General features: G+C 41.5%; 3 long non-coding RNA genes across 4 annotated transcripts; all 3 read right to left on the reverse strand.

Moving 5' to 3' along the window:
* Positions 1 to 9,836: 9,836 nt before the first annotated feature.
* Positions 9,837 to 10,343, reverse strand: LOC121578229. Its single transcript, XR_006002750.2, has 3 exons — positions 10,312 to 10,343; positions 10,049 to 10,220; positions 9,837 to 9,915 (listed from the first exon to the last, which is right to left on the reverse strand). It is a non-coding gene; the product is annotated as an uncharacterized LOC121578229 (long non-coding RNA).
* On the reverse strand, positions 10,344 to 10,904 carry LOC121578230. The gene is made up of 3 exons (XR_006002751.2): positions 10,827 to 10,904; positions 10,625 to 10,736; positions 10,344 to 10,536 (listed from the first exon to the last, which is right to left on the reverse strand). It is a non-coding gene; the product is annotated as an uncharacterized LOC121578230 (long non-coding RNA).
* Positions 10,905 to 11,318: 414 nt separating this feature from the next.
* LOC121578231 lies at positions 11,319 to 13,034 on the reverse strand. 2 transcript variants are annotated; one of them, XR_006661604.1, is made up of 4 exons: positions 13,004 to 13,034; positions 11,939 to 12,027; positions 11,541 to 11,687; positions 11,319 to 11,421 (listed from the first exon to the last, which is right to left on the reverse strand). It is a non-coding gene; the product is annotated as an uncharacterized LOC121578231 (long non-coding RNA). The 2 variants fall into 2 exon arrangements; XR_006002753.2 differs by lacking the exon at positions 13,004 to 13,034 and having other exon boundaries at positions 11,939 to 12,346.
* Between the last annotated feature and the right edge of the window lie 59,055 nt (positions 13,035 to 72,089).

The raw sequence follows: 72,089 nt of genomic DNA on the forward strand, positions 1-72,089 counted from the left end.
GTGACTTAATAATTCATGAGTCAATTTAGTATAGGGAAAATATATAGTATAACATTAATATAGAAAAATATAAATAGTATATAGAGAATAGAAAACGTCAGCATAAACTATTGTAATTAGACACAAAGTTGTTTGAAGTGAACTGCAACTTAACACTTAACATCCCATCTGTTATATACGGAAGCATGCCACAGCTATTGAACACTCCATTTAACTGGCATTAGTGTTCATGTGGACTATGTTAAAATAATATTCATGACTACCATGAATAGCGGCTATTTTCTCATTGTGATCTCCACTAATGTACAGAAACACTTTATGACTGAACATATTCCATTATTTCCATATGGTTCACTTTCCTTTCCTTACCATCATGTACAGTATATTCTAATCATGAATTTATTCTGTGAGCGACCAAACACACCTACAGTACTTACAGTGAGAATTAACAAGGTCTGCAAGTATAGAATTCGCAACCTCTGCAACAGTGCCACCATATTCCAACAAACAAAGCTGATATGAAAATTACTATGTACTGTATTGTCACTCAAAAACACAGAATTGTGAGAACACAGATCCTTTCCCTCCTCTTCACATAATAGGCCAGCAGCACATCCAGGCCTGCGAGGTGGTGGAGATGTTTGACTGGTTGCCAAGATCCTTTTCAGCTCTACAGCAATGAAGAGAGGCCCTGGCCCTGGCTCATCATGAAGACCCATCAGTTAACGACAGTGCCACAAAAGCATGCTCTAGTGGGAGAGTCGATATATCCGCGCTTATAAACCAGAGTCGCTACAATATCATAAAATCACTCTCCATTTCAGTATCAGTACACTACACAACAACTATTCCTGTCTTCACCACTGCCCTGTGGTTCGGTAGCTGTAATCATGGTGAAACGGATATGACTGCCTGTGGGAGTTTTTCATTGACCAAAATAGCTGTTTATGGCAATAAGAAGGGTTGTATTCCCAGAGGCAACACAAACCCAGACTGCATCCCTCTCATTGTCTTATTGTTAGGTTGCGACACAGAGAGCAAACAGTGCCAGGCACCCCTACAGTGAGGGAAAAAAGTATTTGATCCCCTGCTGATTTTGTACGTTTGCCCACTGACAAAGAAATGATCAGTCTATAATTTTAATGGTATGTTTATTTGAACAGTGAGAGACAGAATAACAACAAAAAAATCCAGAAAAATGCATGTCAAAAATGTTATAAATTGATTTACATTTTAATGAGGGAAATAAGTATTTGACCACCTCTCAATCAGAAAGACTTCTGGCTCCCAGGTGTCTTTTATACAGGTAACGAGCTGAGATTAGGAGAACACTCTTAAAGGGAGTGCTCCTAATCTCAGTTTGTTACCTGTATAAAAGACACCTGTCCACAGAAGCAATCAATCAATCAGATTCCAAACTCTCCACCATGGCCAAGACCAAAGAGCTCTCCAAGGATGTCAGGGACAAGATTGTAGACCTACACAAGGCTGGAATGGGCTACAAGATCATCGCCAAGCAGCTTGGTGAGAAGGTGACAACAGTTGGTGCGATTATTCGCAAATGGAAGAAACACAAAAGTACTGTCAATCTCCCTCGGCCTGGGGCTCCATGCAAGATCTCACCTCGTGGAGTTGCAATGATCATGAGAACGGTGAGGAATTAGCCCAGAACTACACGGGAGGAACTTGTCAATGATCTCAAGGCAGCTGGGACCATAGTCACCAAGAAAACAATTGGTAACACACTACGCCGTGAAGGACTGAAATCCTGCAGCGCCCGCAAGGTCCCCCTACTCAAGAAAGCACATATACATGCCCGTCTGAAGTTTGCCAATGAACATCTGAATGATTCAGAGGACAACTGGGCGAAAATGTTGTGGTCAGATGAGACAAAAATGGAGCTCTTTGGCATCAACTCAACTCGCCGTGTTTGGACGAGGAGGAATGCTGCCTATGACCCCAAGAACACCATCCCCACCGTCAAACATGGAGGTGGAAACATTATGCTTTGGGGGTGTTTTTCTGCTAAGGGGACAGGACAACTTCACCGCATCAAAGGGGCGATGGACGGGGCCATGTACCATCAAATCTTGGGTGAGAACCTCCCCTCAGCCAGTGCATTGAAAATGGGTCGTGGATGGGTATTCCAGCATGACAATGACCCTAAACACACGGCCAAGGCAACAAAGGAGTGGCTCAAGAAGAAGCACATTAAGGTCCTGGAGTGGCCTAGCCAGTCTCCAGACCTTAATCCCATAGAAAATCTGTGGAGGGAGCTGAACGTTCGAGTTGCCAAACGTCAGCCTCGAAACCTTAATGACTTGGAGAAGATCTGCAAAGAGGAGTGGGACAAAATCCCTCCTGAGATGTGTGCAAACCTGGTGGCCAACTACAAGAAACGTCTGACCTCTGTGATTGCCAACAAGGGTTTTGCCACCAAGTACTAAGTCATGTTTTGCAGAGGGGTCAAATACTTATTTCCCTCATTAAAATGCAAATCAATTTATAACATTTTTGACATGCGTTTTTCTGGATATTTTTTTTGTTATTCTGTCACTCACTGTTCAAATAAACCTACCATTAAAATTATAGACTGATAATTTCTTTGTCAGTGGGCAAACGTACAAAATCAGCAGGGGATCAAATACTTTTTTCCCTCACTGTATATACCCCTCTGATTCCCTGAGCTATTATTTATATCTGAAAAAACATGGTTATATACAGTGTGGAGAGCGAGAGAGATAGGGAGAGGGAGAGAGAGGGAGAGGGAGAGGGGGAGAGAGATTGAAGCAGTGTTTGAAGCAGAAAATGAAAACGTACGTGATTCTTCTGAAGATGTGATCAATGCTACCAGTCAGTGTCTGTGTTGTATTCCCAGCATTGTGGAGGGCTGTATTGATTCTCTCCAATATTTCTGTCATGGGGTAGCTACTGTACCCTAGGAAATTGTGTTGTTTGTCTGTGTGTATAACAATTGACAGGATTTACTAAATAAAGACATGAATGCCAAATGTCAAGCCTAAGAACATTAAAGAAAGCTCCTACCCACCTTCTAGCACATCTGAGTGGGAATGGGGGCATCTTTTGCATGGTTTCAAGTTTTGTTAGTCATATGTACAGGACAAATCAAATCAAATCAAATCTAATTTTATTTGTCACATACACGTTTAGCAGATGTTATAGCGGGTGTAGCAAAATGCTTGTGCTTCTAGCTCCGACAGTGCAGTAATATCGAACAATTTCACAACATATACCCAATACACACAAAAAAGTAAGTAATGGGATTTAAGAATATATACATATATGGACAAGCAATGACAGAGCGGCATGGACTAAGAAACTGAATAATATTATAGAATATAATGCAGTATATACATATCAGATGAGCAGTGCAAGATATGTTAACATTATTAAAGTGTGTTCCATTTCTTAAAGTGGCCAGTGATTTCAATAGGCAGCAGCAGCCTCTAATGTGCTAGTGATGGCTATTTAACAGTCTGATGGCCTTGAGATAGAAGCTGTTTTTCATTGTCTCGGTCCCAGCTTTGATGTACCTGTACTCACCTCGCCTTCTGGATGATAACGGGGTGAACAGGCAGTGGCTCGGGTGGTTGATGTCCTTGATGATCTTTTTGGCCTTCCTGTGACATCGGGTGCTGTATGTGTCTTGGAGGGCGGGTAGTTTGCCCCCATTAATGCGTTCGGCAGACCGCACCACCCTCTGGAGAGTCCTGCGGTTGTGGACAGTGCAGTTGCCGTACCAGGCGTTGATACAGCCCGACAGGATGCTCTCAATTGTGCATCTGTAACAGTGTGTGAGGGTTTTAGGTGATAAGCCACATTTCTTCAGCCTCCTGAGGTTGAAGAGGCTCTGTTGCGCCTTCTTCACCACACTGTCTGCGTGGGTGGATCATTTCAGTTTGTCGGTGATGTGTACGCCAAGGAACTTGAAACTTTCCACCTTCTCCACTGCGGTCCAGTCGATGTGGATAGGGGGTGCACCCGCTGCTGTTTCCTGAAGTCCACGATCATCTCCTTTGTTTTGTTGATGTTGAGTGAGAGGTTATTTTCCTGGCACCACACTCCCAGAGCTCTCACCTCCTCCCTGTAGGCGGTCTCGTCATTGTTGGTAATCAAGCCTACTACTGTTGTGTCGTCGCAAACTTGATGATTGAGTTGGAGGTGTGCTTGGCCACGCAGTCATGGGTGAACATGGAGTACAGGAGGGGGCTGAGCACGCACCCTTGTGGGGCCCCAGTGTTGAGGATCAGCGAAGTGATCGGCCCGTCAGGAAGTCCAGGACCCAGTTGCACAGGGCGGGGTTCAGACCCAGGGCCTCGAGCTTAATGATGAGCTTGGAGGGTACTATGGTGTTGAATGCTGAGCTATAGTCAATGAACAGCATTCTTACATAGGTATTCCTCTTGTCCAGATGGGATAGGGCAGTGTGCAGTGTGATGGCAATTGCATCGTCTGTGGATCTATTGGGGCGGTAAGATAATTGAAGTGGTTCTAGGGTGACAGGTAAGGTAGAGGTGATATGATCCATCTCTCAAAGCACTTCATGATGACAGAGGTGAGTGCTACAGGGCGATAGTCATTTAGTTCAGTTACCTTTGCTTTCTTGGTTACAGGAACAATGGTGACCCTCTTAAAGCATGTGGGAACAGCAGACTGGGAAAGGGAGAGATTGAATATGTCCATGAACACACCAGCCAGCTGGTCTGCGCATGCTCTGAGGACGCGGCTAGGGATGTCGTCTGGGCCGGCAGCCTTGCGGGGGTTAACATGCTTAAATGTCTTAATCACGTCGGCCATGAAGAAGGAGAGGCCACAGTCCTTGGTAGTGGGCCTCGTCAGTGGCACTGTGTTATCCTCAAAGCGGGCGAAGAAGGTGTTTAGCTTGTCTGGAAGCGAGACGTCGGTGTCGGCGACGTGGCTGGTTTTCTTTTTGTAGTCCATGATTGTCTGTAGACCCTGCCACATACGTCTCGTGTCTGAGCCGTTGAATTGCGACTCCACTTTGAATGCTGCCGTCTATCCACGGTTTCTGGTTAGGGTAGGTTTTAATAGTCACAGTGGGCACAACATCACCTATACACTTCCTGATAAACTAAGTCACTGTTTCAGTGTATATGTCTAAATTATTTTTCGGAAGCTACTCGGTACATATCCCAGTCCGCGTGATCAAAACAAACTTGAAGCGTGGATTCCGATTGGTCAGACCAGCGTTGAATAGTCCTTAGCACAGGTACTTCCTGTTTGAGTTTCTGCCTATAGGAAGGGAGAAGCAAAATGGAGTCGTGGTCAGATTAGCCGAAAGGAGGGTGGGGGAGGGCCTTATAACCATCCCGGATGTTTGAATAGCAATTGTCGAGGATTTTAACAGCGCGAGTACAACAGTCGATATGTTGATAGAATTTCGGCAGCCTAGTCCTCAAATTTGCTTTGTTAAAATCCCCGGCTACAATAAATGCAGCCTCAGGATATGTGGTTTCCAGTTTGCATAAGGTCCAGTGAAGTTCTTTGAGGGCCGTCGTTGTATCGGCTTGAGGGGGGATATACACGGCCGTGACTATAACCGAAGAAAATTCTCTTGGGAGATAATACGGTCGGCATTTGATTGTGTGGTATTCTAGGTCGGGTGAACAGAAGGACTCAAGTTCCTCTATGTTACTACAATTACACCACGAGTCGTTAATCATGAAACACACACCTCCGCCCTTCTGCTTCCCAGAGAGATATTTATTCCTGTCTGCGCGATGAACTGAGAACCCATCTGGCTGGACCGATTCCGACAGAATATCCCAAGAGAGCCATGTTTCCGTGAAACAGAGTATGTTACAGGCCTTGATGTCTCTCTGGAAATAAATCCTTGCCCCTAGTTCATCGACTTTGTTAACTAAAGATTGAACATTAGCGAGTAGAATACTTGGAAGCGGTGGGTGGTGTGCGCGCTTCCTAAGTCGGACCAGCAGGCCGCTCCGAGTGCTTCTCCTCCGCCGGTGATGTTTTGGGTCAGCCACTGGAATCAGTTCAGTTGCCTTGGGGAGAGCAAACAAAGGATCTGCTTCGGGAAAGTCGTATTCCTGGTCGTAATGCTGGTGAGTTACCGCCGCTCTGATATCCAATATTTTCCCCTGGCTGTATGTAATGATGCAAAACACTTTCTGAGCTAATAATGTAAAAAATAATACATACAAAAACAAAATACTGCAAAGTTTCCTAAGAGCTAGTCGCAAGGCCGCCATCTTCGTCAGCGCCAGTAGATTCACACAGGGAATACACTGACCAACTAAATGCTTACTTGCAGGTTCCTTCTTGACAATGCAACAACAATAAGAAATAATAAAAGATAAGAATACGAACATAAAGTAAATGGCTCAGTAGACTACACAGTAAAAACAGAAGTGTTAATTTAACTCCTATCGAGTTGAATTTAACTCTGTTTCAGATAACATTTGGTCCCACTCAAAATCAGTGTAAAATGTACTCTTTGGTCAGTGTAAAACTTTTAGAGTTCATTCTACTCCATATTGTGTAAAAAATAACAATGAAATGTGTCAAAATATTTAACACTGTAGTTTAATCACACTGTTGAGAGTAATATGATTACACTGTATAGAGTTAAGTCAACTACAATTTTACTTCAAAAAATGACACTTTAAAGTGTAATGATATTTACTTTTCATTTCTCTACAGTGTTTTTTTTTTTTTATTTAAATCATATGATGTAGTGTTACTGAATTATAGAAATATCAATACTATCAAATAAAACAAAGCACAATAATACAAGATGAGAGCACCCACATTTATTGAAAAAAAAGTATAATTTCAATGTCCGTGAATTTACATTGTACACCCATTGCCTTGTCTATGACAGAAGTATAACATCATAAAAATGTTCACCAGAGAAAGCAATATGGCACAACAAGGAGAGCTGTGTCATTTCCTCCATATGACCTTTGTATGTCAAAAGGTCTAGGGTAGTGCAGGTTGTCGACATGAAAAAAAAACTAAATCATGCTTTGATCTGATCACCTCATATGCATGGAAATGTTCTTGAAAAGTTACTGTAACTAAAGGCACTGTGAGTAGTAACAGTTTTTCACACATTATCAGAACTGACTCAATCTGATAAAACAAGGGCACTTCAGAGTCAACTTCGCCACAGATAACCAAGTGTGGGCGATAAACATACCCATTATGTTTAGCCCAATTAACCTTCATAACCTGAATGCTACTGGGCACTTGCATTGCCAAAGCAATTTCAGAACCTCCTTTTACCATATTTAAAGCCACCATTTTTCCTGGACCAATATCTAACCGACTAAAAGTTGTTGATCTTCGCCAACTATATGCCATATGATTCTGATGCTTTTTTGCCAGCGTTTTGGTAATATTTTTAAACGATTTAAGCTGTTTTTTGAAAAAATTATGTTTGCCTTCATACCTCATACACCAACTATGAAGTACAGGCCCTATTTTCTGGATGCAGAAAATGGTGCTTTGGTAAAAGTTTTTTCTGAGGATACAACTTCTTAAACAGTGTATGGTGATCAACAATCAAATGTTTTAAATATACACATAGACCTTGAGATAACATGGGCGAGAATATAATGTTAATTATTTGCAATAATAAAAGAAGCAGGCCCCAGTGTTGGTCAGTAGAAGTTACCAAATCTCCAAAGATAAGAGGAACATTCCTAAGTAAGCACCAGGACTGAATTGCATTCAGTCCCAGATCATTAGATCCTTCACTTAAATTAACAGTCACAGGCCTGTTATTTCTCTCTGTGAAACCATAATCAAAACTTTGTATTCTTGAATGTATTTCTCCTGATGTAACATGTTTTTCATTCAAATACAGAAATAATAACTTCAATTCGTATTGGCCAACCCCTTCTAACACATCATGCATCACATCAACTGAGAAGTTCTCAGTTGTGTGAAAATACCTCAATGAATTTAATATGCATGACCTTTTCACACCAAAAACATACGGAAGGGATGGATTACAAGCCATTTCTTGACAGTGAGCAGTATGCATATCTTTGGTGCGTAAAACTATTTCGGAAGAATCTTCAGAGAATTCTGTTTGAAAGTCCTCCTTTTCTGCTAAACAGAACCTGCAACAGTACCTTGCACTGAAAGACTCCACCAGACCAAACAAACTATGCAAACCCAAATTATCACCTGTTACCTGTACTACAGTGCCAAAGTACATAACCACTGTATAATGGAATCTCAATACCATCGCTCTCTAACACTTTAATGTCTCGAACAATGGGAGCAAAAATTTCACTAAAACCATATCGTTTAACATCTTGAGTATGAAATAAGGCGCACAGGTGTATGTTTAGCAAAAAAAGAATTCCATTTTGGAGAGAAGTTTCTTAAAGTAAAATATACTCCACCCAATTTATGAATACCTCGCTTGGAACCCAATGGGTTGGCGACCTCAAAATCATCATAGAACATCTGGACCTGTATTGTCTGCTTCTCAGTTGAGAACAGGGGGTGACTTTTAAAAAAAGATCCATCACAAATATCTCTCAGTCTAGAGTTGCTGGTAGCTGAGCTTTGCAACATTTCTGCAAAATACTGACTTTTAAATATTGACTGCAGTGTAGATAAAATTGGAATATACATGAATTTATCTTGAACTACTACCTGATCATATGTTCCAGTCTTTTATTTCGTCTTGTGTCAAATCTTGAACCAATCACACATTCAACTGGTTCTACTATTTCCCACTTGGCAGTCATAAATTTTGATCGCTTGTATTCGAATTTAGAACTGTGAAAGGATTCTCTAACCCCTCAAAAACACGCCTCAACTTTCTTGCACATTTCTGTTTCTCTTTCATTACTAAATACATCTTTATCACTGTTTCTTTAGCATGCTGATGAATATCTTGAACAATCTCTTCCATGGAAATCACTACAGTATTTACTGTACTTTGACCAACACCTGCTGCCTTTAGATCAGAAATAACAGCTGCACAACTATTTACAATGTATGGCGAAGATAACTCTGACTCAGCCCTCTAAACATTCAGTCGACACTTCAACATGAGAAATATTACTGGTGTTGACGGTACTTTGAGGGTCTGAAAGATCATCTTCTATAGAATCTACTAAACTTTCTCCGTGGCACTTGTTAAGATGTTTTCTAAAACCAGAAAAGCTACCAAAAGAACGTGAGCATCCTTCTTGACCACATTTCAGAAAAAGAGTCCTGCCTGTACATAGCTCCATGAATTATCTTAAGGTGCTTAACAAGGTTGTTTGGACTTCCATGGTCACTTTTGCAAAGAAAACACTTCATAGTTTTATCTCAACTAACGCACCATTCTTGCTCGCAACTCAGCAACTCTAGGAGTCTCCTTTGTTTCCCCATGTCGATGTGTATAGATGGTTGTTTGCACAAAAGTGAAAAAGCTGCTCAAGGAAGAACTGTATGACGTACCAAATACGTAATGGGCTTTAAAGACTTCGTCAAAAAGCTCCTACTGAACCTGTTGCCTTGCATGGAAGAGCATGCTTGTCAACCACAATGAAGTAGGAGTGAATGCTGCTCTGTGTGGATCCCTGGGCGAGAAGGTAGGGCTGACTGCTTTGGGTGATGTTGTCAAGATGCTGCTGCACACTGGTTCCAACCTACAAAAAAAACACATTCAACAGAATTGTTTTGGTGACTAACCTCTGACAATAGATAAGATCACCTCAAACTGTGCACAAGATTGAGATGATGGAATATATATTTTAAACAACTGTTAAGCATACCTTTTGAAATCTGATGAGCTGATCTACAGCTTGATATGCAGACATCTTTCCGGCCTCTTTCTACCTTGTGCAGATGGTGGTAGCAAATGTAGCAGCAGCAAGATGGCAGACATGTCACTGTCCCAGCCTACAAATAAGTAAATAAAAACCTGGTTAACATTGTGCCGTAGCATAACATTCTTATTCACAACTTGCACCATTATGGACATATAATGCACACCTACATTATCCACATAAAAAGTAAAACAGTTCATTCATACCATTCTCAACTTCAGCAGCTGACTCAGCATTGCGCATCAAATCCAAGAGTTCTGTGGTGGATACAAGTCCATGGCTTTCCTTTATTACTTTTGCTTTGAAAGTGGTTGGCCACTTCTCCAAGAATTTGTTGGCTGTGGCCTCACCAAACAGAAGTCTGAAATCTTGTTCTATCTGCAATGTAACACACAAAGACAGAAATAATGAGTGTTACCTTATTCTTCATTGGATATTTTTGGTGATGCAGTGAATTAAGTTGTCATACCAGTCCTGGTGTGTCCAGAAATCTTGGGGAAGACTGAGAAGACATCTGATGATTTGGCTTCATCGTTGACCATTGCTTGCCGATATATGAAGGTCATTTTCATCTTCTCACGGACAGTGTTTTCATCAGCAGAGTGTCTCAAAACAGCAATAGCTGCTTCCACATCCTCATCAGATGGCTCTCTGTCATAGGTGAAGGGCTGACGATCACGGCCTGGCCCACCAACTCAAGACAAAATACAGTGTTAAGAAATCCTTTCTGTACAATTCACAGGTCACCATTATAATTACATGTCACTGATCAGAAAACATACCTTTAGGAGATTTGCTGACTGAGGCACCTCTTTCCTCTGCTGTTTTTCTTTGTATGGTCTTCAATCGCCATGCAAGGTATCCGGAACCACTCTCCGGATCGTAGTAATGATCCTATATTATTATAAATAAATTATAAAGGAGTACTATTCCCATTTCATAGAGTGAATATGTGCATAATGTTGCAATAACCCATTTACTTACATATCCATGTTGTGAGTATGGGTCTTCTAGATAGGGAAACAAAGCTACTATCCCCTGTGCTCTGAGACTTTGGGGGGGATGTCCTAGCATATGAATTCAAAGTTAACATCACACTGAATTGATATTGCACAACACATTTTACATAATTAATAACCGGAAAATAATAACAATGTTTCTTTACAGCCCATCTATATGCTTAATGCTTACCCATGTGTTTCTGTCATCTCAGCAGCAAGTATGTTGATCATCTGTCTTCTGGTGGCATCTGTCAGAGATTTGGTTTTTCCATACTCTTGCATAATCGTTCACCACCAGGCTTTGATGTTAGGATTTTTCAATCAGCTATAGGTGGAAAGAAATGTGCTTTCCGTAATTGTAAAACAATATGTAATGCTGTCACATGATGAAACAACATTCAGATTGGACTTAACAGCAATGTTCACCACTTACTGCTTTTGCCTCATAGTTTATGTGGCATGGCCTTTAGGCTGGCTTCCTTCGCCAGCCGCTACTTCTTCAACATCGTCACACACAGTGAAATTCAGAATGATGGTGTCATCAGATGTACCCGAGCATGATGATGAATGAGAGGTATCTGTTCATTATGAAATTTGTGCAAAACATAGAAACATATTACAATAAACTGTTATTTTTAAGACAATAAAGGTTCTCATTCTGGCCTTTAAACTAAAAACTAATTGAATGAATGAATACCAAGTCCATTGCCCAGCATGATTCTGAAAGTTCCAGGTGACTCCTTTACTAATTCTTCAAAAACATCTGAGTCAACTTCTGTGTCAGACTGGTCATACACCTTAATGTCTGGCTTTCTGCTTTCTGGTATGTTGAATTTTAGACACACTGTTAAAAAAAAGAAGAAAAAAAGAAAAACATGCATTCCCTTCTCACAAGAATCCAAGTTCATACTTAAGGTTGCCTCATGTGTTCACAAAATGATGAAAGACAAGGATCTGCACCTGATTTTATGTTACTGAAAATATAAAGCACAGCAGAAATGACTATAGACCTAAATAGATATCATAAGATAATAGCTTAATGCTGTATTATTTGTCATTAGGGTGATATGTATTGCTTTAACCTATTATACCTACCTTCTTTCAAGAAAGCATTGAATGTCAGCTCAGACAGCTTGACGTATTTCTGCTCTTCCCCGAGCTGAACACGCAACAGCATTTTGCCTCTGTTAACAAAGAAAATATATATTCAAAATCATCATTTAGTGCTGGTTCAACTAAGCGTTAGCTAACTATCCATTTATCTCAGTAGTACTAGCTACGCAATGCACTATGCATTACTTAGACGTTACACTGCAATTACAAAGGCTGAAGTAGACAAAGTTGTGCTGGTTGAATATAACGTTAAGCTGCCATTTTCTGCAGCAAATGGGTGTAGGCTAGTTCAAGTTTAGAGGCACATTGTCCCATTAGCTACCAAATAACTAGCTATGTGTCAAAGTTAGCTAGCTCATTAGCCATTTTAGTTCGAACAGTAGCTAACCATTAAAATGGTTAGCAATGTTAAACAAACCCGGTCATGCAAATCAGTGATCTAAGTTATCGTTTTATAACACCAACATTAGCTGGCTAACTATCAGAAGCATGCTAACATTACCGTTATATATAGCTTTATAAAAAACAGTTAACGTTAGTGTAAGGAAGCCTGGGAAGCTATACAATAACGTTAGCTAACAATACTATCTGTATAAATGTTTTGTTGTTAGCGAACGTTATTTTACGTATTTACCATTCTGACAAACTTCATTCGTGAAAATATTGCAACACAAAGAAAGACAGTTACCGATACTGATTGCAAGCTAGCTAACCGCATGACAAGCACAATCTGCGCTCATGCCAAACGGTGGTGTCCTTCAAACGAACTGATTAGCTAAGTTAACGTTACCTATTTTTTAGCCATATGAAACAGCAAGCCATTCACAAAAATATCAAACATATTCCATGGGTATATCATATAACAGTTATTACTGTCAACCATCTGAACTTATAAGCTAATTTAGCTGGCTGATGACGAGGTCACTGCAAGGGGGACCGCCGCATGGAACTCGTGAACTAAAATATGACCTTGACATCAGCACAACTCTAAAATTATGTAAAGTTAAAAAATACCGGTTTGGTGTTGAAAACGGGGATGTAACTTACCTAGCAATATCTGTGGCCTAGCTACTCCTTCACGCAATCTTCCTCCACCAACGTACGTGCCAAACTTCAGCAAAGCAGAGTGGCGGGTATTCATCACTGCTGTAGAGTTGAAATTGTCACTGCGTATCTGCAGATTTTTACACTCACTTTTAACTCCACTGATAGAGCAACTTTACTCTCAAAAATGTTGAAAATACTCTATCTGGGTTAAAATAACTTTACTCTGAAATATTAACACCCCATTTTTTACTGTGTAGAATAGACATTTTAGCATAAGTATAATAACGTAAGGTAATGATGTTTCTGTGTAAGATCTCTGTGTTTGCTGTGCCTGTACAGATGTAGGATCTTAATTTGAGCCAGCTTGCTACAGTTGGAAAATAATCCTGCAGCAACAGGATATGGGCATTATTATAATTAATGGGTTGATACATATTTCATAAGGAAAAATCAAGTGTGAAATGTAAATTTAAATTGGAAATTACAAACGTCAGAAGCCTTTTTAAACCTCAAATACACTACAAGTTTAAAATGTCCTGCATTGCAGGAAACTTCTCCTACAACAGGGTGATCAAATTAAGATCCTACATCTGTATGCATATCAAGACGCACCAGAGAATAGGAGCCACAATCACAAACACATCTTATTCTGCAGCATTGTTGTTTGGTTCTGAGCAACAACATGGAGGTGAACAAGCAGATGATCACACAGAAGAAGGCCATTTGGAGGACAAAGCTACACAGTATATTCAGATATTTAACATTGGTACAGTATTCCAAAGGGACCACTGATCCCATGTGTAACCTCTGTGTATGTACTGCATAATGGGTGAAATGGGTGAGGCAAGTGTTTTCAAGTAAATAAATCAGTTGGCTATGCTTTGTTTGGCTCTCATTTAGTGTGTGTGTGTTGGTGTGAACGAGAGGAGAGAGAGAGAGAGAGAGAGAGAGAGAGCGAGCAAGAGAGAGAGAGAGAGAGAGAGACAAAGAGAGAGAGAGAGAGAGAGAGAGAGAGGGGGGGACTGCGTGGGTGAAAGGACACAATTCTTGGAGACAAAAGAACAGAAAAAGAAGGGGTCAAGTATGAGAAAAACATTCAGACACTGAAGGCTACCAAAGAACACATCTCCCCTCACATTCCACTCAGTAACTGAGAGAACTTCTGCTGCCAATAGAAAAACAACCAATGGTTGTCTGAATGCAGAATGCTGAAAAAAAAGCCACTGTACAAATGTTTGTCTATGGAAGATATACTGTATTTTACAAGGGATACAATTGTATATTCTACATGCTGCTGAAGCCTCTGGCATGCTCTGGTATTATTCATGTACAATTCTGAACAAATATTTCAGACATATTGCAAAGGACCAGCAACAAAAAAACGTTTCTAACATGTGACCATATCAAGATTAAAACCACCTGCTCCCTCTAAACCCAAATTGGAGCTTTGGATGGTGAATTAAGAAAGCCCAAACCAAACAGTACACATCAATGGGTGGAGCAGAGCTCATGAATAATGCAGAAAGAGGAAGAGAGATTCAAATTTAACGGTGAACGATGAGAAGTCCAATAAATTGTTCTCAGCAGTGGGCATCCACATTCCACACCCTGCCTGCCAAGTGTGTGAGCAAATAACACACAGCCTGCTTTAAAACATAGAATAGACAGCGAATGGATACAATCAAATCCCAAAAATACTTAGCTGTGGGAGATGCAATTTCCTTCTTCTTTCTTTGATAGAGGTTGGATTTTGGGGGATTCCTTTATGGTCCTACTATTCACCCGAAATTGTTATTTAATGCTCCTAAAAGCTCAGTAACACACTGGGAGATGAGCAACATTTCTTTGAACATCAAGGCTGATCTGATATGTAAGAATGCCAGCCAACACCAACAGCTGTTGTAATTGTGAAGTCAACTCATTGAATATCTCAAATAGGTAATTTGCTCAAATCGGGAGCTGCAGTGGAGAGAAAACAGTAGTTTATGGGGGATAAGACAGCCACATGCATAGTCACTATGGGGGGACAACCTTATAAACCGAGGTACAGAGAGAGAATCTGGCCGCACATTTTAATTCACGGGCAGTAAAGATAAAACACCAGGTAAAAAACCTAAGTGTTATTTTAGATTCAGAACTAAATTTTTAGTCACACATTAGGAATGCCAAGGTGCGGACGTTTCTCTCTCAGACTGATACAGAGAGACTCATCCATGCTTTTATTACAAGCAGGCTTGACTACTGTAATGCTCTCCTGTCTGGTCTACACAAGAAAGCCATTGGTCAACTGCAAAACATACAGAATGCTGCAGCACGGGTTCTGACCAAGACCAGACGGAGAGCACACATAACACCAGGTTTAAGGTCTCTGCACTGGCTGGCTGTGAGTTTTATAATTCATTTTAAGATTTTTATTTTTATTTTTAAATCAATCCACGATTGTGCACCCCAATACATGTCCCTCAGGTCCTCTGGCACTGGCCTTTTAACTATCCCAAAGCCTAGGACCAAGAGGAATGGAGAGGAAATGCTTGAGTTATTATGCCCTCAGCCTCTGGAATAGCCTGCCAGAGAACCTGAGGGGGGCTGAAACTGTGGACATATTGTATTGTATCTATTGTTGTGCAATTTGCCTTAAATGTTTGTATACCTTGACATCAATTTGCTTTATTTACTTAACTGTCACCCTAATCCATGGCAAACTAGCATGCTTTACACATAGGTAAAAAGGCTGAGTGGGAAATAAAACACATGACAGGTTAATTGCCTTATTGTGACGTTGCAACACAATCCATTGTAAAGCTCCACCACCTTACTCTAGCTTTAAACATGTACAGTAGCCTACCACCTGATTTAGCCTACTTATTCAACTTCCCCTCTCTAACACCCACCTTCAGGTGCTTCGTAAACAACAGGTGTAGACTAAAAGTGAAATGCTTACGGGCCTATCATGCCAAATTGTGTCGTCCCCCCCCCCCGCGCGTCACAATGGGAGTCGAGAAGCTATTAGCGTCCGTTGCTAGGGCATTTGCTAGAACATGCCAAATTCTGCCCAGTCTCGGGGCCTCCCGAGTGGCGCAGCGGTCTAAGGAACTGCAGTACAGATCCAGGTCCGATTCTGGGGCTGTGCCGCAGCCGGACGTGACCGGGAGACCCATGAGGCGACAAACAATTGGCCCAGCGTCGTCCGGGTTAGGGGAGGGTTTGGCCGACCGGGATGTCCTTGTCCCATCGCGCTCTAGCGACACCTGTGGTAGGCCGGGCGCATGCACGCTGACACGGTCGCCAGTTGTACAGTGTTTCCTCCGACACATTGGTGCGGCTGGCTTCCGGGTTAAGCGAGTAGTGTGTCAAGAGGTAGTGCGTCTTGGCAGGGTCATGTTTCGGAGCACGCATGGCTCTAGACCTTCGCCTCTCCCGAGTCCGTACGGGAGTTGCAGCGATGGGACAAGACTGTAACTACCAATTGATATCCCGAAATTGGGGAGAAAAAGGGGTAAAAACAAAACAAAAATTATGTCATGAAAGAAAATAATCAATAGCGTTCATTGCTATGCTGGTTGTTATGTTCTAACTTTCTGAGGCATGCGGAGAGAGAAGCGCGTGCACTCAAAAGACAGGGGAAAATGCGATCATTGTTAAAGGTTATTAATGCTATTTACGATATGTTTTAGCTTTACATCTCACCGATTATTGGTGGATGAAGTACAAAACATGATCCATGCACGGTCATTGATGTTTACTTGCTTGCAAAACTTGATTGCAAACCTTGATTTAGCAATGCAGAAAGAAAAAATTGAAATAATAGAAAAATAATAACACGAGGAATAAATACACTATGAGTAACGATTACTTGGATATATACACAGGGTTCCAGTACCGAGTCGATGTGCAGGGGTACGAGGTTATTGAAGTAGATACAGTATGTACAGTGACGGAAAAAAGTATTTGATCCCCTGCTGATTTTGTACGTTTGCCCACTGACAAAGAAATGTTCAGTCTATAATTTTAATGATAGGTTTATTTTAACAGTGAGAGACAGAATAACAACCACAAAATCCAGAAAAACGCATGAGAAAAATTTTATGAATTGATTTGCATTTTAATGAGGGAAATAAGTATTTGACCCCCTCAATCAGAAAGATTTCTGGCTCCCAGGTGTCATTTATACAGGTAACGAGCTGAGATTAGGAGCACACTCTTTAAGGGAGTGCTCCTAATCTCATCTTGTTACCTGTATAAAAGACACCTGTCCACAGAAGCAATCAATCAATCAGATTCCAAACTCTCCACCATGGCCAAGACCAAAGAGCTCTCCAAGGATGTCAGGGACAAGATTGTAGACCTACACAAGGCTGGAATGGGCTACAAGACCATCGCCAAGCAGCTTGGTGAGAAGGTGACAACAGTTGGTGCGATTATTCGCAAATGGAAGAAACACAAAATAACTGTCAATCTCCCTCGGCCTGGGGCTCCATGCAAGATCTCACCTTGTGGAGTTGCAATGATCATGAGAACGGTGAGGAATCAGCCCAGAACTACACGGGAGGATATTGTCAATGATTTCAAAGCAGCTGGGACCATAGTCACCAAGAAAACAATTGGTAACACACTACGCCGTGAAGGACTGAAATCCTGCAGCGCCCGCAAGGTTCCCCTGCTCAAGAAAGCACATATACAGGCCCGTCTGAAGTTTGCCAATGAACATCTGAATGATTCAGAGGAGAACTGGGTCAAAGTGTTGTGGTCAGATGAGACCAAAATCGAGCTCTTTGGCATCAACTCAACTCGCCGTGTTTGGACGAGGAGGAATGCTGCCTATGACCCCAAGAACACCATCCCCACTGTCAAACATGGAGGTGGAAACATTATGCTTTGGGGGTGTTTTTTTGCTAAGGGGACAGGACAACTTCCCCGCATCAAAGGGACGATGGACGGGGCCATGTACCGTCAAATCTTGGGTGAGAACCTCCTTGCCTCAGCCAGGGCATTGAAAATGGGTCGTGGATGGGTATTCCAGCATGACAATGACCCAAAACACACAGCCAAGGCAACAAAGGGGTGGCTCAAGAAGAAGCACCTTAAGTGGCCTAGCCAGGAGTGGCCTAGCCAGTCTCCAGACCTTAATCCCATAGAAAATCTGTGGAGGGAGCTGAAGGTTCGAGTTGCCAAACGTCAGCCTCGAAACCTTAATGACTTGGAGAAGATCTGCAAAGAGGAGTGGAACAAAATCCCTCCTGAGATGTGTGCAAACCTGGTGGCCAACTACAAGAAACGTCTGACCTCTGTGATTGCCAACAAGGGTTGGTCAAATACTTATTTCCCTCATTAAAATGCAAATAAATTTATAACATTTTTTACATGCATTTTTCTGGATATTTGTTGTTGTTATTCTGTCTCTCACTGTTCAAATAAACCTACCATTAAAATTATAGACTGATCATGTCTTTGTCAGTGGGCAAACGTACAAAATCAGCAGGGGATCAAATACTTTTTTCCCTCACTGTACATACAGGTAGGGATAAAGTGACTAGGCAACAGGATAGATAAACAGTTGCAGCAGCATATTTGATGAGTCAAAAGAGTTAGTACAAAATATTTTAGGGCATCCCTACTTCAAATTTACAGGGATGCTGTAATGTTTTACTGTAAGCAAAATAGTAATGTGAAATATATTAGAGCATCTCTGCGGTAAAGCTAAATTAAAGTATTAAACTGGCAACTGGTGCCAGGATAATGCTGTAAATGGACAGTGAAATTCTCCCTGAAATCTAAATGTAAGAAAAAAAAAATGGTACACAAAATACATTTATTCAAATTAGTAACAACATTAACAAAACATTAAACAACAGAATTGACAATAGAAGTAACAACAGTTAACAAATATGTAACCAAATAAGAGCATCATTCCAACACTAATTTAAAAACTATATTGTGTGCCTGTGTGTGTGGCGTGTGGGGTAGAGAGAGAAAGAGAGAGAGGGAGTTAATATTGGGATCGGGTAAGGGGGTTCAAAGGCGGGCCTGCAATACGATGTCACGCAGCTGCTAGAAACAAGCCATTTTCTCTGTAGTAATGGTGAAAACATAATGGTTACGAATTTCCTCTCAGTTTATTCTCTATGACACTCAGAGGCTGCGGTACAGTGAAGCTTATTATCACAACAATTATTATCTGGGTGATTTTTTTCTAGGTTGCGCAGCAAAATATTTACGAGCAATTTAGAGCAGATTGAAATGGCTTGTGTCAACTTGAGCTAGCTAACTAGCTACCCAGCTAACGTTAGCCAGCTAACTAGCTGGCTAGGTTAGCAAAACATACAGTAATTCAACGTTGGCTAGCAATGAAGATACTTATAAACAAGTCAAGGTACCTACCCAAGAAGATATTTACTAAAATATATCTGAGCTTCATGTGTCTCACCCGACAGCATGAGGTTGGCACCTGAAACTGATCATTCGAATCTACAGTAGGCATAAGCTATTACTGTAAAGAAATACAGTATGTTAGAGTAATTTTTACAGGAGGCTTCCAATTAAATTTAATAACAGTATTTTTCAGCATTTTACCCATAATGCAGTGCTATATACAGCATTAATGCTGTAAAACACATGTAAGGTATTTTACTGTGCAATATACAGTGTTTTACTGTTGAGATTACAGAAAAGTATGTGTACTGTACTACTATCACAGACTCATACAGCTGAAAAGCAAATTACAGCTGTTGAAGAAACTTCAATTAAATTAACTAATTGTTGCCATTAATTAATAAGGAAATTGCAAGACACCTCAAAACAGGTTTGCTGTTTGATTGACAAGCTTGTGATTTCATTCTCCCACGCCCAAAGCCCAGGAAGTAAAAGCTAAATAAGGCCTAAACCTCCCATTGCAGCTCTGCCTCTACTCTGGCTCTCTCCGTCTGTTTCTCGCAATCTACTCTCTCTTTCTCTCCCTCTTTCCTTCTCCCTCTCCATCACTTCCTCTTTTTCCCTGTCTCCCACCCACTCCCATGCCTATCCTTTGCTTGCTAATGAGCCATGAGATTGACAGCTGGATTACTTGGCTGGTAATCCTTTAATTTCTCCATTTAAGATAATCACCCTGTGGATGGAGCAGTGCCTCCTCGTCCTGTGGCCCCCCCCACACACACACCTCAGGCTGTAGTAGAATAGTAACACTACAGATAATAACACTACAGATAAACACCATGACAGAGCGACAAACAAACACACATACATACTACATAGCAAACACACCGAGACATAACATTAAAACACAAACACACTCAGTAATACTCATATACCAACACACCCACAAACACAGAACACAGTCTGCTTGCCAGGATGTGGGAAAACAAAATGAAAGAGGTAAGAGCATAGGAACATAGATACTATGACTAGAGATACAGAAGAACATGGTTGAATGAGACAACAAAAGACTAAACACAGTGATTTCTGTGACTTTAAAGCACAAACGGAAGTGAAGCCTTTTAATTACAAAGATAAAAACCCTGTGGTTACAGAAATAGATGCAGCCTATAGTACACAGTGGCCCTAGAGATAGATGTGTGTAGCTGCGGCTCGAAGGAATACAGTGGGGGAAAAAAGTATTTAGTCAGCCACCAATTGTGCAAGTTCTCCCACTTAAAAAGATGAGAGAGGCCTGTAATTTTCATCATAGGTACATGTCAACTATGACAGACGAATTAAAGAAAAGAATTGCATCCAAAGAACACCATACCTACTGTGAAGCATGGGGGTGGAAACATCATGCTTTGGGCCTGTTTTTCTGCAAAGGGACCAGGACGACTGATCCGTGTAAAGGAAAGAATGAATGGGGCCATGTATCGTGAGATTTTGAGTGAAAACCTCCTTCCATCAGCAAGGGCATTGAAGATGAAACGTGGCTGGGTCTTTCAGCATGACAATGATCCCAAACACACCACCCGGGCAACGAAGGAGTGGCTTCGTAAGAAGCATTTCAAGGTCCTGGAGTGGCCTAGCCAGTCTCCAGATCTCAACCCCATAGAAAATCTTTGGAGGGAGTTGAAAGTCCTACAATGTGATTTTCAGGAAAAAAAAATCTCGTTTTGTCTGTCATAGTTGACGTGTACCTATGATGAAAATTACAGGCCTCTCTCATCTTTTTAAGTGGGAGAACATGCACAATTGGTGGCTGACTAAATACTTTTTTCCCCCACTGTATATGAGTTGCGCGCAGCATGGCGTAAATCACTTTGATTGTACTATGTTTTTCAGCTCGTCCAGTGATGGTGACTGAGGATATGAACACTGGGGAACATGGGGGTAAAGTGGCAGCACAAGGTAAGTTTGTTTCACCGTAACGTATCAATAAAGTAAGACGCCATCTAATGTCCCTGACTCAGGAGAGAGGAAGAAAGAGGGAGAGAGAGAAAGATACGGAAGGAAGAAGAGTGAGGAGGAGTGAAATGGTCCCAATCCATAAACTGCTTAATGTAACAGCATCATTCAGACTAACTGCTTCAGATGATGATTATTCATGGTGAATAATGACTAGGATGATGGTGTGCCTATACTAAATGGATGGGCTGACTGACATTTATTTTGGAGGGGATATTTTTTGCCCATTACTCATTGAACAGATAAAGCTCTCCAGGAACCTCCTTTGACATAAATGTGCAGATGCTGCCATATTGTAGCATCATACATAGTAATAATATACACAAACAGTATGCACTATGCACCACAGTGAGTGAATCAAACCGATGCACATTGGAACATTGTCCCCTGTAGCTCAGTTGGTAGAGCATGGCGCTTGCAACGCCAGGGTTGTGGGTTCATTTCCCACGGGGGGCCAGTATGAAAATGTATGCACTCACTAACTGTAAGTTGCTCTGGATAAGAACGTCTGCTAATTGACAAAAACATTTAAAAATTTAAAATTGTGATGGATGTAGAGAAAGGACGAAGAGGGAAAAGCTCTGCCTAAACCTTTCATAAATGAGCCATGTTGTCCATGGTATTTGTGTTTCCAGAATAAACACTTTCTGTTGGGCAAAGGAAATTAACATTTGATTATTTATTATAGACATGCTCTGGAACTTTGGCGACTACTAAGTATTTTTTAAACCTCCCACTTTGAGCTGGATTTGTCAATGTGTAGTTCATACATGCATAATCTATGAGCAGAATTACTGTTTTACCTCAATTAGCCACAAAATCCCTAGTTTGAAAGCAACGGTTTTTCTGGAAGCTGTGCTGCGCCATTTTCCCTACATTTCCCCCCACATGGACCAGCCCCCTAGAAAATTGAGTTCAACCAATGAGCTTCAGCCTCTCTGGATGAGTGACAACTAGCAAGATGCACATGATGTGCCCACAGCAGAGTGGGAGAGAGAGCAATGATGTGGTGCACATATCTGCACATATGTGACATAGAACGCAATTTTCAGGGACCACTTTTCACCCGTGAGCTCTACTTTCAGAACTACAGGCTAAAAAGTATACAAAAGTAAGGAGAATCCCTTTAAGTTTATTTGGCAGGGACAATATACAGTGGGGAAAAAAAGTATTTAGTCAGCCACAAATTGTGCAAGTTCTCCCACTTAAAAAGATGAGAGAGGCCTGTAATTTTCATCATAGGTACACGTCAACTATGACAGACAAATTGAGGAAAAAAAATCCAGAAAATCACATTGTAGGATTTTTAATGAATTTATTTGCAAATTATGGTGGAAAATAAGTATTTGGTCACCTACAAACAAGCAAGATTTCTGGCTCTCACAGACCTGTAACTTCTTCTTTAAGAGGCTCCTCTGTCCTCCACTCGTTACCTGTATTAATGGCACCTGTTTGAACTTGTTATCAGTATAAAAGACACCTGTCCACAACCTCAAACAGTCACACTCCAAACTCCACTATGGCCAAGACCAAAGAGCTGTCAAAGGACACCAGAAACAAAATTGTAGACCTGCACCAGGCTGGGAAGACTGAATCTGCAATAGGTAAGCAGCTTGGTTTGAAGAAATCAACTGTGGGAGCAATTATTAGGAAATGGAAGACATACAAGACCACTGATAATCTCCCTCGATCTGGGGCTCCATGCAAGATCTCACCCGTGGGGTCAAAATGATCACAAGAACGGTGAGCAAAAATCCCAGAACCACACGGGGGGACCTAGTGAATGACCTGCAGAGAGCTGGGACCAAAGTAACAAAGCCTACCATCAGTACACACTACGCCGCCAGGGACTCAAATCCTGCAGTGCAAGACGTGTCTCCCTGCTTAAGCCAGTACATGTCCAGGCCCGTCTGAAGTTTGCTAGAGTGCATTTGGATGATCCAGAAGAGGATTGGGAGAATGTCATATTGTCAGATGAAACCAAAATAGAACTTTTTGGTAAAAACTCAACTCGATCGTGTTTGGAGGACAAAGAATGCTGAGTTGCATCCAAAGAACACCATACCTACTGTGAAGCATAGGGGTGGAAACATCATGCTTTGGGGCTGTTTTTCTGCAAAGGGACCAGGACGACTGATCTGTGTAAAGGAAAGAATGAATGGGGCCATGTATCGTGAGATTTTGAGTGAAAACCTCCTTCCATCAGCAAGGGCATTGAATATGAGACGTGGCTGGGTCTTTCAGCATGACAATGATCCCAAACACACCACCCGGGCAACGAAGGAGTGGCTTCGTAAGAAGCATTTCAAGGTCCTGGAGTGGCCTAGCCAGTCTCCAGATCTCAACCCCATAGAAAATCTTTGGAGGGAGTTGAAAGTCCGTGTTGCCCAGCGACAGCCCCAAAACATCACTGCTCTAGAGGAGATCTGCATGGAGGAATGGGCCAAAATACCAGCAACAGTGTGTGAAAACCTTGTGAAGACATACAGAAAACGTTTGACCTGTGTCATTGCCAACAAAGGGTATATAACAAAGTATTGAGAAACTTTTGTTATTGACAAAATACTTATTTTCCACCATAATTTGCAAATAAATTCATTAAAAATCCTACAATGTGATTTTCTGGGAAAAAAATTCTCAATTTGTCTGTCATAGTTGACGTGTACCTATGATGAAAATTACAGGCCTCTCTCATCTTTTTAAGTGGGAGAACTTGCACAATTGGTGGCTGACTAAATACTTTTTTTCCCCACTGTACAACAAAACAAGTCTCAGAGTATGAGAAGTGATGCGTTGCACCAGATTTAGCTGACAGCTAATTTACATCTGCAGTCCTTGGGCAGGTGAACATATAAACATGAAAACATTATGTATAAACAGACATTTTAAAAACAGAGATCAGGACATACAGGCACATTTCAACACAGAAAATCAACACATTTCACATTAGTGTTGCACGGTATACCAAAACTTCAGTACCTTTTTGATACTAGAACATGAAAAAACGTTTCTTTACTAGAATTGCAGCTGACACAGCACAAGCCACTTTTGAGAAGCAAGTGAGAGGAGAGAAAATGCTGACAGCATGGCTTCTTCAAACAAAAACATCATACCTCCACGCCTGCAGCTTGTTGCCAAAACTGGCTGCAGAAGCAAACTATGGGAATACTTTGATTACAGAGCAGATGATGAGGGCCAGCCCACCAAAACAACTAAGCAAAAGGTATTACAAAGCAATGTAAGGTAGGTTTAGTTCCAAAACGACATAAAAATAACTATTTTAACTGTGACATTTGCATTGTAACCCTGTTGTTATTCTACTAGCAAATAAATGTGAATTAATTTTTAGTGAAAATGACATATATTCAGCATGACATTCATGTGAGCATTATAATATTATTAGAACCCAAAAGTAATGTGAAATGCACTCACAACTTGACAACAATATTTAGACTACTTCACATTTGTCTAGGCTTGCGAGCAGTAGCCAGCCAGCAGCTCTGGGCGGAGAATTGCACCCTGGGAAGTGAAATGCACTCTGGGAATCGTAGTATGCTGTGTAAAATCCATTGTATTTCTATGGTGTGTAGACTATTGCAATATAGAAACTTCAAAAATGAGCTTCAAAGTTGTATGTTGTTTTGGAACTAAACTATTCATTTAATACATTACATGATTTAGCTGTAATGAATAATTAATCATATGTCTAATGAATGTCATTTGACCCAATATTATGGCCATGACCCTGATATGTATCAAATATTTGTTTACAGTTTAGATGTAATTATAAAATAATTTTGTCTGCTCTGAGTCTCAGATATGGTTAAGTGATAATGCCAGAGAAGCCGGTGTTTGAGGATATATTGGCACGGCTGTTGTTAGGCCCGAGCCTAAGTCGAGGGCCGGCAAACCGTGCCAATAATATATTATATCCTCCAAACACCGGCTTCGAGGGCATTATCACTTTTATACAATGGGTTACCAGCATATTCAAATAATGATTTACATATTTTCATTAAAAACTTTATTTTGATGAATTTATTCATACTATTTCATACTATAGTCCCAACACAAATCTAGGGTTGCTACCGGCTGGTCGTTCGTTCTATCGGTTCTGTTGCCAAAGTTGCGACCCAGTCGTTCAGTCTTTTTGTTCTGTATCTATGGACGCGACCCAGTCGTCTGTTCGAAATGTTCCATTGCCATACTGGCTGCCAACGTTCTTATCCCTTGCTTGCTAGCTAGCCAACTACGGCTAACTTACAGTCACGTCAAACAGTGCAGCCAGAATAACAACGAAGTAGCTGCATTTGCATTTGTTTAAGCTGTTTTCTAGTGGATACATGATCTCAATGATGTGTGATTTCACCTAGCATAGAAAATGTGCTCTCTCGTTAAGACACTGTTGTTCAATAGCTAGCCAACAACACAGCTAACACAATCACTTCAAACTGAAGTTGGAAAGACTTCAAACTAGCTGCACTTCAATTAGTTGTACCTGTTTTCTATTGATAGTTCTTTGTATATACAGTACCAGTCAAAGGTTTGGACACACCTACTCAATTAAGGGTTTTTCTTTATTTTTACTATTTTTTACATTGTAGAATAATAGTGAAGACATCAAAACTATAAAATAACACATATGGAATCATGTAGTAACCAAAAAAGTGTTAAACAAATCAAAATATATTTTATATTTGAGATTCTTCAAATAGCCACCCTTTGCCTTATTGACAGCTTTGCACACTCTTGGCATTCTCTCAACCAGCTTCATGAGGTAGTCACCTGGAATGCATTTCAATTAACAGGTGTGCCTTTTTAAAAGTTAATTTGTGGAATTTATTTACTTCTTAATGCGTTTCAGCCAGTCAGTTGTGTTGTGACAAGGTAAGGGGGGTATACAGAAGATAGGCCTATTTGGTAAAAGACCAAGTCCATATTATGGCAAGAACAGCTCAAATAAGCAAAGAGAAACAACAGTCCATCATTACTTTAAGACATGAAGGTCAGTCAATACGGAACATTTCAAGAACTTTGAAAGTTTCTTCAAGTGCAGTCACAAAAACCATTAAGCGCTATGATGAAACTGGCTCTCATGAGGACCGCCACAGGAATAGAAGACCCAGAGTTACCTCTGCTGCAGAGGATAAGTTCATTAGAGTTATCAGAAATTGCAGCCCAAATAAATGCTTCACAGTGTTCAAGTCACAGACACATATCAACATCAACTGTTCAGAGGGGACTGTATTAATCAGGCCTTCATGGTCGAATTGCTGCAAAGAAACCACTACTAAAGGACACCAATAAGAAGACGAGACCTGCTTGGGCCAAGAAACACAAGCAATGGACAGTAGACTGGTGGAAATGTGTCCATTGGTCTGGAGTCTAGATTGGAGATTTCTGGTTCCAACCGCCGTGTCTTTGTGAGACGTGGTGTGGGTGAACAGATGATCTCCGCATGTGTATTTCCCACCGTAAAGCATGGAGGAGGAGATGTTATGGTGTGGGGGTGCTTTGCTGGTGACACTGTCTGTGATTTATTTAGAATTCAAGGCACACTTACCCAGCATGGCTGCCACAGCATTCTGCAGCAATACGCCATCCCATCTGGTTTGGGCTTAGTGGGACTATCATTTGTTTTTCAACAGGACAATGACCCAACACACCTCCAGTTTGTGTAAGGGCTATTTTACCATGAAGAAGAGTGATGGAGTGCTGCATCAGATGACCTGGCCTCCACAATCCCCCAACCTCAACCCAATTGAGATGGTTTGGGATGAGTCGGACGGCAGAGTGAAGGAAAAGCAGCCAACAAGTGCTCAGCGTATGTGGGAACTTCTTCAAGACTGTTGAAAAAGCATTCCAGTTGAAGCCGGTTGAGAGAATGCCAAGAGTGTGCAAAGCTGTCATCAAGGCAAAGGGTGGCTATTTGAAGAATCTCAAATATAAAATATATTTTGATTTGTTTAACACTTTTTTGGTTACTACATGATTCCATATGTGTTATTTCATAGTACAATGTAGAAAATAGTAAAAAATAAAGAAAAAAAGCGTGTCCAAACTAAAAATTATGCTGATTCATGATTTCGACTGGCTGAGAAAAGCTGCCTATCTGTCTGTCTCATCCTGACTCCCGACACATTCATTACTATGGGACAGCTGGAGATCGAATTTGAATATTGAAACAATGTTGCAAATATCGGAGCGACAGACAGCAAGGTTTATACAAATCTCCGCTGTTGAAAACTAAATGTTAGTCTAAAAGAAATGTGAGATAATGTCTAGATGCTTTTTATAGTGGAGAATAAGTTTATAAATTGCCTGGCTGGGCTGATGAGTCAGTGGCTTGCGCAGTCAGATGGAACAGAGAAAATAGGCATTTTAACGTCATAGATTTAGCCGGTGGTAACTTATGGAACAGACAGACGCTGGAATGCGGTTTAAACCAATCAGCATTCAGGATTAGACCCATCTGTTGTATAATTTTGCATATGGAACATTGAAGGTATTCTTCTGTTATTTAATATGGTGTTTTATTTTTGCAAGTTATTGAATAGAGAATTAGTTATTTTATTTGTTCTACCAGTTATCAACATATTGTTCAATGTTTTTTTTAAATGAAGCCCAGTGGTTATTCTGTGACTTTAGCGAATACGTTTCTTTATTTTATTTTTTGCAGCGGTATCGTTTCGGTATCGAGTATCGGTTTGGAATCGAGTATTGTTTCAGTTTCGAGTATCATGATACTAAACCTGGTATCAGTATCAAAGTCAAAAATCTGGTATCGTGACAACACTATTTCCCATACGTCATAGAAACAACATTGCTGTGGGACCTGATATTTGTAAAGCATCTATTAAAAACAAAAAATTGCACATAGCCCAATTATTGCACTTATGAATACCAACAAAGCCCACTACTTTCTCTTCCTCCCTCGTCCTCCTGTTTTATTGAGGAGGGGAGTGAATGGAGCCACTCTGGGCTGAATCACATCCCTCCTCCCCCAGGCTGAGACAGACCTCCAGAACTAATCCACTCCACTCAGTCCACACAGTAATTAAAACACTACCAGAGGGCTTCTAACCATGGAGGCTGCAGCTGAGAGAGGTCAGGGTTAACACACTGACATAATCACACAGGTAGGTCGGAGGAAGACAAGAAGACAAGGATGCAGATTTCATATTTCATCTCAAAGCTTGAGAGGATACTTAAGCCATGCAAAGAAGTATCATTGAAAGACCACTGCTATAAAAGGTAAAAGTGAGGGTAAGACATAATCCAAATGGCTTTCCAAGAGGTATCTCAAGCACAAGGCTCTCAGGATACACATTTCACCTTGTCACGCCCTGACTCAGGTTCTACTAAGCTATATGGAATTGTTTAAAGAAGGTCATACCAAGGATCATTTAGCTATTTTATGTTTTATTTTAAGACCCCTTGAAGTATCAAATCAATATTTAAAAAACATGTATTTGATGAAAACAAAATATTGGCCTTACTGCTATTAGCCCATACAAACGCATTGAATAACAGATTCACTACATGGAACAACAGACAGTCCCCCCAAAAAATCTAAAGGAAGTTTGTTCTGAAGTGTCTGTTCTATAGCTGAAATATATAAGAAAGATAATGTATTTAACCACTTATTTCTGGCACTAAATAGTGTCTACATATACAGTACCAGTCAAAAGTTTGGACACACCTACTCATTCAAGGTTTATTTCTTACTATTTTCTACATTGTAGAATAATAGTGAAGACATCAAAACTATGAAATAACACACATGGAATCATGTAGTAACCAAAAAATGAATTAAAATATATTTTATGTTTGAGATTCTTCAAAGTAGCCACCCTTTGCCTTGATGACAGCTTTGCACACTCTTGGCATTCTCTCAACCAGCTTCACCTGTAATACTTTTCCAATAGTCTTGAAGGAGTTCCCACATATGCTGAGCACTTGTTGGCTGTTCGTGAGAGTTTCATCTTTCCATAGAGGGGTCATAGTAGTTTTTAGGCCAAACTGTTCGGACGCTACAGACATTTCAGGATGTCTCATGGTCTGACAAACACCGCTCTAGCTCTGTCACCTTTCACTGCAGTTGCGGAAGTGCGACATAGGCGGATGCGGTGGATTGAGACGCACCCAAAGCAAAAAAACAGATATAAATCAGATATCTCTAGCTTAAACTGACTGATTTCTATGGGGACTTTCATATTATGCTAATTATATTTATCGTTATCAGATCAATTCATGGAATTTTTCGCAATATGGATTTTGTCCATTTCGCCCAGCTTTACTATTAATAATTAAAATCTGCTTAATAACCCAACAAATGTTATGACATGAAAACATATCTGTAGCAAAGATCCAAACAAATAAGATAACAAGTGAATAAATAGTCTAAAGTCAGCTAAACCTCACGATTTGTATTCAGATGCATGTAAATCCTGGGGTTTAGGGGAGGGGGAAAACCTTGGTAATGAACTGGTTGATGCTGGGTTACACAGACAGTTACGAAGTGAAACTGAGGCTTCCCACAGAGGAAAATCACTAGTTTCTGTAACACAACAAAATATATCAGGGTCTCAAATTGTTAAAGAGCACGAAGATGTAAAGCAATAAAGCATATTGATTAAGAGAGGGTGGCTGATTAAGAAAATATCTTGATTAACAATGCAAATTGCATTCATAGAACACAAATTTCTCTCTTTGGACGAGATCAGGTGTTACATGGGGATTATGTAGCTGGTGGAACTATGCTAGAAATTGGTTGCTTTCCATCGCCATTTCTTTACAGAAATTCTCACTCTATGCTGTATCCCATACTAAAACAGTGAACTTCAACCACCTCTGTCCCCCCAAATTAATCTCCTGGCCAGGACTATTTTGAGAAAAACATATTATATGCCCTTTCTCTCGCTCCTTTACCTTTCTGTTAGTGCTTTGACTGGTTGGCTGCCGCTGGCTCTAGAATATCCAATCTCAGGTCTGATAATATCATGATTACCTCATTCTGAAGGTCAGACTTTGGGACACCTTTTGCTCATCTCTTAATTTTCAATGAATTTAGGTCTATTGCATAACCTTCCCCGGCCGACTACTGAGGCACAGGGCTTGGAAATGGATTGCAGCAGGAGTCCAGGATAGAACAATGCAACATGTTTTTTTGTCTCTCTTCAGCTAAGGCTCCTGCTGAGCTAGCTATATGAATGGAGGGCAGTTGGGTCAGAATATATCCTAAACTTTATTAACATACCCTTAACTCTAAAACACAGAGAATAGAGGCTGCTATACTGCCTACTGGACTGAACCACTGACACATGGTTACTGAGCAAAAGGTCCGGACACAGATACACTTTTAATCAATAATTTCATACAGTATACAGAGGTGGTGCTTTCAATATTTGACTATTCTGAACCCCACTAGTCACTGTAACATTACCAGGATAGGTTTTGGTATATAGTTCTCATGACAACATCCACTATTTCTGTTAACAGTTAGCTATCCTCTCAACAGCTCTTTACAGTACGTCACCCACTATTGGAAAGCATTGTATTGTACCGTATATGTATCTTGGGTGGCTGGGTTGAATGGGCTAGCAGTGGATGTCATGTTTTTGGGGGATATAGGGCCATACCTCGTGTTGTGTGTGAAGGGAAGAGGAGATAGAGAGAAATGATGTGGCTCATCCACACTACCTGTATTCTATCAGCACACCACAGACTCTGTGTCCTGTGTGGAGAGATGAAAGGCTCTCGAGGACAAGAGAGACAGAGTGAGTCTGAGGGAAAATGGCATCCTGCTTATCAAAATGCCTGAAATCGTAATCCCTTTCCCTGGGTTTGGACATACTTATGAAAGCACTGCTGCCTGACTTGGAGAGAAGCAAGACGAGGTGTCTGAGGTTCTGTAGAGCAGAGTACACACCAGACAGGCTGTTTTATCCAAGATCCCACTGAGCAAATACTGGTTGAATCAACATTGTTTCCACGTAATAAAAAAATAAAAAAATCTGTGATGATGTTGAATCAATGTGGAAAACTGATTGGATTTGCAAAAAGTCATCAACGTAAGGGAATTTCATTTTTTTTACCCAACTTTTAACCTAAATCCAATGATGGTGAAATATTTTGTTGATTTCACGTTGAATTCATGTTAGTTGACAACTTGGCCAAATGTAAATCAAAACTAGACGTTGAACTGACGTCTGTGCCCAGTGGGATATTACTATCTTTGTCAGATATTTTCAAATGTCATTTGATTGGGGTTACATGTCATTCCACACAAGCGACTTCTAAAGTTGTGGGTTAACAGTCAGTAAAGTGCTGATAATTGAAGGCATCTGGTTGATGGTAAAGTTATATGATAAACACATCTTGCCTAGCTCCCAATCAGATAAAATCATATGAATGCGTGTAATACTGATATTATCTAGCGACATTTAACAAAGTGTAAATGCAGAAGGCAAACCACCTGTTTATCAACTGCTGGACAGCAAAGAGAAAATAGCACATATTGAAAGAATATGAGGGGAGTGAAAAGGTAACACAAGTAAGAAACAAAGGGAGAGATCAAATCCCATGTTTCTCACAAAGTAAGGCAGATGGTTCAGATTCCTTGAAGATACACAAAATAAATGTGAAACAAAGTTTGGACATAAAAAAAAGTCCATTCTGTTTGAAAGTGGATAGAAGTATGTGTTGCGGTTCACAAAGCACAAGCTTCAATAAAAGATGCACTTGTCCACAGAACTGATACTACACTAGTATTGCTGTCACCCTGAAGACCAAGTTGTCATTGTCCCTCCTGAACCTCCATGCAGTATACTTTTATTAGCTGCCTTGATTCAATTCCTTTAGAGAGAATCAAAAGCATCCCAAAGCAACATTGCTATTCATTTTAAAGTTGCATTGTACCTTTGCTTGACACATTAAGCCATAGAGCCATAACAGAAAACACAAATATGCACTTAACAAAACCCCCCGTGCCTTTCTCACCCCTGCCGTGGTGGAAGGTGATGAGCGAGGGGTGAAACTCATCACGGATTTCTTTTTGAATACGTACCGACAGCCACTTCAAAAGCCACTATCCTGAAGAAACTGCAGTTCAAATCAATTTATTTTGTGCTCTCCCCCCCACCAACCCCTCCCCCTCCCGTTCACGTTCCTAGGTGTCTGTTCCAGCTCTTAGACCGAGGTGACGGTTTACACTGCGATGTGCAATCACCAGAATATCCCTTTTCATGGCCAATCTGGCCACAGCAGGAATCTACATGGAATGAGCGCTATGCCTCTCTAGGCTCACTGACATATAATCTCTCCAACTCCTCCCCTACAGAGACAATCAGCTCCATAGAAGTATGTGTTATTTGACTCTGTTAAATTTTAGGGCAGCCAATATATTTATGTGATGATAAACAATTAAAGTATTTTGTGTTACCATAAACCAATAGAAGCATGTATAACATATAGGGAAATGGAGGCATGGCCGGCCAGCTGAGACTGGATAATGGCAGCTAGAAGAGTACTGTACTCACAAATTGACCACAACTAAGCCCAAAAAGATTGTATTTGAAAATAACATCATTTCATACCTTGATTACGTTGAGACACGGTCACATACATAACCGTTCAAAAGTTTGGGGTCACTTAGAAATGTCCTTGTTTTCGAAAGAAAAGCAATTTTTTGGTCCATTAAAATAACATCAAATTGATCGGAAATTCATTTACATTTACATTTTAGTCATTTAGCAGACACTCTTATCCAGAGCGACTTACAGTTAGTGAATGCATACATTATTTTTTTTCCAACCCCCTGTGGGAATACAGTTTAGACATTGTTAATGTTGTAAATGGCTATTGTAGCTGGAAACTGCTGATTTTTTATGGAATACCTACATAGGTGTACAGAGGCCCATTATCAGCAACCATCAGTCCTGTGTTCCAATGGCACGTTGTGTTTGCTAATCCAAGTTTATCATTTTAAAAGGCTAATTGATCATTAGAAAACCCTTTTGCAATTATGTTAGCACAGCTGAAAACTGTTGTGCTGATTAAAGAAGCAATAAATCTAGCCTTTTTGCAACTAGTTGAGTATCTGGAGCATCAGCAATTGTGGGTTTGATTACAGGCTCAAAATGGCCAGAAACAAAGAACTTTCTTCTGAAACTCGTCAGTCTATTCTTGTTCTGAGAAATGAAGGCTATTCCATGCGAGAAATTGCCAAGAAACTGAAGATCTCGTACAACGCTGTGTACTACTCCCTTCACAGAACAGCGCAAACTGGCTCTAACCAGAATAGAAAGAGGAGTGGGAGGCCCCGGTGCACAACTGAGCAAGAGGACAAATCCATTAGAGTGTCTAGTTTGAGAAACAGACGCCTCACAGGTCCTCAACTGGCAGTTTCATTAAATAGTACCCGCAAAACACCAGTCTCAACGTCAACAATGAAGAGGCGACTCCGGGATGCTAACCTTCTAGGCAGAGTTGCAAAGACTCTGCCTAGGTCAGCATCCCGGAGTCACCTCTTCACTGTTGAGACTGGTGTTTTTTAAAGGTACTATTTAATGAAGCTGCCAGTGTAGGACCTGTGAGGTGTCTGTTTCTCAAACTAGACACTTTAATGCATTTGTCCTCTTGCTCAGTTGTGTACCGGGGCCTCCCACTCCTCTTACTATTCTTGTTAGAGACAGTTTGCGCTGTTCTGTGAAGGGAGTAGTACACAGCATTGTACTACTCCCTTCATTTTGATCCTGTAATCGAACCCACAATTGCTGATGCTCCAGATACTCAACTAGTCGCAAGAAGGCCAGTTTTATTGCTTCTTTAATCAGCACAACAGTTTTCAGCTGTGTTAACATAATTGCAAAAGGGTTTTCTAATGATCAATTAGCCTTTTAAAATGATAAACTTGGATTAGCAAACACAACGTGCCATTGGAACACAGGACTGATGGTTGCTGATAATGGGCCTCTGTACATCTATGTAGATATTCCATAAAAAATCTGCTGTTTCCAGCTACAATAGCCATTTACAATATTAACAATGTCTAAACTGTATTTCAGATCAATTTGATGTTATTTTAATGGACCCAAAAAAAATTTTTCTTTCGAAATCAAGGACATTTCTAAGTGACCCCAAACTTTTGAACGGTAGTGTATCTCTATTTCTATTTGTGGGAATACTTGGGAACAGATTTACCCCCCACAAAAAATGTTGGCTGAATTCCTGGTGATTTTATAGACTTTTTGGACCAAACACTAAAATCCTGTTGCCGATCCCTGCATTAAGGCCACAGATATGAAAAGGCACTGAGGTGGGTGGTTAACAAGATAAAATTACCATTTGTGCCATTAGGCAATGTTCTAACATCTACCCACACACCCTCCAAACAGTCAATATGACAAATACTGTCTAAAAGCTCTTCCTTCCCACCACCTTAAAGACTGGATGAATGGTGTGGGATTAGAACATGGAAATGGATGAGGTTCACTGTCCAGCTAACAGCATAGAAGCCATTGTCAGGTTACACCTGGCTGGCTGCTAGAGCAGTATTCTGTGATGCTGGGCCTATCACTCAGTGTCTTCCTTTCACTGGGAGCACAGGCTGCAGTGGCTATAGAGCTTAAATGGTCCAGCAACCCTACCACTGTAGCACCTCAGCCCCTCCCTCTTCTCTACCTCACCATTAATGTATTAGATGACGGTTCTGGGTTACACACACAGTATTGTTAGTATTAAAGTTTTCCTCCTTTTCTCCATGTTGCATTGTGTTGTGGAGAAAACAAACCCTCAGTCAGGCCAGATGTGGCACATTAATCATAGCAGGAGGACTTAGCAAGCTCCTCCAGCCGATATTCCTCAGAGTGGCCAGTAGGGAGGACAGCACGACTCAAAGATTGATTTTCACAGAGCAAACTGAGTGAGAGGGTACAGAGGTAATATTGTGTTGAAGCAATGGATGCTGTACAATAAAGACCAAATGAAAATGATCTAGTACTGGAGTGGTGGATGGTTTTTGCTGAAACTTGAAGCTGCAGGCAGCAGTGTTTCTCTCTCTGAAACACACACACACAGGCCCACTATGTTGTACAAGCTGTCCAAATGCATCAGATTCTGTCAACATTGTTTTTGACGTGGGTCACTAAGGACACCTCAGCCAATTTCCAGACAGGCAGGTCCCTTCAACCCCAAGCCTCCAGGCAAAGTAGCTCCCTATTGACTGAATGTGTCCTTCTAAATAACCTCCGCAATAATTAAATTGCTTTCGTTTAAAGCTGGTGACATGTCCCAACAACCATTAAAACAAGAGCTCCATTTCATCTTAGCAAATAACCTAAACTTTGCCTGTGGGAAAGATAAGTGTCTGGGGAGTGTCGGGCTCATCTTTCTCTAGTGTTAAGCCACTGAGAAGAGTCATAGGGGCTAAGGTCAGTTTTAGGAGTACCTTAACCCTGCCCTCATCCCTAAACCATGCTGAGTTCACAAAGTTCTTAATGTACAACACCTAACCAGGATGTTTTCATTTAATCAATATCAAATGTACAATTCTAAGATGAATATGTAATGCATGCAAATAGAATGATCAATTAACAAGAATGAGAAAATAATCTGCCAGTGAGGTTTCTTTTTGCAATTTTAGAAGAGACTTCAAGACAGAAACATGAGCCATGCTGAAAAAATTCAGCATAATTTCACGTTTTTGGAGGAACCTCACAATAGATGTGATGCGCCGAAAAGGAATGGAGCGCATGAAAAGATAATTGAATTCCTCTGAAAAATAAAGAGAATAAAAGGGAAAATGTATTACATTGAATAAAGGGAATACAATAAAAGCTGTGAGCTTCCAGCAGCAAACACACAGAGCAGGAGATAGATGGGTGATTAAGTGATCATTTAGGAAAGGAGAAATTCAATGTTTTCAATGGGAACACTCTTATGTTCGCTTGGAAATGCTGTTCATGTGATAAGAATGAATAGATTTTTATATTGCAAACCTCTTATCAAATGAGAAACAGCTATCTTTAGGGCCGGGACGATACCAGTATCGTGAAATTTATTCCATGGCAAAAATGAAAACATGAAGCAGACCAAACTCTTTGGTCCTGTAAAAACCTGCAGTATGTAAAAAATGGTGTGCTATGGCTAGGAAAATAAATATGTGTGACTCTGTATGACAACATAATGATGTTTGTTTGCAACATTAGGGCTGTTTTCCTAAAGAAGTTAAATCCGCTTCATTTTTTGTTTCCTTGACACAATACTAACTAGTGTTGCGATGCTGGTATCGTCCCGGCCCTAGTTATAATGTAGATTCAAACCACATAGTGTACATTCCATCCAACTTTGGACACACCTACTCATTCCAGGGTTTTTCTTTATTTTTACTATTTTCCACATTGTAGAATAATAGTGAAGACATCAAAACTATGAAATAACACATATGGAATCATGTAGTAACCAACGAAGTGTTAAGCAAATCAAAATATAGCCACCCTTTGCCTTGATGACAGCTTTGCACACTCTTGGCATTCTCTCAACCAGCTTCAACTGGAATGCTTTTCCAACAGTCTTGAAGGAGTTCCCACATATGATGAGCACTTGTTGGCTGCTTTTCCTTCATTCTGCCATCCAACTCATCCCAAACCATCTCAATTGGGTTGAGGTCGGGGGATTGTGGAGGCCAGGTCATCTGATGCAGCACTCCATCACTCTCCTTCTTGATAAAAATAGACCTTGCACAGCCTGGAGGAGTGTTGGGTCATTGTCCTGTTGAAAAACAAATGATAGTCCCACTAAGCCCAAACCAGATGGGATGGCGTATTGCTGCAGAATGCTGTGGTATCCATACTGGTTAAGTGTGTCTTGAATTCTAAATAAATCACAGACAGTGTCACCAGCAAAGCACCCCCACACCATAACACCTCCTACTCCATGCTTTACGGTGGGAAATACATATGCGGAGATCATCCGTTGACTCACACCGCGTCTCACAAAGACACGGCGGATGGAACCAAAAATCTCCAATTTGGACTCCAGACCAAAGGACCAATGTCCACCTGTCTAATGTCCATTGCTCGTGTTTCTTGGCCCAAGCAGGTCTCGTCTTCTTATTGGTGTCCTTTAGTAGTGGTTTCTTTGCAGCAATTCGACTATGAAGGCCTGATTCACACAGTCCCCTCTGAACAGTTGATGTTGATATGTGTCTGTGACTTGAACTCTGTGAAGCATTTATTTGGGCTGCAATTTCTGAGGCTGGTAACTCTAATGAACTTATCCTCTGCAGCAGAGGTAACTCTGGGTCTTCCATTCCTGTGGTGGTCCTCATGAGAGCCAGTTTCATCATAGCGCTTGATGGTTTTTGTGACTGCACTTGAAGAAACTTTCAAAGTTCTTCAGATTTTCCGTATTGACTGAACTTCATGTCTTAAAGTAATGATGGACTTGGTCTTTTACCAAATAGGGCTATCTTCTGTATACCCCCCCTACCCTGTCACAACACATCTGATTGGCTCAAACGCATTAAGAAGGAAATAAATTCCACAAATAACTTTTAAGAAGGCACACCTGTTAATTGAAATGCATTCTTGGTGACTACCTCATGATGCTGGTTGAGAGAATGCCAAGAGTGTGCAAAGCTGTCATCAAGGCATAGGGTGGCTATTTGAAGAATCTCAAATATAAAATATATTTTGATTTGGTAAACACTTTTATGGTTAATACATATGTGTTATTTCATAGTTTTGATGTCTTCACTATTATTCTACAATGTAAAAAATAGTAAAAAATAAAGAAAAACCCTTGAATTTGACTGGTAGTGTACCCCCCCCCCACACACACACACACACACACATACACACATACACACACACATACTCTATCACTCTCTGGTTGGGATCTAGCTCCGGAGAAGAGGGGGACAAACACTCAATAAATGAGATCCAGCGCCTCCACAACCACAGTGCTTACCTTTGAGAATGCTCTGACCTCGCAGTAGATCCCTAGAGACAAACACTGTGTAGAAGCTCTCGGAAAAGCCTGGTCTGCATGGGGGTTTAGGTGGTTGGTCTGCCTTGGTCGCCTGGGGAGAAAACAAGACAGCCTATAAACATTGGAAAATGTACTTGTGGCCAGAGGGTCGCGGGCTGATCTTGCAGGCGTTGAGACTGGTATTGAACCTTCGGACAGATTAGAGACTGGTAAAGTTGGGCGGCATACCGTATATACCATATCCCGGGGTATTTCGAAATACCCTCGGTATGATTTTCCAATACTGTCAATACTGTTTTTGTTTTTTTATACATTTGAATATTTGTACTTTTTAAAACCTGGATAAGAGCGTCTGCTAAATTACTCAAATGTAAATGTAAATGAAATACCTGCAGTCTACTTGTGCATTTGGTAATAGATAATGCAGATCGCGTTCATGATCTAGCTCAGCGCTGCCCCCTCTCATTGAGTAACTCAAATTGAAGGCCGACCTGGGTACTGCAGGCTGCTATTAGCAACTAAAATATCCTTATAACTTCTTCTGTGTGCGATTTTAAAACAATCGGTTCAAGGACATACATCTTGTGTATTAGAAGCAATTATCGGTGCCATGATTGTCTTCGAAACATTTTCTTATTTACACAAAGATTGACCACGAAGATTGACATTTTTCCATTCACTATAATAGGGGATCCTGTTTGCTGCTAACAATGCCTGCAGTACCACGGCATTGAACTCCCGTGGCTTCAATAAGAGGGGGCAGTCGTTCTCGCCTGGGTTCATGAGATGAGTCGCTCCTGCAGCGCAACTTAAGTGAGGTGATGAAGTAAGTGAAGTGAGGTGATCAAGTAGTGAAATTCACTACTAATGTTTGCCAGCTATATATTTTATAACTATTAAGTTAACTATCTAAGATGTGCCAAATAAATTATCTCCAGCTGGGTTTTGATAACTTGCTAATGTTAGCTAAGTGGCTAACGTTAAGCGTGCTAGATCAAGCTTCTTGGTAACAGCAGCAGAGACAATCCCCTCCTGGATTAAGATCCCTGCTGTCTAATATTTGTTTTGTGCGTGCTGCAAACTGCATTTTGAGATACTTGCATAACTTTGAGCTGGGTTGTCTGTCTTAGAAGTAAATGTTTGGGTATTGGGGATTCCTTAGTACTTGTTAGCATTTTGTAAGCATTCTGGTAGGTGACGTAAAAAATAAAAATGGTGACCCTTGTGTGCACTGCCGGTAATACAGTATGTACCGGGATGGCACAGTATGTAGGTATGGAAATCTGGTTACCGCCCAACCCAAGAGACTGATGTTGCTGATTTGCTTCATTCCATAGCCTGCTGTTTAAATTACAAAATTTGCAAGTGAATCACCAATACCAGATATACCAGTGGGTTCATTGGACACCTTTTTGTTTTATTTTGTCCAGTGTAAGCTCCCTTAAACCTTAAAGCATTCATGGGAAAGGGAAAGGGAGAAGGAGGACAGAGGGGAAGAGTAGGCCTATGCCATGTGTATATATGATGATGATGAGCAACAGAAATGTGCATATTAGATCATAGGCCTACTGAGATCATGCGCATAGTCTCAATACAGTAGGCATATAGTAAAAAGAGACAACCTATTCAAAATGTCTAACTTATTGTTACGATTATCAGTATTGTCTGCAGTTTTCTACTCTTATCAGTCTTCACTCTCTACACTGCTGCAGCAAAGGTGCAATCCAGGAGACAAATGTACATCTTTCAGTCATGAGTAGGCTATAAAAAAACATATTGGCCGTCAGTTCAGATACGTTTTATAATGTAAATGCAATCCAATTATAAGAATAGTGAATTGGATATTGTATCGAGAGATAGGCTATAATATGTTATAACGAGTAATGGGCTAGTGCTGATCTAATCAAAGGAAATATGACAGTCCATATTGTAAACGTGCATGAAGTTCGCAGCCTCCTATAGCCTATAGAATTTATGAAACCAAAGGCTTCGGCATCCTCTGCAATGACATATAACACACTAGTAGACTACTGCAGTTCATTCAGTAGACTAAAGTAGCCTAAATGAGTAAAAAAGGCGCTCAAAATGAATAGGCGATAGTTTTTTTCAGGCACCAGTCATTCAATAGGATTTAGCTTTTTGTTACCAAACCCGAAATGAGTACTGCCTACAAAATCTTTTTTTAGTATCGTTTGAAAGTATCATGACATTATACGTAATTTAAACGCAGCATGTTCCCTATTGCGCAAAATTCTACTGCAGGGGAAAAGTCGCTCATCGCCACAATTCAGCACCACATGCACTGCAAAGCTCGTGGATGCCAAACGGGCACAGCAGTGCAGTAGACTACTTCTATCGTATTTCGAAAATAAATAAATATATCTTACCCAAGATGTGCCCACAAGTAAGGTGCACGTCAAGACAAGAACGGAGCCTAAATTCATCTTTGACAGAGCGCTGTAAAATCAAGGGACAGAGATTGGACCGACTCGCCTTCCTCGAATAAATTGTATTAATTCCCGGAGCTTTCTTCTTGGATGCAGAGTTCTAAGCGCAATAAGAAGCTCTCTGTGAGAAATTGTCCCGACTTGTCTAGAGCAAAACTGCCGCTGAGGAGAGCGATGCTGATGCTGCTCTGTACCAAGGAGCCGCTCGCTTATTGGTTGCAAACGTCACTACAACACCTCCTACGGAACAGAATGCACCGTAGGCTAATGTCACTGTAAAACAGGGATCATCAACTAGATTCAGCCGCGGGACGATTTTTTTCTTGAGCGGCAGAACATAATTACATATTATTTGTAGACTGCAAATTGACCGCAAGAAGCCCAAACAGATAGAATATTTGACTAAAACATAACCATTTCAAACCTTGCTTACATTTGTTAAATGATTTGTATATGATCACGTGTTTCTCTACTATGCATGGGAATACTTTTTTTTGCTCAGAAATGTATAACTTTTACATGTGTACAAGGAAGACAGGTCCACGACACATAGGCCTACCGTGTAATAAAGAATAGAGTCTAAAAGGCTATGTATTATTTTTTTATATTTTTTTATAGTAATATTCTTGCTGGAAACTTGCACATCTTGGTTTGAGTGAATCTATCAACCCTTATTCTTGTGTGACCATTACCACGTGGGAGTCTATTTCACACCTCAGTTACCTGCATTTATAAACAATTTTGTACTGACATTTTTTTTTTTTTTTTTTTTTCAACTAGACCAAACCACTGCAGTAGGCTATAAAATGATGCATTGAAATAATAATACTCATATTCTCATAGTCTCAAAACAATAGTATGGGTCAGCTTAAAGACAAAGCTTAGGCTTCCATTTGACATGGCATCTGGAAAGATAATAATACGAGTAAAATAAAGGACAGAGTAAGTACCAGCAGCAAATGATGAGTGTGCGTGTGTATGTATGTTTGTTTGTGTTGTATCGGTATTCGTGTGTGTGTTATGTGTGTGCGTATGTATATTGAACAAAAATATAAACACAACATGTAAAGTGTTGGATCCATGTTATGAGCTGACGCTTATTTCTCTCAAATTTTGTGCACAAATGTGTTTACATCCCTGTTAGTGAGCATTCCTCCTTTGCCAAGATAATCCATCCACCTGACAGGTGTGGTATATCAAGAAGCTGATTAAACAGCATGATCATTACACAGGTGCACCTTGTGCTAGGGACAATAAAAGGCCACTCTAAAATGTGCAGTTTTGTCACACAACACAATGCCACAGATGTCTCAAGTTTAGAGGGCGCGTGCAGTTGGCATGCTGACTGCAGCAGAGCTGTTGCCAGAGAATTGAATGTTAATTTCTGTACCATAAGCCGCCTCCAATGTTGTTTTAGAGAATTTGGCAGTACGTCCAACTGGCCTCACAACCACAGACCATGTGTAACCACGCCAGCCCAGGACTTCCACATCTGGCTACTTCACCTGTGGGATTGTCTGACACCAGCCACCCGGAGAACTGAGGAAAGTGTGGGTTTGCACAACCGAAGAATTTCTGCACAAACTGTCAGAAACCATCTCAGGGAAGCGCATCTGCGTGCTCATCGTCCTCATGACTGCAGTTCGGCGTAGTAACCGACTTCAGTGGGCAAATGCTCAACTTCGATGACCACTGGCACGCTGGAGAAGTGTGCTCTTCATGGATGAATCCCGGTTTCAACTGTACCGGGCAGATGGCAGACAACGTGTATAGCTTCGTGTGGGCGAGCGGTTTGCTGATGTCAACGTTGTGAACATAGTGCCCCATGGTGGCGGTTGGGTTATGGTATGGGAAGGCATAAGCTAGGTACAACAAACACAATTGCATTTTATCGATGGCAATTTGATACTGAATGGTTTTCTGATCCACGCCCCTCCCTTTTTTTGTGCATATCAGTATTCCATAGATTAGGGCCTAGTGAATTTATTTCACTTCACTGATTTCCTTATGAACTGTAACTCAGTAAAGTCTTTGAAATTGTTGCGTTTATATTTTTGTTCAAATGTAGTGTTTGAATGTGTGAGGGATTTGTGTGGGAGTGACAGTGCAGTGTGTGTGAGTAAGTGTGTACTGTATATGGTGTGTATATAAAGTCTAGTGAGTGTGCGTAGGGTCAGTGCAGATAGTTTGGGTACCATTAATTGACCATTTAGCAGTGTTGGCTATTTAGCAGTCTTATAGCTTGGGGTAGAAGCTGTCTTGGAGCCTGTTGGTCCGAGAGCCAATGCTCCGATACCGTTTGTCGGACAGTAGCTGAGTGAACAGTCTATGGTTTGGGTGGCTGGAGTCTTTGGCAATTTTTCAGGCCTTCTTCTGACACCGAATGATATAGAGGTCCTGGATGGCAGGGAGCTCGGCCCCAGTGCAGTAGCGGTGCATGGGTAAAATCACAGGGGAAGCCAAGCCAAGAAAAAAAAGCCATATTACAAACTATGTGTTATGATAATTGCTTTGTTTGCTCTATAACCTTTTAGTTCATATGCCTTGTCCGGTGGAGTCTATAAAGCATATTGCATGTACCAAACAGTTACATGACCTACAGCATGGTCAGTCAAGTTAATGTTTCCGACATTTTTGGAACACTAAACAACTATTTATTTAGAACACCGGAGAGTTATTGCAGATCGCAAAGAAAACAGGAGCTGGCTCCACTATTCCAGCACCATTTCAGCTTCAACATAATCAAATCACCTATGCTTAGTCTAATACAGTGACAACTAAAAGATTCCAAAAACAATTTAGTCCAATCAACGTAAGCTAAATATAATGTGGCTGTCTATGGTACTGATTTCTCTCTCTCTCTCTCTCTGTGTGTGTGTGTGTGTGTAAGTAGAAAAAAATAACATGTTGCCCTACCCTACTTGTAGAGAAATGCAAATGCCATCCTCCTCTCTTTCATGTTGCCGAAACGGTCTATGACTCTCATACAGTACATGCTTTTAGTTTTTGTTGTCCTAGCCTACCTGGCTAAAATACTTGCTCGCTAGCCTAACATCTTTTTATGGGCAATGATTAGCCAGCTAGTTTACATTAGCGTACATCATCTAGCTATATATTGAACTTCTATCCTATCAGGCCAGAGGCACATTGTATGAATTTATGGTTGGATCAGAATCGCCATTTTAATCATTGGCCAGTATGGATAATTAAGTAAAACCACAAGTCCAAATCCCTTTCTCCATCCAAGGCCAATTTTAGCTAGCTAGCTAGCCACCGGAGGACAACAACACAACGAGATGCAACAATTCACGTTTTTTTCTGTGATGTGATTGGTGTGAAGCCATAACCAAACTGGCTTCCCTTGACACTTTATTTTTGGTGCACCAGGACCATTCACAGTTGAGCTCACTCAGTTTAGCTCAATGCTGATTTGACTATTATTGTATAAAAAAAATATCAAGGGAGGCCAAATGCTCACTGGCTTCCCTTGCATTCAATGCTACGGGCGGCAACAATATCATACTCTTTTTGACCAGACAGTATCGGATAGATGGGCTACAAATGCAGAGACAGAGGGGCGCTGTTTCACTTGCTCCGATGCTTTCTCCGGTGAGAAACATTCAGCCTCTTGTGAATTGAAGGAAAATTATGAAACACAGAGAGACGAAAGATAAATACATCTTTTTTTTTTTTTTAAGCCTGGCTTCCCTTGGCATCCATGAATACACACTACTGCCCTAGTGATGAACTGGGCTGTCCGCACCACCCTTTGTAGCGCTTTGTAGTCAAGGGCGGTGCAATTGCCATACCAAGCGGTGATGCAACCAGTCAAGAAGCTCTCGATGGTGCAGCTGTAAAACCTTTTGAGGATCTTTTCAGCCTCCTGAGGGGGAAGAGGCGCTGCCGTGCGCTCTTCACGACTGTCTGGGTATGTGTGGACTATGTTAAGTCCTTAGTGATGTAGACGCCAAGGAACTTAAAGCTCTCGACCCGCTCCACTACAGCCCCTTCGATGTGGATGGGGGCGTGCTCTCCCCTTTTTCTCCTATAGTCCACGATCAGCTCCTTGGTCTTACTAACGTTGAGGGAGAGGTTGTTGTCTTAGCACCACACTGCTAAGTCTCTGACCTCCTCCCTATAGGCTGTCTCATCATTGTCGGTGATCAGGCCTACCACTGTTGTGTCGTCGGCAAACTTGATGATGGTGTTGGAGTCATGTGCGGCCACGCAGTCGTGGGTGAACAGGTAGTATAGGAGGGGACTAAGTACACACCCCTAAGGGGCCCCTGTGTTGAGGGTCAGCGTGGCGGAGGTGTTGTTGCCTACCCTAACCACCTGGGGCCGACCTGTCAGGAAGTCCAGGATGCAGTTGCAGAGGGAGGGGTTTAGTCCCAGGGTCCCTAGCTTAGTGATGAGCTTGGAGGGGACTATGGTGTTGAACGCTGACCTGTAGTCTATGAACAGTATTCTCACATAGTTATTTCCCCTCTGTATTTCCATAGACATGCCAATTTACAAGGCCTAATGCCATTTCTGTAAGAACCATTGAATACCAAATGGTTCGTTCTCTCTCTCCCTCTCTCCTTCCCTTCCTCCCAGGAAAAAGCTGTAGCCTCTACTGCTCTTCCTTATCAGATATGTGTTGTGATTGCTGTAGAGTAAGATGTTGATACCAAATATAACATGCCTGTACAATCTGTCTCAAAATAAACAACCAGGCTATGAATTTGGATCTGTAAGAAATAGACAATGCTGCAGTCTATCGTTCATAGTATTATTGAGACTCATAACATACTGTAACACTGGAGACTATGGAAGGTGTTGCTATGTTGAGCCTAAGCTTGGTCTACATTTTAATAATGCTGACATTTTATAAAGCCTATGAGGGTTCCTGGATTTCCATATCTAAGAGGTCATGACAATTTAATCCCATCAAAAGGAATATGACAGTGCAGCTGCGTCAATCATCGCAGCCCAGTTTCTGCGCCTGACACTGCCATTAACTTTGTTTCTTTATTTATGTTTTCATCAATGAGCATCCCAAAATGTGTCAAATGTCCTTTGGAAATTTTGGCCAAGTAAATGTAATGATAATCTGCTGTTTGCATAGCTAGTAATACTTAAGTTGTACTGTAGTAGCCTACATTGCACCTGGTCTTTATGTTACAACAAACACAAATTAAAACCATATATTTATGGCTGACCAGTGGGAAGGGGTTTTGGGCACATATATTATTCCATGTCTCTACAGGGCATTGTGACTGTGTTTTCATTAACCCCAGCCAGGCCTGGCAGGAAGGCTTCTCAATAACCGTTGGACTTAAAATCCACTGGCATGTTCTTTAAACAATGATTTTAATAATTAATGTCACTTTATAGCTTCTACCCTGCTTCCACTTCCTGGACAGAACAGGACTGTTGACAGGAAACATGACTTTGTATGAATAGAGAATGCAAACCTCTCCTCGTTTTATGTCACTTCAGATCTCCAGATAGATCCCAATTCAACGAGGTATCTTCCGTAGCCTTTGGAGCACTTGAATCCAAAGGTTGACTACCTTTGTTTCAATTAGGCTCTAATTTCCTAGATCGTCACCACCGTCTTGAACAGTGGAGGCTGGTGGGAGTAGCGATATGAGGACGGACTCATTGTAATGGCTGGAATGGAATATGTTTGATCTGTTTGATACCGTTCCATATATTCCATTCCAGCCTTTACAATGGGCTCGTCCTCCTATAGCTCCTCCCACCAGCCTCCACTGGTCTTGAAGAGCAAGTGTCGAGGGTCTGACATTCTCAGTGTTATGGAACCCCAGTGCACCACCTCAATGTCAGGCCCTCTGCTGTGCCCATTATGATTTAATGGCTCTAACACAGGCCTACAGAGCTGCCAGTCTCATCCCACAGAACAAACACAATGCTATTCATGAAAAATATTGTTTTGCTGAATTACTACCCCAAAGCAGGGGCTGACTGATTCTCTGCTCAGTAAATTCCATGGCTCGGAGGTACTCTGCCAGTTTTGGAACGCAAGTAAATTATTCCACTTGACTATAGAGCATTTGCCTAATAAAAATACCATCTGGGCACTTGAAGTGAATTGGTTTAAGGCCATGCTGAATTATTAAACAAATCTCACCAAATGGGTCCCAGTTCTCTTTTTAAAAGGGGAAATAAGTTACATGCACCATACCATAGACTCTACAGACTGCTGCTGTCTCAAAACACATTTGATTCTCCAATCGTTTTTTCCTAAATTGTTTCCCTGCAGAGCCTATTGTATTACAATGAGTTGGACACTGAAGGGAGTTTCTCCCCTTTCTCTCTTAGCGTTAACTTAAAGTTTACATTTTTCTAATGACATTGTGACTCCAATAGAAATAAGTCTTATGGAATAACACTTTTCAGTTTGTCATATTAGATCACTTCTCTTGATCCCTTCCTGCATATAGTAACATTTGTTCTTATATCTGAGTAGTAACACTGTTATTACTGTTGTATTTCACATGCTGTTACGTAGTCATTGAGTAGTTGCATTGTTATAGCATGGTAATGGAGCTTAGCTGTATTACTCAAGAGGAATGTCAAGTTAGCAATAACACACAAATAATGGATTGAGATCTTTTGTCACGAATAGTCTGATTATCCAGTGGTGAATGATAAACAAAAATAAGCAAAACACATTCCCTCTCAATTGAGAAGAAATATACTATGAGCAAAGCAATTTCACTCATGATCTGATTCTTTAATCTAACACTGACTAGATAATGTGCTATATCGTTGTGCACTGTTCTGATATGCTTGGCACAGACAGTGACTTCAGAAAGTATTCACACCCCTTTACTTTTTCCACATTTTGTTGTGTTACAAGGTGGGATTAAAAATGATTGAATTGTATTTTTTTCACAATCTGCACAAATTAAATATTAATGAAAAATACATAAGTATTCAACCCCCTGAGTCAATACATGTTAGAATCACCTTTGGTAGCGATTACAGATGTGAGTCTCCCAGTGTCTGTTGGAAAGCAGACAACCAGTTTTGTCCTCTAGGATTTTGCCTGTGTTTGCCTATTCCATTTCTTTTTATCCTAAAAAACTCCCTAGTCCTTGCCGATGACAAGCATACCCATAACATGATGCAGCCACCACCATGCTTGAAAATATGAAGAGTGGTACTCAGTGATGTGTTGTGTTGGATTTTCCCCAAACAACATAATGCTTTTTATTCAGGACATAAAGTTAATTTCTTTGCCACATTTTTGCAGTTTTACTTTAGTGCTTTATTGCAGGATTAATATTTTGTATTCTGTATAGGCTTCCTTTTTTTGCGTAGCATTGGAAAACCTCCCTGGTCTTTGTTGTTGAATCTGTGTTTGAAATTCACTGCTCAACTGAGGGACCTTACAGATAATTGTAGGTGTGGGGTACAGAGATGAGGTAGTCATTCAAAAATCATGTTAAGCACTATTACTGCACACATAGTGAGTCTATGCAACTTATTATGCGACATGTTAAGCACATTTTTACTCCTGAACTTAATTAGGCTTGCCATATCAAAGGGGTTGAATACTTATTGACTCATTTTTAATTAAGCTGTGAAAATGTCTTAAAACATGTTGGGGACATGTTTAGGCCAGTGACACAAAATCTAAATGTAATCCATGTTAAACTCAGGCTGTAACACAAGAAAATGTGGAAAAAGTCAAGGGGTGTGAATACTTTCTTAAGGCACTGTATTTCAACACAACAGAGCAATCCTCTCTATGCACAAGGCTGTCTTCTACACCCAAACAGCCGAAATAAATCATTAGTTAATAGGTCAGCTTTTGTAGCCATGACTATGGGCCATAAATAATGATCTGTCCATACAGAATGTAGGGGATGAGGACCAGGAGCCGCCTGTATCTCCATGACCTTTTGACTGCACTTTCATAATACAATGATTGCATGATAGGCGCATAGAGCCCCTGACTGTGATGGATGACTGTGGATGTCGTTTTATTTTCATTTGAACTGCAACGTCAGGATCTACTCTGCTTAATTAACCTCTCTGTCTGTTTCCACTTCACCGCGTGTCCAAGTCACGTGGAGGAAATGGCTAGCGTGGCTACGGAGCCAATGTATGTCACACAAAATGTACTGTAACATCTATTGGAGGCAAATGTTACTGGAATTGACACTTGTTTAATAGAGGTCCCTTGAGAGGATGTTGGGTATATGAGTGTGCATGTACGCATTCCATTTATTCAGACATTGAGGAAAATAAATTACTATGTTTCTTGTGATGGTTATATTGTTATTTGGGAGTGCTGAGAAGCCTTACAGCAGCTTTAAAGGGATACTTCGGGATGTTGGCAATGAGGCACTTTATCTACTTCCCCAGAGACAGATACACTCATGGATACCATTTTTATGTCTCTGCATCCAGTATGAAGGAAGATAGAGGTAGTTTCATGAGCCAATGCTTACTAGCGTTGACTGGAAGTCTAAGGTATCTACTAGCAAGCAATTACGCTAACGCTAGTTAGCAACTAACTTCAAACAGCAAGCAGAGACATTAAAATGTTATCCACGTGTTCATCTGAATCTGGGGAAGTAGATAAAGGGCTTCATTGTCAAAATCCTGAAGTATCCCTTTAAGGCTCGCACACATGCACCGAATGTGGATCTAACGTTCGTCTGCCGAACGTTCAGCGCGCAGTGTTTTAGGGACCACCTGCTGTAGACGTCTGACTGCCTACATTTTTCACACAGTTCTACATGTAAAATTGGTGCACACTCAGTTCACAAATTATGTTCAGAGGTGCCAAGTACTGTCAGACAGCAAACTCTACTGGTGTGTGGGCCTCCCGAGTGGCGCAGTGGTCTAAGGCTGTGCCACTAGAGATCCTGGTTCGAATCCAGGCTCTGTCGTAGCCGGCGCGACCGGGAGACCCATGGGGCGGCGCACAATTGGCCCAGCGTCGTCCAGGGTAGGGGAGGGAATGGCCGGCAGAGATGTAGCTCAGTTGGTAGAGCATGGCGTTTGCAACGCCAGGGTTGTGGGTTCGATTCCCACGGGGGGTATGAAAAAAATAAAAAATAAAATAATGTATGCACTCACTAACTGTAAGTTACTCTGGATAAGAGCGTCTGCTAAAATGTAAATGTGTCTTAGGCCTACAGGGCATTCAAGGGAGGACAGGTTGTACTGAACAAGGCCAGGGATATGTGTACGTGCATGCGTTGTAATTTGTAAAGAATGTTATGTTCCTTAAACTTTTTATAAAAAAGGAGGCAGGCTACTAATTGTACTGATTATGCAATTTATGTGTAAATTATATGAATTCATAGTTGTTTAAACAAAAATGCAAACACAGCATTTACAGGAATGCATTGTGTACTCTCATATGGGGCTATATTAATTAATCAAATATGTAATCTTGAGGGGGGTTCACTTCAATAACGGCAGCCTCACAACTTCTTTCTGTCTCTACAAAATGCAATAACGCACAAAACTGCAGTGTGAATAATTCAGAGGCAGAATGCATAAATAGTGGATTAGACTTGATTTAATTATGTCTGTGCGAATGTAGAGTGTGGCATTATACAAACAAATGCAGGCAACCGAAATGAAACTACTCTGTGCTCAACTTTAGCTGTCTGACAGAGGAGCCAAGAGGAGGTCTCTGTACAGATCAAACACTACTTATAAGGCACCACCTCACCCAGGGCCCAGCGGCTGGTACTGAAATTGAGTGTTATAATACAGTGGGGGAAAAAAGTATTTAGTCAGCCACCAATTGTGCAAGTTCTCCCACTTAAAAAGATGAGAGAGGCCTGTAATTTTCATCATAGGTACACGTCAACTATGACAGACAAATTGAGGGAAAAAAATCCAGAAAATCACATTGTAGGATTTTTAATGAATTTATTTGCAAATTATGGTGGAAAATAAGTATTTGGTCACCTACAAACAAGCAAGATTTCTGGCTCTCACAGACCTGTAACTTCTTCTTTAAGAGGCTCCTCTGTCCTCCACTTGTTACCTTTATTAATGGCACCTGTTTGAACTTGTTATCAGTATAAAAGACACCTGTCCACAACCTCAAACAGTCACACTCCAAACTCCACTATGGCCAAGACCAAAGAGCTGTCAAAGGACACCAGAAACTAAATTGTAGACCTGCGCCAGGCTGGGAAGACTGAATCTGCAATAGGTAAGCAGCTTGGTTTGAAGAAATCAACTGTGGGAGCAATTATTAGGAAATGGAAGACATACAAGACCACTGATAATCTCCCTCGATCTGGGGCTCCACGCAAGATCTCACCCCGTGGGGTCAAAATGATCACAAGAACGGTGAGCAAAATCCCAGAACCACACGGGGGGACCTAGTGAATGACCTGCAGAGAGCTGGGACCAAAGTAACAAAGCCTACCATCAGTAACACACTACGCCGCCAGGGACTCAAATCCTGCAGTGCCAGACATGTCCCCCTGCTTAAGCCAGTACATGTCCAGGCCCGTCTGAAGTTTGCTAGAGTGCATTTGGATGATCCAGAAGAGGATTGGGAGAATGTCATATGGTCAGATAAAACCAAAATAGAACTTTTTGGTAAAAACTCAACTCGTCGTGTTTGGAGGACAAAGAATGCTGAGTTGCATCCAAAGAACACCATACCTGCTGTGAAGCATGGGGGTGGAAACATCATGCTTTGGGGCTGTTTTTCTGCAAAGGGACCAGGACGACTGATCCGTGTAAAGGAAAGAATGAATGGGGCCATGTATCGTGAGATTTTTAGTGAAAACCTCCTTCCATCAGCAAGGGCATTGAAGATGAAACGTGGCTGGGTCTTTCAGCATGACAATGATCCCAAACACACCGCCCGGTCAACGAAGGAGTGGCTTCGTAAGAAGCATTTCAAGGTCCTGGAGTGGCCTAGCCAGTCTCCAGATCTCAACCCCATAGAAAATCTTTGGAGGGAGTTGAAAGTCTGTGTTGCCCAGCGACAGCCCCAAAACATCACTGCTCTAGAGGATATGTAAATGGAGAAATGGGCCAAAATACCAGCAACAGTGTGTGAAAACCTTGTGAAGACTTACAGAAAATGTTTGACCTGTGTCATTGCCAACAAAGGGTATATAACAAAGTATTGAGAAACTTTTGTTATTGACCAAATACTTATTTTCCACCATAATTTGCAAATAAATTCATTAAAAATCCTATAATGTGATTTTCTGGATTTTTTTTCTTCTCATTTGTCTGTCATAGTTGACGTGTACCTATGATGGAAATTACAGGCCTCTCTCATCTTTTTAAGTGGGAGAACTTGCACAATTGGTGGCTGACTAAATACTTTTTTTCCCCCCACTGTATAATGTTGTATTGTAATGTTATTGGAAAAGGTTGGGGATATATGGTGTAGGCGTACAGTACAGTATCTAACACCAAGCTCCAACCTGGGTACTGACCTTAGCCTTACCGACAGTTGTTGCTTTATAAAAGGCAATCAACAGTATCTTGGTTTAAGTATGACACTGATATACTAATATACAGTACCAGTCAAAGGTTTGGACACACCTACTCATTCCAGGGTTTTTCTTTATTTGTAATATTTTCTACATTGTAGAATAATAGTGAAGACATCAAAACTATGAAATAACACATATGGAATCATGTAGTAACCAAAGAGTGTTAAACAAATCAAAATATATTTTCTATTTGAGATTCTTCAAATAGCCACCCTTTGCCTTAATGAGACCAGCTTCACCTGGAAAGATTTTCCAACAGTCTTGAAGGAGTTCCCACATATGCTGAGCACTTGTTGGCAGCTTTTCCTTCACTCTGCGGTCCGACTCATCCCAAACCATCTCAATTGGGTTGAGGTCGGGGGATTGTGGAGGCCAGGTCATCTGATGCACTCCATCACTCTCCTTCTTGGTAAAATAGCCCTTACACAGCCTGGAGGTGTGTTGGGTCATTGTCCTGTTGAAAAACAAATGATAGTCCCACTAAGCCCAAACAAGATGGGATGGAGTATCGCTGCAGAATCCTGTGGTAGCCATGCTGGTTAAGTGTGCCTTGAATTCCACACCATAACACCTCCTACTCCATGCTTTACGGTGAGATATACAGTGGGGAAAAAAAGTATTTAGTCAGCCACCAATTGTGCAAGTTCTCCCACTTAAAAAGATGAGAGAGGCCTGTAATTTTCATCATAGGTACACGTCAACTATGAGAGACAAATTGAGAAAAAAAAATCCAGAAAATCACATTGTAGGATTTTTAATGAATTTATTTGTAAATTATGGTGGAAAATAAGTATTTGGTCACCTACAAACAAGCAAGATTTCTGGCTCTCACAGACCTGTAACTTCTTCTTTAAGAGGCTCCTCTGTCCTCCACTCGTTACCGGTATTAATGGCACCTGTTTGAGCTTGTTATCAGTATAAAAGACACCTGTCCACAACCTCAAACAGTCACATTCCAAACTCCACTATGGCCAAGACCAAAGAGCTGTCAAAGGGCACCAGAAACAAAATTGTAGACCTGCACCAGGCTGGGAAGACTGAATCTGCAATAGGTAAGCAGCTTGGTTTGAAGAAATCAACTGTGGGAGCAATTATTAGGAAATGGAAGACATACAAGACCACTGATAATCTCCCTCGATCTGGGGCTCCACGCAAGATCTCACCCCGTGGGGTCAAAATGATCCGAATGTGGATCTAACGTTCGTCTGCCGAACGTTCAGCGCGCAGTGTTTTAGGGACCACCTGCTGTAGACGTCTGACTGCCTACATTTTTCACACAGTTCTACATGTAAAATTGGTGCACACTCAGTTCACAAATTATGTTCAGAGGTGCCAAGTACTGTCAGACAGCAAACTCTACTGGTGTGTGGGCCTCCCGAGTGGCGCAGTGGTCTAAGGCTGTGCCACTAGAGATCCTGGTTCGAATCCAGGCTCTGTCGTAGCCGGCCGCGACCGGGAGACCCATGGGGCGGCGCACAATTGGCCCAGCGTCGTCCAGGGTAGGGGAGGGAATGGCCGGCAGAGATGTAGCTCAGTTGGTAGAGCATGGCGTTTGCAACGCCAGGGTTGTGGGTTCGATTCCCACGGGGGGTATGAAAAAAATAAAAAATAAAATAATGTATGCACTCACTAACTGTAAGTTACTCTGGATAAGAGCGTCTGCTAAAATGTAAATGTGTCTTAGGCCTACAGGGCATTCAAGGGAGGACGGGTTGTACTGAACAAGGCCAGGGATATGTGTACGTGCATGCGTTGTAATTTGTAAAGAATGTTATGTTCCTTAAACTTTTTATAAAAAAGGAGGCAGGCTACTAATTGTACTGATTATGCAATTTATGTGTAAATTATATGAATTCATAGTTGTTTAAACAAAAATGCAAACACAGCATTTACAGGAATGCATTGTGTACTCTCATATGGGGCTATATTAATTAATCAAATATGTAATCTTGAGGGGGGTTCACTTCAATAACGGCAGCCTCACAACTTCTTTCTGTCTCTACAAAAATGCAATAACGCACAAAACTGCAGTGTGAATAATTCAGAGGCAGAATGCATAAATAGTGGATTAGACTTGATTTAATTATGTCTGTGCGAATGTAGAGTGTGGCATTATACAAACAAATGCAGGCAACCGAAATGAAACTACTCTGTGCTCAACTTTAGCTGTCTGACAGAGGAGCCAAGAGGAGGTCTCTGTACAGATCAAACACTACTTATAAGGCACCACCTCACCCAGGGCCCAGCGGCTGGTACTGAAATTGAGTGTTATAATACAGTGGGGGAAAAAAGTATTTAGTCAGCCACCAATTGTGCAAGTTCTCCCACTTAAAAAGATGAGAGAGGCCTGTAATTTTCATCATAGGTACACGTCAACTATGACAGACAAATTGAGGGAAAAAAATCCAGAAAATCACATTGTAGGATTTTTAATGAATTTATTTGCAAATTATGGTGGAAAATAAGTATTTGGTCACCTACAAACAAGCAAGATTTCTGGCTCTCACAGACCTGTAACTTCTTCTTTAAGAGGCTCCTCTGTCCTCCACTTGTTACCTTTATTAATGGCACCTGTTTGAACTTGTTATCAGTATAAAAGACACCTGTCCACAACCTCAAACAGTCACACTCCAAACTCCACTATGGCCAAGACCAAAGAGCTGTCAAAGGACACCAGAAACAAAATTGTAGACCTGCGCCAGGCTGGGAAGACTGAATCTGCAATAGGTAAGCAGCTTGGTTTGAAGAAATCAACTGTGGGAGCAATTATTAGGAAATGGAAGACATACAAGACCACTGATAATCTCCCTCGATCTGGGGCTCCACGCAAGATCTCACCCCGTGGGGTCAAAATGATCACAAGAACGGTGAGCAAAAATCCCAGAACCACACGGGGGGACCTAGTGAATGACCTGCAGAGAGCTGGGACCAAAGTAACAAAGCCTACCATCAGTAACACACTACGCCGCCAGGGACTCAAATCCTGCAGTGCCAGACATGTCCCCCTGCTTAAGCCAGTACATGTCCAGGCCCGTCTGAAGTTTGCTAGAGTGCATTTGGATGATCCAGAAGAGGATTGGGAGAATGTCATATGGTCAGATAAAACCAAAATAGAACTTTTTTGGTAAAAACTCAACTCGTCGTGTTTGGAGGACAAAGAATGCTGAGTTGCATCCAAAGAACACCATACCTGCTGTGAAGCATGGGGGGTGGAAACATCATGCTTTGGGGCTGTTTTTCTGCAAAGGGACCAGGACGACTGATCCGTGTAAAGGAAAGAATGAATGGGGCCATGTATCGTGAGATTTTTAGTGAAAACCTCCTTCCATCAGCAAGGGCATTGAAGATGAAACGTGGCTGGGTCTTTCAGCATGACAATGATCCCAAACACACCGCCCGGTCAACGAAGGAGTGGCTTCGTAAGAAGCATTTCAAGGTCCTGGAGTGGCCTAGCCAGTCTCCAGATCTCAACCCCATAGAAAATCTTTGGAGGGAGTTGAAAGTCTGTGTTGCCCAGCGACAGCCCCAAAACATCACTGCTCTAGAGGATATGTAAATGGAGAAATGGGCCAAAATACCAGCAACAGTGTGTGAAAACCTTGTGAAGACTTACAGAAAATGTTTGACCTGTGTCATTGCCAACAAAGGGTATATAACAAAGTATTGAGAAACTTTTGTTATTGACCAAATACTTATTTTCCACCATAATTTGCAAATAAATTCATTAAAAATCCTATAATGTGATTTTCTGGATTTTTTTCTTCTCATTTTGTCTGTCATAGTTGACGTGTACCTATGATGGAAATTACAGGCCTCTCTCATCTTTTTAAGTGGGAGAACTTGCACAATTGGTGGCTGACTAAATACTTTTTTCCCCCACTGTATAATGTTGTATTGTAATGTTATTGGAAAAGGTTGGGGATATATGGTGTAGGCGTACAGTACAGTATCTAACACCAAGCTCCAACCTGGGTACTGACCTTAGCCTTACCGACAGTTGTTGCTTTATAAAAGGCAATCAACAGTATCTTGGTTTAAGTATGACACTGATATACTAATATACAGTACCAGTCAAAGGTTTGGACACACCTACTCATTCCAGGGTTTTTCTTTATTTGTAATATTTTCTACATTGTAGAATAATAGTGAAGACATCAAAACTATGAAATAACACATATGGAATCATGTAGTAACCAAAGAGTGTTAAACAAATCAAAATATATTTTCTATTTGAGATTCTTCAAATAGCCACCCTTTGCCTTAATGAGACCAGCTTCACCTGGAAAGATTTTCCAACAGTCTTGAAGGAGTTCCCACATATGCTGAGCACTTGTTGGCAGCTTTTCCTTCACTCTGCGGTCCGACTCATCCCAAACCATCTCAATTGGGTTGAGGTCGGGGGATTGTGGAGGCCAGGTCATCTGATGCACTCCATCACTCTCCTTCTTGGTAAAATAGCCCTTACACAGCCTGGAGGTGTGTTGGGTCATTGTCCTGTTGAAAAACAAATGATAGTCCCACTAAGCCCAAACAAGATGGGATGGAGTATCGCTGCAGAATCCTGTGGTAGCCATGCTGGTTAAGTGTGCCTTGAATTCCACACCATAACACCTCCTACTCCATGCTTTACGGTGAGATATACAGTGGGGAAAAAATTATTTAGTCAGCCACCAATTGTGCAAGTTCTCCCACTTAAAAAGATGAGAGAGGCCTGTAATTTTCATCATAGGTACACGTCAACTATGAGAGACAAATTGAGAAAAAAAAATCCAGAAAATCACATTGTAGGATTTTTAATGAATTTATTTGCAAATTATGGTGGAAAATAAGTATTTGGTCACCTACAAACAAGCAAGATTTCTGGCTCTCACAGACCTGTAACTTCTTCTTTAAGAGGCTCCTCTGTCCTCCACTCGTTACCGGTATTAATGGCACCTGTTTGAGCTTGTTATCAGTATAAAAGACACCTGTCCACAACCTCAAACAGTCACATTCCAAACTCCACTATGGCCAAGACCAAAGAGCTGTCAAAGGGCACCAGAAACAAAATTGTAGACCTGCACCAGGCTGGGAAGACTGAATCTGCAATAGGTAAGCAGCTTGGTTTGAAGAAATCAACTGTGGGAGCAATTATTAGGAAATGGAAGACATACAAGACCACTGATAATCTCCCTCGATCTGGGGCTCCACGCAAGATCTCACCCCGTGGGGTCAAAATGATCACAAGAACGGTGAGCAAATATCCCAGAACCACACGGGGGGGACGTAGTGAATGACCTGCAGAGAGCTGGGACCAAAGTAACAAAGCCTACAATCAGTAACACACTACGCCGCTAGGGACTCAAATCCTGCAGTGCAAGACATTTCCCCCTGCTTAAGCCAGTACATGTCCAGGCCCGTCTGAAGTTTGCTAGAGTGCATTTGGATGATCCAGAAGATCATTGGGAGAATGTCATATGGTCAGATGAAACCAAAATAGAACTTTTTGGTAAAAACTCAACTCGTCGTGTTTGGAGGACAAAGAATGCTGAGTTGCATCCAAAGAACACCATACCTACTGTGAAGCATGGGGGTGGAAACATCATGCTTTGGGGCTGTTTTTCTGCAAAGGGACCAGGACGACTGATCCGTGTAAAGGAAATAATTAATGGGGCCATGTATCGTGAGATTTTGAGTGAAAATCTCCTTCCATCAGCAAGGGCATTGAAGATGAAACGTGGCTGGGTCTTTCAGCATGACAATAAACCCAAACACACCGCCTGGGCAACGAAGGAGTGGCTTCGTAAGAAGCATTTCAAGGTCCTGGAGTGGCCTAGCTAGTCTCCAGATCTCAACCCCATAGAAAATCTTTGGAGGGAGTTGAAAGTCCGTGTTGCCCAGCGACAGCCCCAAAACATCACTACTCTAGAGGAGATCTGCATGGAGGAATGGGCCAAAATACCAGCAACAGTGTGTGAAAACCTTGTGAAGACTTACAGAAAACGTTTGACCTGTGTCATTGTCAACAAAGGGTATATAACAAAGTATTGAGAAACTTTTGTTATTGACCAAATACTTATTTTCCACCATAATTTGCAAATAAATTCAAAAAAAATCCTACAATGTGATTTTCTGGATTTTTTTTCCTCATTTTGTCTGTCATAGTTGACGTGTACCTATGATGAAAATTACAGGCCTCTCTCATCTTTTTAAGTGGGAGAACATGCACAATTGGTGGCTGACTAAATACTTTTTTTCCCCACTGTACACATGCGATCAACCGTTCACCCACACTGCTTCTCACAAAGCCACGGCGGTTGAAACCAAAAATCTCAAATTTGGACTCCAGACCAAAGGACAAATTTCCACCGGTCTAATGTCCATTGCTCGTGTTTCCTGGCCCAAGCAAGTCTCTTCTTATTATTGGTGTCCTTTAGTAGTGGTTTCTTTGGAGCAATTCGACCATGAAGGCCTGATTTACACAGTCTCCTCTGAACAGTTGATGTTGAGATGTGTCTGTTACTTTGCATTTATTTGGGCTGCAATTTCTGAGGCTGGTAACTCTAATGAACTTATCCTCTGCAGCAGAGGTAACTCTGGGTCTTCCATTCCTGTGGCGGTCCTCATGAGAGCCAGTTTCATCATAGCGCTTGATGGTTTTTGCGACTGCACTTGAAGAAACTTTCAAAGTTCTTGAGATTTTCCGTTTTGACTGACCTTCATGTCTTAAAGTAAAGATGGACTGTTGTTTCTCTTTGCTTATTTGAGCTGTTCTTGCCATAATATGGACTTGGTATTTTACCAAATAGGGCTATCTTCTGTATACCCCCCCTACTTTGTCACAACACAATTGATTGGCTCAAACGCATTAAGAAGTAAAGAAATTCCACAAATTAACTTTTTAAGAAGGCACACCTGTTAATTGAAATGCATTCCAGGTGACTACCTCATGAAGCTGATTGAGAGAATCCCAAGAGTGTGCAAAGCTGTCATCAAGCAAAGGGTGGCTATTTGAAGAATCTCAAATATAAAATATATTTTGATTTGTTTAACACTTTTTTGGTTACTACATGATTCCATGTGTGTTATTTTATAGTTTTGATGTCTTCACTATTATTCTACAACGTAAAAATAAAGAAAAACCCTTGAAATCAAATTGATCAGAAATACAGTGTAGACATTGTTAATGTTGTAAATTGCTATTGTAGCTTGAAACGGCTGATTTTTAATGGAATATCTACATAGAGTGTCTAGTTTGAGAAACCGACTCCTCACAGGTCTTCAACTGGCAGCTTCATTAAATAGTACCCGCAAAACACCAGTCTCAACGTCAACAGTGAAGAGGCGACTCCGGGATGCTGACCTTCTAGGCAGAGTTGCAAAGAAAAAGCCATATATCAGACTGGCCAATAAAAAGATTAAGATGGGCAAATGAACACAGACACTGGACAGAGAAAGATTGGAAAAAAGTGTTATGGACAGAGGAATCGAAGTTTGAGGTGTTTGGATAACAAAGAATACAATTTGTGAGACGCAGACCAAATGAAAAGATGCTGGAGGAGTGCTTGATGCCATCTGTCAAGCATGGTGGAGGCAATGTGATGGTCTGGGGGTGCTTAGGTGGTGGTAAAGTGGGAGATTTGTACAGGGGAAAAGGGATCTTGGAAGAAGGAAGGCTATCACTCCATTTTGCAATGCCATGCCATACCCTGTGGACGGGGCTTGATTGGAGCCAATTTCCTCCTACAACAGGACAATGACCCAAAGCACAGCTCCAAACTATGCAATAACTATTTAGGGAAGAAGCAGTCAGCTGGTATTCTGTCTATAATGGAGTGGCCAGCACAGTCACCAGATCTCAACCCTATTGAGCTGTTGTGGGAGCAGCTTGACCGTATGGTACGTAAGAAGTGCCCATCAAGCCAATCCAACATGTGGGAGGTGCTTCAGGAAGCATGGGGTGAAATCTCTTCAGATTACCTCAACAAATTGACAACTAGAATGCCAAAGGTCTGCAAGGCTGTAATTGCTGCAAATGGAGGATTCTTTGACGAAAGCAAAGTTTGAAGGACACAATTATTATTTCAATTAAAAATAATTATTTCTAACCTGTCAATGACTACATTTCCTACTCAAATTCATTTCATGTATGTTTTCATGGAAAACAAGGACATTTCTAAGTGACCCCAAACTTTTGAGCAGTAGTGTATACTTAATTACTCATCATCATTACCAAAGGGTCTGCTGGATAAACATTCAGCATCCATTGGTTGTTTGCTGTAGCCCAACACACAAGTATGTGGACACTCCTTCAAATTAGTGGATTTGGCTAGTTCAGCCACACCCGTTGCTGACAGGTGTATAAAATCGAGCACACAGCCATACAATCTCCATAGACAAACATTGGCAGTAGAATGGCCTTACTGAAGACTCAGTGACTTTCAACGTGGCACCGTCATTGGATGCCACCTTTCCAACAAGACAGTTGCCAAATTTCTGCCCTGCTAGAGCTGCCTCGTCAACTGTAAGTGCTGTTTTTGTGAAGTGGAAATGCCTAGGAGCAACAACGGCTCAGCTGCGATGTGGTAGGCCACACAAGCTCACAGAACGGGACCGCCGAGTGCTTAAGCGCGTAGCGCGTAAAAATCATCTGTCCTCGGTTGCAACACTCACTAACAAGTTCCAAACTGCCTCTGGAAGCAACGTCATCACAAGAACTGTTCATTGGGATTTTCATGAAATGGGTTTCCATGGCCGAGCAGCCGCACACAAGCCTAAGATCACCATGCGCAATGCAAAGCGTCGGCTGGAGTGGTGTAAAGCTCGATACCATTGGACTCTGGAGCAGTGGAAACTCGTTTTCTGGAGTGATGAATCACGTTTCACCATCTGGCAGTCTGATGGACGAATCTGGGTTTGGCGGATGCCAGGAGACAGTACCTGCCCGAATGCATAGTGCCAACTGTAAAGTTTGGTGGAGGAGGAATAATGGTCTGGGTCTGTTTTTCATGGTTTGGGCTAGGCCCCTTAGTTCCAGTGAAGGGAAATCTTAACGCTACAGCATACAATTACATTCTAGACAATTCTGTGCTTCCATCTTTGTGGCAACAGTTTGGGGAAGGCCCTTTCCTGTTTCAGCATGACAATGCCCCCGTGCACAAAGCGAGGTCCATACAGAAATGGTTTGTGGAGATCGGTGTGGAAGGACTTGACTGGCCTGCACAGAGCCCTGACTTCAACCACATCGAACACCTTTGGGACGAATTGGAATGCCGACTGCGAGCCAGGCCTAATCGCCCAACATCAGTGCCCGACCTCACTAATGCTGTTGTGGCTGAATAAAAGCAAGTCCTCTCAGCAATGTTCCAACATCTAGTGGAATGCCTTCTCAGAAGAGTGGAGGCTGTGACAGCAGCAAAGGGGGGACCAACTCCATATTAATGCCCATGATATTGGAATTAGTGTCCACATACTTTTGGTGATGTGGTGTATATCCTGTATATGAGTGTGTGGTAAGCAAGTATCAGAGATGAGTTATGGGCATAATAACTGTATTACCATAGAAATAAGGCAGTGTGTAGAGAGGATGTTGAGTGGCCAAAACATTGTTAACATCTCCTCCACATGATTCCCATTTACGGAGTGAAATTGATCCCGCTACATCATTCTATGCTACTAATATTTCAACCCTGAGTAGAGTGTCTATTCAGGTTGTGTGGGAGCAGGTGTACCTGAGAAGGCTATGGTGAGAAATGTGAACTGATTGCAGAGTTATTCTGTGGGTCATGGAATTCAATATGAGGAACTAACAGTAATCTCAGGCGTACATGGGCTGAATTGCTGATCAAGTTCAGGGAGAGAATGAGACTTGGCAGTAAAGCAGAGAAGACCCTTTTCATCCAGAGCCATCGGCTTTCATTACAAACACCTTTGAAACGGACATTGTATAATTACAGGCAGAACCTAATCACAGAGCAAAACTCATATTATTCACAAATAATAGTATTCAAACTTTCAACTAAACCTAGCCTACACGAGGTGCGCACAACACATTTAAAGCTGTAAAGTCAGACAATTTGATTTATGCTAATGTCGCCTCCATTTTATTGTTGTCCTCACATTACATTTTCTTCTTTCCATAGTGCTAGCATTTGCCATCTTGCCCACTGTGTTCAATTTGCAAATCTTAAAATGAATGGATTTATAGCCCCCGTGAGCAGCTGTCAGCTGTTGAACCTCCTGCAGTATTTCCCATTGGCAAGACTGTTAAAACTATCTGTGTATGTGTGTCATACATTTTACCCTATTTTAATTCGCTCTGCCCTCTGTGTCTCCTTCCAGGTAAAGATATTAAATATTGACTGCTCTCATCTGGAGCCGCATATCCCCCCTCAGCTATTTCACTATCAAAGTGCTGACACAGCAAAGTGTGGCAAGAGAGAGAGAGAGAGAGAGAGAGAGAGAGAGAGAGAGAGAGAGAGAGCAGCAGGCACTCGAGGAAGATTCAAGTTCAGACAGAAAAATGATAGCCACAAAGCAATATGAAGTACATAATCACAGATATAGGTAGAGAAAAGATGATGGAGGTATAGATGGACGATGGTAAACAGAGGTGATAAACATAAACCACTAAGTGGCAGTGAAAGGAGAGAACGAGAAGGAGAAAACAGAAGGATACACTTTCGTGAAGAATTGCTGTTTTGAGGGCATGCATGACAATATGTTTAATTGTAGACAGTAATTATGTATTGTGATGATCCTCTGCATAAATAAACTCTGATCCAGTATCCTGTCTCTCCATCCAAAGCACAGACATCACAGAAGGGGAAGCTGTGGTCCTGTCTGTGACAATTCTGGGAGAACAGATCCCCGGTCTATCATTAACGTTTCCATTTACAGTAAATCTATAGGCAGAGAATGAGGGAGTCATTACTGAAGAGCTAACTGTTTGTGATGGTGCTTTTGTTTCCCATGTGAGATGAAAGGGTAGACCAGAGGGTGTGTCCTGTGATTTTCCACAATGATGGACGGGGGAACATAAAACATGAAAAGTGGCTAAATATGCAAACAGATTAACTTTAATGGCGATAGAAATGGATCTCGACTTAGCTATGAATCTCTTGGGGAATATGTAAGGGTGAATCCATGAGAATAAACAAAATCCTCTTAAAATAACTGCCATAAACTCAGTTTTAAGAGTTTAGCTTTTGATTTAAGGGTTTATTGTCCCCCGTTCGTACGTTCGCTCGTACGTTAGTCACACGCGATATCTCAGACAGCACTGGCCCGACTTTGACAAAACTTGGGTGAATGATGCGTCTTGCCATAGAGACCCAGCATTACAAAAGTACACTGATTGGCCAGATGGTGGCGCTATAACGAGATTGAAAATTCTAACTTTGAAAGGTCACGCCCCTCACCCCATTTGACTTAAAGTGATTAAATTCGGGACATACAGTAGGTCCCGCTCCTCACAAGGAGCACATTTGCCTCAGGGACCCATAAGGTCCGCCATGATGGATTTTCCGCCATTTAGCATTTTGTGAAAACGCTACTCTTCTGGCACCCAATTACCGATCTGCATGGAACTTGATATATGGCATGTATGGACAAAGGTCTCTCAATGCAATATTTTCCAGACTAGTACCTAAAACAACATGCCCAATAAACATTCACAAAGTAGAGCAGAGCTCAATTTTTTCAATCCCCGCACATTTCTCCTGCTGAATTAATTGTTGGTGAAATCCCTATGTAAGCGGAGCTACAAGGTTCGCAGGTTGATGTTTATTGTCATGAGTCTTTTCATGGAGGCAGAACTGAGCAATTTCCCCTTTAGATAGGAGGCTGCAAAGTCATTATTGGCTATATTGTACAAACAATCATGAAAACAACCATTAGTTTAAGGTTAGGGTTAGGCATTAGGGTTAGCATTGTGGTTAAAGTTAGGGTTAAAATCAGATTTTATGACTTTGTGGCTGTGCCAGCTAGTGACCAGAGCTGCCCCCAGAACAAGATTCATGACGAAAAATGCTAACCTGCGCAAGGTTCACAGCCAAGGGAGTTTAATCCTTTGTCTGGAGAGGCCAGAAAATGTGACATGTCTCTCCCTTTGCAAATGATGTGTCAGATTTCACATACTGCATCTCAGATGAGAGCGGAAAACGTCATGTGAAGCGGGGCAACCAGAGCAGTCACGCAGTGCACAGAAATTGATGTTGCACCACCACAGATCTCTCTGTACTCAAAAATGTTGGTCGGAAGCGGTCCAGAACCGCTCAAAGTCCCCTAAAATATAAATGTATGCTGTAATGCCATCATACCTCTGATGATCTGATGAGCATTTCAATAAACAAGCGAGATTATTCAAAACCAGGATCGGCAGTATGAATGGCTCTGACTCATCTTAAGCAGAATATGTACAGTTAGCTTTGGGACACAACATCGGGAGTCTGTGTATTGGTTGGACTCCCTGAGTTCTGGTGGGTGGTGACGGAAAATAACCCTTCCAAAATATAGCCAGCTTCACCCCAATTTATTTTACTGTCAACAAAGGCATATATATAATCTCTAGGAACTATACTTATCAGACATAAAGTGAAATGTGTCCCTCGCTATAAAATAAACTTCTCAATCCAACTTTTGTCCGAAACGCAGTATATTCGTGCTGAGTTAGACAGTGGGTTGCCATTAGACCACACAGCTGACGCGAGACTTCCTACCATGAAATCTACCACTGTCTACACAGCAGGAATATGGTGCGCTTCGTACAAAAGTTGAGATGTTTATTTGAAAGCGAGGGACACATTTCACTTTACATCTGGTAAGTAGAGTTCCTAGGGGTTTTCAAACTCAAACTATCCCTTGAATGTGGAGGAAATTACAATAATTGGCGCTAATTACAGGGGTTTTCTGTATAGTACATAGGTGGTAATTTTCGGGATGGAAAAACAGTGTCAGTGTCAACTGAAACAACCAAAGCCAGATAGAAAGCATGCCATATATAATTGATTTATATACACTGCTCAAAAAAATAAAGGGAACACTAAAATAACACATTCTAGATCTGAATGAATGAAATAATCTTATTAAATAATTTTTTCTTTACATAGTTGAATGTGCTGACAACAAAATCACACAAAAATCATCAATGGAAATCAAATTCATCATGGAGGTCTGGATTTGGAGTCACACTCAAAATTAAAGTGGAAAACCACACTACAGGCTGATCCAACTTTGATATAATGTCCTTAAAACAAGTCAAAATGAGGCTCAGTAGTGTGTGTGGCCTCCACGTGCCTGTATGACCTCCCTACAACGCCTGGGCATGCTCCTGATGAGGTGGCGGATGGTCTCCTGAGGGATCTCCTCCCAGACCTGGACTAAAGCATCCGCCAACTCCTGGACAGTCTGTGGTGCAACGTGGCGTTGGTGGATGGAGCGAGACATGATGTCCCAGATGTGCTCAATTGGATTCAGGTCTGGGGAACGGGCGGGCCAGTCCATAGCATCAATGCCTTCCTCTTGCAGGAACTGCTGACACATTCCAGCCACATGAGGTCTAGCATTGTCTTGCATTAGGAGGAACCCAGGGCCAACCGCACCAGCATATGGTCTCACAAGGGGTCTGAGGATCTCATCTCGGTACCTAATGGCAGTCAGGCTACCTCTGGCGAGCACATGGAGGGCTGTGCGGCCCCCAAAGAAATGCCACCCCACACCATGACTGACCCACCGCCAAACCGGTCATGCTGGAGGATGTTGCAGGCAGCAGAACGTTCTCCACGGCGTCTCCAGACTCTGTCACGTCTGTCACATGTACTCAGTGTGAACCTGCTTTCATCTGTGAAGAGCACAGGGCGCCAGTGGCGAATTTGCTAATCTTGGTGTTCTCTGGCAAATGCCAAACGTCCTGCACGGTGTTGGGCTGTAAGCACAACCCCCACCTGTGGACGTCGGGCCCTCATACCACCCTCATGGAGTCTGTTTCTGACCGTTTGAGCAGACACATGCACATTTGTGGCCTGCTGGAGGTCATTTTGCAGGGCTCTGGCAGTGCTCCTCCTGCTCCTCCTTGCACAAAGGTGGAGGTAGCGGTCCTGCTGCTGGGTTGTTGCCCTCCTACGGCCTCCTCCACGTCTCCTGATGTACTGCTCTGTCTCCTGGTAGCGCCTCCATGCTCTGGACACTACGCTGACAGACACAGTAAACCTTCTTGCCACAGCTCGCATTGATTGATCCTGGATGAGCTGCACTACCTGAGCCACTTGTGTGGGTTCTAGACTCCGTCTCATGCTACCACTAGAGTGAAAGCACCGCCAGCATTCAAAAGTGACCAAAACATCAGCCAGGAAGCATAGGAACTGAGAAGTGGTCTGTGGTCACCACCTGCAGAACCACTCCTTTATTGGGGGTGTCTTGCTAATTGCCTATAATTTCCACCTGTTGTCTATTCCATTTGCACAACAGCATGTGAAATGTATTGTCAATCAGTGTTGCTTCCTAAGTGGACAGTTTGATTTCACAGAAGTGTGATTGACTTGGAGTTACATTGTGTTGTTTAAGTGTTCCCTTTATTTTTTTGAGCAGTGTATATACAGTTGAAGTCGGAAGTTTACATACACTTAGGTTGGAGTCATTAAAACTTGTTTTTCAACCACTTCACACATTTCTTGTTAACAAACTATAGTTTTGGCAAGTCGGTTAGGACATATACAGTGGGGAGAACAAGTATTTGATACACTGCCGATTTTGCACGTTTTCCTACTTACAAAGCATGTAGAGGTCTGTAATTTTTATCATAGGTACACTTCAACTGTGAGAGGCGGAATCTAAAACAAAAATCCAGAAAATCACATTGTATGATTTTTAAATAATTAATTTGCATTTTATTGCATGACATAAGTATTTGATACATCAGAAAAGCAGGTAACGAGTTCAAACAGGTGCAGTTAATACAGGTAATGAGTGGAGAACATGAGGGCTTCTTAAAGAAAAACTAACAGGTCTGTGAGAGCTGGAATTGTTACTGGTTGGTAAGTGATCAAATACTTATGTCATGCAATAAAATGCAAATTAATTACTTAAAAATCATACAATGTGATTTTCTGGATTACAGACCTCTACATGCTTTGTAAGTAAGAAAACGTGCAAAATCGGCAGTGTATCAAATACTTGTTCTCCCCACTGTACTTTGTGCATGACACAAGTAATTTTTTCCAACAAGTGTTTACAGACAGATTATTTCACTTATAATTCACTGTATCACAATTCCAGTGGGTCAGAAATTTTCATACACTAAGTTGACTGTGCCATTAAACAGCTTGGAAAATTCCAGAAAATGATGTCATGGCTTTAAAAGCTTCTGATAGGCTAATTGACATCATTTGAGTCAATTGGAGGTGTACCTGTGGATGTATTTCAAGGCCTACCTTCAAACTCAGTGCCTCTTTGCTTGACATCATGGGAAAATCAAAAGAAATCAGCCAAGACCTCAGAAAAAAACATTCTAGACCTCCACAAGTCTGGTTTGTCCAAACGCCTGAAGGTACCACGTTCATCTGTACAAACAATAGTACGCAAGTATAAACACCATGGGAACACGCAGCCGTAATACCGCTCAGGAAGGAGACGCGTTCTGTCTCCTAGAGATGAACGTACCTTGGTGCAAAAAGTGCAAATCAATCCCAGAACAACAGCAAAGGACCTTGTGAAGATGCTGGAGGAAACAGGTACAAAAGTATCTATATCCACAGTATAACGAGTCCTATATCGACATAACCTGAAAGGCCGCTCAGCAAGGAATAAGCCACTGCTCCAAAACCGCCATAAAAAAGCCACACTACAGTTTGGAACTGCACATCGGGACAAAGATTGTACTTTTTGGAGAAATGTCCTCTGGTCTGATGAAACAAAAATATAACTGTTTGGCCATAATGACCATCATTATGTTTGGAGGAAAAAGGGGGTAACTTGCAAGCCTAAGAACACCATCCCAACCGTGAAGCACGGGGATGGCAGCATCATGCTGTGGGGGTGCTTTGCTGCAGGAGGGACTGGTGCACTTCACAAAATAGATGGCATCATGAGGAAGGAAAATTATGTGGATATATTTAAGCAAAATCTCAAGACATCAGTCAGGAAGTTAAAACTTGGTCGCAAATGGGTCTTCCAAATAGACAATAATAATAAGCCATTTAGCAGACACTTTTATCCAAAGCGACTTACAGTCATGCGTGCATACATTTTTACGTATGGGTGGTCCCGAACCCACTACCCTGGCGTTACAAGCACCATGCTCTACCAGTTGAGCAACAGAGGACAATGGAGGACAAAATTATTTTTTTAATTTACCTTTTATTTAACTAGGCAAGTCAGTTAAGAACAAATTCTTATTTACAATGACGGCCTACACCGGCCAAACCCGGACGACGCTGGGCCAATTGTGCGCCGCCCTATGGGACTCCCAATCACGGCCGGTTGTGATACAGCCTGGAATCAAACCACGGGGTCTGTAGTGACGCCTCAAGCACTGAGATGCAGTGCCTTAGACTGCTGCGCCACTCGGGAGCCCTACTTCCAAAGTTGTGGCAAGGACAACAAAGTCAAGGTATTGGAGTGGCCATCACAAAGCCCTGACCTCAATCCTATAGAACATTTGTGGGCAGAACAGTCCCACCTCTTTAAGCAATACCTGGGATAGGATAAAGTAATCCTTCTACCCCCCCTTACCCCACCCCCCCCCCAAAAAAAAAAATAATATTGTAAAGTGGTTATCCCACTGGCTATAAGGTGAATGCACCAATTTGTAAGTCGCTCTGGATAAGAGCGTCTGCTAAATGATGTAAATGTAATGTAAATGTAACTGAAAAAGCGTGTGCGAGCAAGGAGGCCTACAAACCTGACTCAGTTACACCAGCTCTGTCAGGAGGAATGGGCCAAAATTCTCCCCATTTATTGTGGGAAGCTTGTGGAAGGCTATCAGAAATGTTTGACCCAAGTTAAACAATTTAAAGGCAATGCTACCAAATACTAATTGAGTGTATGCAAACTTCTGACCCAATGAGAATGTGATGAAAAAAATTAAAGCTGAAATAAATCATTCTTAAAATAAAGTGGTGATAAATAAAGTGGTGATCCTAACTGACCTAAGACAGGGAATTTTAACTAGGATTATATGTCAGTAATTGTGAAAAACTGAGTTTAAATGTATTTGGCTAAGGTGTATGTAAACTTCCGACTTCAACTGTATCTTCCATTGAGTGCACCTGCCTGTTCAAACTATCTAGATGAAGGTGATGATGATGAAGGACTAACCCTGAATGTTTTTCAGATATCCAATACATCCATGTTAAAGGGCAGCTGAACAAAAAAAAATGTATCTGGTTGAAAACGGCCTATGTTGCATCGATATTAGTCAGAAACATTGATTGTGTAAAAATTGACTACAAAGTGTATAGCATAATTTTTGTCATAACGTTTTTTCCAAAACTGAGATTTTCAAGATTTAGGGAAGCAGTTAAGTTCCTAGATCCATTGGATATTTGAGGGTTGGATTTTGAATCCAACAGGTAAGTCCAAACAGTCCAGGTCATACATGGTAAATCCAGCCCATATATATTGTCACTTTTCTATTTTCCGTGGTCCACAGCCACTTGCTCTCTCTCCCCCTTCCTGGTTTGTCTTGACCCCTTATATGTGGGTCGGCCACACCTTGCAAGCATTCCCCTTGCTTCTGGGGTTTGTAGTTTGTGATGGTCGGCCATTTTGTAATCTGTAGTACCTGTCGGGTGGCCATTTTAGTGAGAAGACAGAGCCCGTTTATTAGTTCTGCCCTCACATTACATTTTACATTTTAGTCATTTAGCAGACGCTCTTATCCAGAGCGACTTCCAGTTAGTGAATGCATACATGTATTTTTTTGTAATTATTATAATACATTTTTTTTATACTGGCCCCCCGTGGGAAACAAACCCACATCCCTGCCGGCCAAACCCTCCCCTACCTTGGACGATGCTGGACCAATTGTGCGCCGCCCATGGGTCTCCTGGTCGCGGCCGGCGTCGACAGAGCCTGGACTCAAACCAGGATTTCTAGTGGCACAGCTAGCACTGCGATGCAGTGCCTTAGACCACTGCGCCACATTTCTGCCATTTAACACTCTGACCCCTTCTTTGCCACAACACATACATACACATATAAATACATACATACACACCTACACATACCACTTGCCCAATAACACGGGATGGTAACGCCTAGGGAGAATTGTACATGCATGGGGAAACAGCTCCTCTGACTGCGCTCTGTCCAATCGTAGTAGCAGAACCAGACCTCCAGACAGTGAGACAGTGAGATAGACCTGCTCATTACTCAGCACCTCAGACTTGTTTACGTAAGACAACACGTTGTCAATGTTATGTTGAAAGAGCACTTGGCCCCTAAGCCCTTTATCGAGTGGCCACTTGCTGATATGTTTGATAGTGATCACTCCAGTCTGGGCACTGATAAACAGCGTGTAGCTTGTCCTTTTATTTTTTTACGATAGTTTGACAGCTTGCTGATGAAGTTGTAGACGTGTTCTCAGAAATCAGTCCGTACTAACAGCATGTTTCTAAGCAATATTGAGTCAGCTGAGCGCAGCAGATACTGTCTGCATTGAATAGTTTTCATGCAAATGTTTTAAGTTCAGAAATACGGCACAAAACACCTTAGCTAGATGTAATATTTGCAGACTAGGACCTCCTCTGCAAAAACATGAAAATGAATTACAGATTTCTTGATTTATCTTAGATTATCTGACTATTTTGAGGATGACGTGATAAGCAACAATAACTGCCAGGGTACGACATAGCGAACATAACACACCCACATCGAACCACAGCCCCAAGACCCAAATCTAATTTTTCTTTATGAGCAGCAGAAAGGCCCAGGTAAAAACGGTGAGTTCAGGAGCACTTTAAAGCACACCAGTGTTCCTAAACAGGCAGTTTAGTTGGGGAAACTTGACAAGCTACATTATGGAGGCTTTCATGAATTTGAAGTTCATTGGTCTGGTTTCTCTTCAGAGATTATGCAGAACACAAATATTGAGACAGGGAATAAGATGGGCATGGGAGAACAAGTTTCAAGTTTTTATTATCACGTGCACTAGTACTGTGAAAGGCCTTTCTTGCTAGCTCTTTCCCAACAACGCAGTAATCTTATTTCAGTTGTAAAAAATGAATACAAAAGTAAAGTAGAATAAAAACACAAGAGAAAATAAATAAGAAGAACACGAGAAAGTAAGTAAGATATATACAGGGTCAATTCCAGGGTCAGTGCCAATACCATATTTAAAATGTGCAGGGATACTGGAGTGGTAGGGTTAGATATGTATAGGCTAAGGTGACTAGGCATCAGCATATATTAAGTGCATTCGCACAGTATTCAGACCCCTTGACTTTTTCCACATTCGTTAGACTTTTTCTAAAATTGATTAAATTACTTTTTTTCCTCATCAATCTACACACAATACCCCATAATGACAAAGCGAAAACAGGTTTTTGCTAATTTATTACAAATAAAAAACAGAAATACATTATTTACATAAGTATTCAGACCCTTTGCTATGAGGCTCGAAATTGAGCTCAGGTGCCTCCTGTTTCCATTGATCATCATTGAGATGTTTCTACAACTTGATTGGAGTCCACCTGTGGTAAATACAATTGACTGGACATTATTTGGAAAGGCTCACACCTGTCTATATAAGGTCCCACAGTTGACAGTGCATGTCAG

This window comes from Coregonus clupeaformis, chromosome 12, assembly GCF_020615455.1.
Source record: "Coregonus clupeaformis isolate EN_2021a chromosome 12, ASM2061545v1, whole genome shotgun sequence".
Classification (NCBI taxonomy): domain Eukaryota; kingdom Metazoa; phylum Chordata; class Actinopteri; order Salmoniformes; family Salmonidae; genus Coregonus; species Coregonus clupeaformis.